The 71375-nt window shown below is 46.8% G+C and overlaps 1 protein-coding gene and 2 long non-coding RNA genes across 5 annotated transcripts; 1 reads left to right on the top strand and 2 right to left on the bottom strand.

The window, feature by feature from the left end:
* Window positions 1-19672: 19672 nt before the first annotated feature.
* On the bottom strand, window positions 19673-22492 carry Fzd7 (frizzled class receptor 7). The gene is given in 1 exon segment (NM_001271185.1): window positions 19673-22492. A coding segment is annotated over 1 exon segment (1719 nt). The 5' UTR covers window positions 22131-22492; the 3' UTR covers window positions 19673-20411.
* Window positions 22493-31873: 9381 nt separating this feature from the next.
* Window positions 31874-44554, top strand: LOC120094799 (uncharacterized). Of its 2 annotated transcripts, none has more exons than XR_015629142.1 (3): window positions 31874-32174; window positions 33139-34617; window positions 44058-44554. It is a non-coding gene; the product is annotated as an uncharacterized LOC120094799 (long non-coding RNA). The 2 variants fall into 2 exon arrangements; XR_015629141.1 differs by lacking the exon at window positions 44058-44554 and adding an exon at window positions 32460-32542 and having other exon boundaries at window positions 33139-34611.
* An 829-nt stretch (window positions 44555-45383) lies between these two features.
* On the bottom strand, window positions 45384-53057 carry LOC120094798 (uncharacterized). 2 transcript variants are annotated; one of them, XR_015629139.1, is made up of 4 exons: window positions 48247-53057; window positions 47856-47990; window positions 47266-47363; window positions 45945-46860 (listed from the first exon to the last, which is right to left on the bottom strand). It is a non-coding gene; the product is annotated as an uncharacterized LOC120094798 (long non-coding RNA). The 2 variants fall into 2 exon arrangements; XR_015629140.1 differs by lacking the exons at window positions 47856-47990; window positions 48247-53057 and adding an exon at window positions 45384-45570 and having other exon boundaries at window positions 46700-46860; window positions 47266-47463.
* Window positions 53058-71375: the final 18318 nt, after the last annotated feature.

The raw sequence follows: 71375 nt of genomic DNA, 5'->3' as shown, positions 1-71375 counted from the left end.
CACAAGCCTCCATAATAATAAATAATGTTTTAATGAAAAAGAAAAGGAAGTGTTTATTATGACATGTGGAGTGCTCCACGACTATGTGTGAACACAGCCTCCACTGTCACACACAAGATGCCGAAAATGGCAGGACACAAGTTCCTAGGATGGATGGAGCTTGGGAGGCTGGGGATGAGGTCACGTGTTAAAATAAAAAACGCCACTCTCCAGCTTAATCCTTAAAGTCACTCTTGTGGGGACCCTGGGCTGGCAGGGTCAGCAGGGCTGGTTAGGAACAACTTGGTATGGATGTTGTGAGTTGCAAGAAGGTAGAAAACCACACATCTGAAAGTTCTGGAGAACCCCTGTGTCCCAGGTGAAATTCTGGTGACACCCCAGGTTAGGGTCAGAGTTTGGAAGACTTTATGTTTGCAAACCACATGGAATATCTTCAATTTCAGGGACCCTGACATGAAGAATCACTATCCCAAAGCCAGGCACAGTGACTCATGCCTGTAATCCACTGGTTTTCAACCTTCCCAATGCTGCGACCCTTTAATACAGCTCCTCAATGTTATGGTGAGTCCACACTGTAAATGTCTAATGTAAGTGTAAATATCTAATATGCGATATCGGTTATGTGACTCCTGTGAAAGGGTTGTTTGAGCCCCAATGGCACCAAGATCCACAGGTTGAAAACCGATTGCGTCGGAATCCCAGTACTTTGAAGGTGGAGGCAGGAGGACTCTTTTGCCATCTTCACAGAACAAGGACCCCATGGATGTAAAGAGAGCTGGACCAGACCAGAATCCACTGAGCCGATGTGTCAGCAAATCTTACAAAGCACACAGGTCAATAGAGCTGCTCTTCCTGTCATTCGGGGGACTGTTACCTCACCCTTTCATGTGGGTCAGACTGAAAAGGGAAACAACCACCTCTAGGAGAGGGTATCTACTGGGGAAAGGATTACCGAAGCAAGCAAGATGAGCACACAGACAAACCAGAGAACAGGGGGACAACTCCATCGGTACCATGAGGGTGGACGGAGGAGACCAAGCTTCATTTTGCTTCCCTTCTGCTCATCTTGAACTTGACATGGCGATCCCATTGGTTTTCTGAAGTTCTGACTCAAGAGAAAGTGGGAGTAGGGAGGAAGGGTGACCTGGGATCATGGCTTAGCAGAAAAGGTCTCATTCCTTCGTTTTTCTGATCCCTTGTAATCCTAGGGATAGCAAGGACTTTCTGCTGACAGCTGGTCAGAACTGTTCCTTTAAGGCTCCAGCAAGAACCTGGAGAAAAATTTCAAAGAACTTTCTAGCATCATGGACAACAGTGAGCCACTTCGGTGAAGAGTGAAGGCAAAGCTGCGTTGAAAGAATGCTTTTTGTCTTTCTCTACCAGTAAGGACACAGAACAGGCTCTGCCATCCAAGCTGGGGCTCGATCCAAGCTGCTCTCAAAACTTTAACCTGGGCTCTGCGTTCTTGCCTCACTGTCTTGGCTTAGTGGTTCTTCCTCCTCTTCCTCATTGAGGCTGCAGGGTGATAAGGTCACTGAGAGAAGGTCCACGAAAAACCAGGGATACTCTACACCTCCAAGTAGGAAAGTGAGGCCTGAACTCGGCTGAACTGTGACCGTTTGCTTGGTTTTGCTAAGCAAGAGAATGGTATTGGGTTTAAAAAATGGTTCTTGGCACACAGCTTTTACAGTCTCTTTACTGGCTCTAGATTTGGTAACAGGAACTGCTTGGTGGACTGAAAACAAACAGACAGACAAACAAACAGACAAATAGACACTCGAAAGGAATACAGTCGTGAGTAGAGGGAAAGAACCCTGTCGGAAGTCCTCAAAGCTCAGGGGCAATGAAAGGATCGTGGATGATATTTATATCAGTTCCAAATGGCCAGGGTGGTGCCAAATGGAGTTGCTCTAATTCCATATCTCCTCGCCCAGCACCTCACTCCCAGCATCCCACACCCAGAACCCCGCCCCCAGCACCCCACCCCCAGCAAAGGTAGAGCCCTTCTGAGGCAACTTTCCTTAAATGCTACAAGATTGGGGAGACAGTGAGTATGAAGAGCAGGAGGAAGGCAAAGGGTGATCATGCTTGTCTGTTAGTTTCCTCACGCTCCTCAGTGCTCCACTGAACGCCAAAGCAACTCCATCTTCCCAGATGCACCTCTGCTCAAATAGAGCACGAGATCCCTGTGGCTGTAGTAGTGATCTACACTAATCAAACACAAGTTACTCACCTTAGTCCTGGGCCACTGTAGGGCTCAGAGCGTGTTCTATGAAAAGAAGGGAGCGGGAGGAAGGGAGGGAGGGAGAGAAGAAGAGAAAGGGGAAGAAAGGAAGGAAGGGAAAGAGGGAGGAGGGCAGAAGGAAGGGAGAGAAGGAGGGAGGGAGGGGAGAGGGGAAGGAGGGAGGGAAGGAGGAGAGAAGGGAGGAAGGGAGGGAGGAGGAAGGAAGGAAAGAGAGGGAGAACTCTGTATCTTACATGTTAAGACTCAGTGATCTCTTTGAAAGGTTGTTAAGCTGACTGAAAAGTATGATTAATTAAATTTGATAAATACGGAGCATCAGCTAACACACTCTTTGCATGAGACGTGCATAACTGTTAGCAATTTGTTTTTTTCTTTGTAATGGAGTTCCTTAAGTGTCTGAGCTTAGATTCTGTATCTGTTTCCTATTGCCAACAATCATTGCTGTCCCTTTATGTTCCTTGAAGTTTATTATGTCTCTGTTAATTCTAACAGTGAAACACACACACACACACACACACACACACACACACACACATATGTATATATATATTATCTTATTTTTTTAACAATTAGTTTCACTATATAGCCCTGTCTGACCTGGAACTCACTATGTGGACCACGTTGACCTGATCTATCTCTGCCTCCCAAGGATTAAAGGTATATGCCAGCATACCCAGCCCTACCTTGAGATTTTTAAAGAACAAAACCAAATTCCTGTGGAACTCGAGTAATTGCTTTTTTCCTCTTCACTGAGAGGTGGTTAAAAGTGTCATTTAAAACATTTTGGTTTAGGTGCAATGTACATTTTTTTTTTTCATTTTGTTACCTTTAGAAATCTTGAGACCAATGTCCCTGCAATTGGTGCTTTTGTGTTTTCTTCTTTTTTCAAAGTAGCATAGGGCAGTCGAAAGGGGGAAGCCTGCGTAATCATTCCTCAGAGGTAAGAAAAGCAAATCGGAGCACCAAACATGGGTTGGGATTTATTTTCCTGTTAGTATGTTTGAATAATTCATCCTGAAGTTACACATCATAAGGGAAGGCTCCCTAACGTGCCCACTTCAGTATGTGTGCACAATGACTCAGGACTCTTAGAAAGGTTGTGCCATCAGATGCAGTGGAAAGAGTGAGCTGTTGGTGTTGCTGAGGCTGGAGGTGTAGGGGAGGGGCATGATAGGAGCCATTCTCACGTTTCTAACGCTCAAGTTAGAAAGCAGGAGACCTCCCATACTCTCCCATAGAGAAAGAGTTTGGCTAAAGTGATAAGAAGGCTCTCTCACCTCTGCGGCTGGGCCTGCTGTGACCTGGCTGACAGTGTCTAATAACATCTCTTGTTTACACAGGCGCCCGTTCCTAGGGCAAAGTTCTCCACTGTCACCGGCTCATTACCTCCTACTCCCCCCAACCCCCACACCCCCCGGCTCCCAAACCGCCACATTTTGTGAGGCTGCAAGTGAGGAGAAGAGGCAGGGAATAAGGAATTAAATAGTCAGGCTAAGTGTAGAATTTAGGCCTCTGTGTGTCCCACTTGAGGTGGACACTGGGACCTGCTCCAGGTGAAGAGGCCCGGATGACTTGGAGTGGCCTCATTTCTTTTTTCTTTAAAAAATTTTAATTGTATTCTTTAATTTTTAATTTATTATTTAATTATGTTTATGTGTGTCTGCCATGAGTGTTTGGGGTGTAGAGGAAGAGCCGGAAATTCTCTTCCCCTGGGCTTTCTCTCCAGCCCTTCGGGGTAGACTCATTTCCAACAGAGAATTGATTCTGTTCTTCTTCTGGTCTGTCTAAAGATGAAAGGCCCTTAGCATTCCAGTTTGGGAGGTAGAGGGATATTAGCCACAATCTTGTGTACACACACACACACACACACAGACAGACACACACACACAGACACATACACACACAGACAGACAGACACACACACAGACACACACACACAGACACACACAGACTTCACTTGCACTTTCTACCTGGGGACTGAATCCATAGTTGCCATCAGATTTTCTTCTCTCTCTGTCTCTGTCTCTGTCTCTGTCTCTGTCTCTGTCTCTCCCTCCCTGCTCCTTTCCTTTTCTTTGCTCTTTTTGGTTTTTCAAGACAGGGTTTCCCTGTGTAGCCCTGGCTGTCCTGGAACTTACTCTGTAGACCAGGCTGGTCCCCACAAGTGCTGGGATTAAAGGCGGGTGCCACTACACCCCATCAGATTTTCAGGAGCATCTGTAATTTCTGGCAAGGAACCCCTGAGGTTTTTTGTATGTTTCCCTTGGCTCTGGTGAGGGACTGTAGCTAGGCACTCACGCAGCTCCCGCAATATCTGATTGGTTTGGGTCTAGTTAAGAGGTTGAAGAATGGGAGAGACATTGATTTTGGTTGATAGTTTATAAGTACTATTTCTAGGAGTTAATATTGATCTAGTTCTAAATAATTTACCTCAGGCGATCATTATATTCCCTTACTTTTCAAAGCATTGATCTGAGAAGCATTTGCCAAGTTCACTGCTTTCCTAGGGCTGCTGTAGCAAATGCTCACAAAGGTTAAAGGTCACACTGTGCTCTAGCAGGGGGGCCTACACCAAGATACCAACAAGACCAAGCTCTCTTGGGAAAGCAACACCCTACACCCTCTCTCGGGTGCTGGTGATCCCCGACCTCTGACGTCACTACACAGCATCCTCTCTGCACCATTCTCTCTGCTTCTTGGAAGGATCATACATTGGATAGGAGGGTTGTAGAAAGTCTTTAGTCCCAACCCAGAGTTTCTACCCGCCTTTAATCATTCAGTTCCCTGATCAGTTTCTTCCTCCTCACTTCTCCCTCCCCTCTTGGTCTACCCCCAAGCCGGGGGACACCAAGCCTACTGCTTGGTATGTTGTTCAGTTTGGTTTGGGGGAGGGGCACAGCCGTGTCTTAACTTACACTATGAACCCCAGAATTATGAGCACCAAATCAGCATATATTTTTGCCCTAGTCCCAACTCCACGTGGCTTGGGGAAAACCAACTTTGTTAAGAAGCCAATTCTCCCCACCTCCACAGTCTTAAAGTGACCATGTGTGTTTTTCATTTGGGAATCTGAAATTAATTTTTTTAATTTTTGCCAGACGTTAAGGCACCAATGTTGTAGAAATTATTTAATCTCAATCCGGGGTTTCTACCCCGCCTTTGATCATTCAGTTCCTGGATAAAAGACACCCAACTTTTATTATTTAGTTAGCCTTAAACAGCACAAGAGCTGGGCAGCTGCCTACCCTCCATGCTGTTAGAATCTACTTTTCTTTTTTTTTTTCCTTTTTTCTTTTTTTCAGACCTGGGGACCGAACCCAGGGCCTTGCGCTTGCTAGGCAAGCGCAGAATCTACTTTTCTATCAATAACCCCGAGTTATTACTTACTATGTTTCATCTGGGCTGCTCTTAATTCTGATTGGCCAGCCCTCAGGGCTATGCTTTCTTGACTCCTAATCTCTTATAATAATAAACAACATACCCTAGGAACAATTATGAAATTATTGTGAAAATTAAGAAGTAAAAGTTACATTCAAAAAGTGCAGTCTGTTCGTATTTGTCAAGTCAGAAGAAAGTGTTTATTCTTTCTCTTATCCTGGTGCATTCAAGTTCTGTATCTAAATTAATTTCTATCCTAACTTATATTACTCTCCTAAAACTATCTTCTTAAACCTAGACCCTCCTTTTAAATCCTGAACGACTTAAGCTTATAGTAAGACTATGACTATTTAGACTTTAACACCGTCAGAGGCCTGAGAAGGAAATAAATATCACCTGAGCCCCTCTGCTTCAGGAGAATCTCCATGCTTCAGGAGCATCCGCTGTTTACCAGATACTTTAAATAGAATGAATAGGTTCTGCTTCGGAAGCCCTAACAGTTGCTTGCTGACCTTGTTTGAGGTTTTAAACCCAGGCACTTCTCTTTGAGCTTCATTCATTTAGGGTAATGCAGAAGAGTGGAGGCGCAGACCTTCACTCTGAATTTCCTGCACACCCACGCTTCTACCCATTTCTGGAGTCAGTAAGGTGAGGAGGGCACATTCAATTGCCTCTCTAAAGATTGTAATAGTTACAAATTCCTTCATCTGTCGGAGTACTCCCTACGGCAGATCAACTTGCCTTGAGCCCCTGGGAAACCGGGACACTTCAGAGCTTAGGCAAGACCACAGAGGGCTTTGCTCGGGGTTTTAAACATGGAAGAGACACATGTTCCCTCTGGCATACAGCAGCAGTGAAATGGACAAGGTACCAAAATGAGGCAGGAAGACTAACTTGTTAGGGGCCATTATAATGATCTAAGGGAGAAGGGGTGGGGGTGGGGAACTAGAGCTACGTTGAGGGAGAGGGTAGGTCCTGAGGATAAATTACAGTTTCCGGCAGGGTGAAATATGCTCCTCCAGCTGCTAGATCCCACCTCTGCTGGAAGATATCAGGAACCTGCAGGCCTGCAAAGGCAGCGGCCAGCAAGCCAGGATCTGACAAGCTTCAGGGAAACAGGGGTGTTTGCTTCTCCCTTGCAACCTGCCTCTCTCGCAAGGTTTGCAGAGGTGGCTGCAACTGGCAACTGGTCTCTCTTAGAACTCGGCCTGCCTTATTTTACTTCCCCAGCAAGTAAACGAGGGACAGAAAGGATTTGAAACACCAACTTCTTAACTAGGTTGCCCCTGGAGGGGGGCAGGGTATCTCAGGCTTTAACACAGAAAAGCCAGTTGAGCTGTGGGGTATTCTTGTTTCTCTTGGTCATAGTTAGCACTAGAAACCTAAAAACTGGGGTTGGGGATATAGCTCAGTGGTAGAGTGCTTGCCTAGCGAGCACAAGGCCCTGGGTTCGGTCCCCAGCTCCGAAAAAAAGAAAAAAAACAAAACCAAAACTGAGCTGAAGGTATTTCCCTAAGCCGCAGCAACAATAAACGATGATGTCTTTCACACTTATACACACACACACACACACACACACACACACACACACACACACACACACTTTCTTTCCCCACCCTCTACTCAGTCAACTTTCTCACTTTTTCATTTCATTCACCATCTCTCAACTCTCTCCTCTTCAAGGAGGATTCTGGAGCCTGAAAAATGGGGCCATGTTGCAGAGCACACACAGGGAGCCATCCTGACCCAGACAGCTCCGTTTTGGAAACACTGCCTAGCACTCCATGGGAGCACTTACCCAGTTTCCCTGCAGCCCTTTTATGTCAGAACACAAGGAGATGTGAACTAAACCCAAAACTTCAGTTCCACCAGCGGATCAGCCCCCCAGTAGTGGCTGTAATCCCCCTATCACGTGGGACGAGGTCTTAGACACCGACCATAGAAAGCAGAGTCTAATTCCCTGTCAGCAAGGGACACGTGACACTGAATAACCCCTTGATGAAGGCCGCTCGAGCTAACCACGCTTTTAATGATACTGCAAAGAAATGAGCCATTTATGGAGACCAATAATTTGGTAGGCATGGCTTGATCTTAAGGAAAAATCAAGGAGAATGATGGAGTGTGGTGTAGAAATCAAGAGATCTTGGCCCCTTGGTGTCTCAACCTTTTCTCTTCACAGTAAAGACAGTGTGTTTGTTTGAGAGGCTGCTGAGAGATAATGAGGTAAGATGTCCAGTCACCACACTCGTGAATGTGGTCATTTCTTATAACTCTGGGGTACAGGGAATGAGAGTAGTGAAGGGTCAATTCATTGACATTCAGTTTGCTGTCAAAAGAGTGACCGGGAAAGGGGTCGTGGGTAAGGAGAAGTCTGTTCAGAGGCTCTCTCTGTCCTGCATTCAGGCACTCTCTGTGGCTTTTCTCTTTCTCTTATTTATTTGCTTGCATTTCTCTGGTACTTGAGGTTTCACTCAAACTAGGCAAGTGCTCTACCTCTGAGATTTATCTCTGCTATTCTCTTTAAACTCCTTCTGGAGCAGGGTCTCACTAAGTTACCCAGAATAGCCTAGAACTCATCTGTGGTCCAGGCTAGCCTTGAATTTGTAATCTGTCTCTTCAGCCTCTTGAGGAGAGGTTGCCACTAGGCCCAACCTCTCTTCTTTAAACACCCCAATTCCCCCACCCCCACCCCAAATTCTAAGCCTTTCTTCCTTTCACCCCTTCCCTTCCTCTTCTTTAATGTACTTACTTCCTTCTTTCCTTCCTTTTTTCCTTCCTTTTTTCCTTCCTTTTCTCCTTCCTTCCTTCCTTCCTCCCTTCCTCCCTTCCTTCCTTTTCTGAAACATGGTGTCACCATGCAGCCCTGTCTGGCCTCAAACTCACAGAGATCCACTTGCCTCTGCCTTCTGAGTGCAGGCATTAAAAGTGTGTTCTTGGGGCTGGGGATTTAGCTCAGTGGTAGAGCGCTTACCTAGGAAGCTCAAGGCCCTGGGTTCGGTCCCCAGCTCCGAAAAAAAAGAACCAAAAAAAAAAAAAAGTGTGTTCTTTTTAGTGGTCCAGCAAATATCTAACATCTCCAGGTTAAAGAAGGGAATGGGGAAAGGGAGACTGACTCCATGGTAGGCGTTTTTCAAGCCTGATTCTATGTGCTTGAGTCTTTTTATTCAGAGTTATTCGAACCTGGTGTTCTGACTAGCAGAAATCACGCCTTTCAACATAAAATAATGAAAGGTCATCTAAGCGGTGGAACTCTGATTGGTTGTCAGATATTCCTTGTTTGTTTTGTCACTCCAGCTGCTCAGAGTCCGTTAACTCTAAGAGATAAGCAGAGAGCAGTTTTAATACCTAACAGGGTGGTTTGCTGATGAAGGGACTCCATTATCAGGAGTACACATTATTTTTTACAACTTGTAGGCCAAAATCCACTCGGTGAATAGAGGAATTGTTGTCCTCCTTAGAGATGAAGGACCGATGTGAATTTCCTCACTGTTTTGACTGTCTTCCAGCAAATCAGGTTCCCACTTCAACCGAAACAAGAACCCACTTCTGTTGAGAGGACACTCTAAGTAGATCTGGAATGAAGAACTCAAGGATTTAGAATTTAGTGACTGTCTCCCTCTCCTCCCCCTCCTCCCCCTCCTCTTCCTCCTCCTCCTCTTCCTTCTCTTCCCCCGCCCCGCAGCCACATGTGCAGACAGTAAAATGAAACTTCCTCATGGGTTGAGAGGAGGGTTGGTCCGAAACATTTATTCTCCTTTTCTGAGGGCTCTTAACTTTATCAAGTCACGTGACTTTTGGAGAGCTCTGCAAGAAGGGCTGGTAACTGTGCCATTCTGGAAGTGGGGGTGGGGTGAGAGGGTGGGCTGGCATCCCAGGACATCGTGCTACTTACTAGCCTGTCTGCTTGGGAGTCTGTGCTGCAAATAGGGATGAATATGACAAGAAGTTATCCTTACAAGGAATTATCTTCTGCTAACAGCTAAGTAGTCCCAGCCACATACCAAGAACAAAACCTTTTATTCTACCCAGGACTTGGATCTCAGTGAGAGTCTAGACTTTCTAAGCTACTTAAGCTCCCTTAGACATGAATGAACTAAGACTGGATGCGAAAAGCCAGAGAGAGGGCCCGGTGAGTAAAGGCATTTGTGGCCAAGTCTGACTCCTAAGTGTGTGCTAGAAGGAGGGAACCAACTTGATCAAGTTGTCCTCTGACCTCCACCCATGGACTGTGGCATATGTGTGTATACACACACAATAAATAAATAAATACATAAAGTGGCAATAAAAGAATAGATGTGTGCTCACGCCAGTCCTTAACCAGCAGTTTTACTTATGTTCAGAAAAAGCCTCTGGCTTATCTGCCAGTCTCTGCTATGTCCTCTGTGACTCGAATGTTCGTTCTGTCAGAGATCTAGTGATCTTGCTGGAAAACTCTGCAATCCTGCCAAGGCACAAATGCAGAACAGAGAGCATGGATGCAAACTCGGTCTTATCCTGACAGCTCCAGGAAAGGGGTGGTGTTGGGTAGGACCTGCAGCTCAAGAGTGTCTGCCTAGCATGCATGAAGCCCTGGGTTCAACCTCAGCACCACATGATCTAGGCATGGGCGAGCATTCCTCTAATCTTAGCACTTAGAAGGTAGAGGCAGGATAATCAGGAGATCAGGTTGCTCAGACACATAGCAAGCTGGAGAATGAATAGCCTGTGCTACATGAATAGCCTGTGGTACATACATAGCCTGTGCTACATGAATAGCCTATGCTACAAGAATAGCCTGTGGTACATGAATAGCCTGTGGTACCTGAGACCCTGCCCTAGGCCCAAGAAAAAGGAAAAAAAAGGAGGAGGAAAAAGAAGCAATGCCTATTTACTTTTTGGAAAATGCTTTGGATTTATTATTGAAAGCTCATGTATATTTGTATTTTTATTTTATTTTTGGCAGGGTCTCACTGTGTAGCCTTGGTTTGCCTAGAATTTACTATGTAGACCAGGCTGGCCTCAAACTCACGGAGGATTAAAGGCATCTCCCTCCCCCCAAAGAATTTTGCTTCTAAAATCCATACTTTCTGGAAGAACTTAACTTTGTTTTCCCTTCCCCTGCCCCAAAGATTTTCTGTTTATAAAAGAGACCTTCAGTGAGGTTCACACCGAAACAGTCCCACTCCATGCGTCAAGGCCCAGCAGGCCCTGTGCCTCAGTTGCCTTCCCCGTGGCTGAAATGATGCTGTGGCCGAAACGATGCAGGTATTTAAGGTATGTGGCTTGCATGGCTCTCTCTCTGGTGCTTACCCATCTTTAACACTCCTCAGTACAGTCCTGAAAGTTTACCTGGGAAGCCTGTTAAATGGGAATTATAGTGATTTCTATCCCTAGTGTATGGGCAAAATGAGTCCATGCAAGGGACTGGCACACAACTGACATATTTTATGATGGTTACGCCATCCTAAGTCAAGAAGTGAAGGCAGATCATCTTCACAGGCAGATCTTGTCTGAAAAAAAAAACACATTAATAACCAAAATCAATTAGATCATTTATTAGATGACAGCTGTCACTAGTATAATTGTACCATGATGACACTGAAATTTTATATGTGGCAATGACAGTGTAAGCAAGCATTTCTGGGATTCTGGCACTGGCCTCCCCGAAGGGGATTTCCTCGGAACTGGAGCTGTCCCACTCATTGACTCACAGTGGGGAGGCAGCCCGCCCTGGGCAGCCAGACGCCAGAGCTCCCCCCAAGTCTCTGTCCCACTGTTTAGAACCCACCCTCTTCTTCAGGGCTGGAATGAGGAGGCAAGGAAGCTCTGCAGCAGAAGAGTCCTCCTAGGAAATTATATATTCATATACATATATATGTTTATATAAAAGCCATACTTAATTATATTTAATTTTTGTGACTCTTGGTAGGACATTCCAGGGATTCTTTTACCAGACTTGAGGGGCAGTTAGGAGCACCATTCCTATGATAGATTCATTCATTCATTCATTCATTCATTCATTCATTCAGGGTCTCATGTATCCTAAGGAGCAGAGGATGACCTTGAACTCCTGATCTTCAGGCCTCATGGGGACTGAACCCAGGACTTCTTACATGTCTGAGTGCATTTCTAGCCCCATCTTCTCAGTTACTTCTCACTTCTAGGACCTTGAATCTTGACGTAGAAATTCATGTTGAGCAAGAGGATGGGTCGTCCTGGGTGTGATGGTGCATTTCCTGTAATCCTAGCACCCAGAAGGCAGAGGCAGGGAGACCACATATTCCAGGCCAGACTGAGCTCATAGCGAGACCCAGTCTGAAAACACCAGAATAAAAAGAAAGCATCTAAACAGTATTTATGAGCCTTCTGCTTCTTTCTAAAAAAAAAAAAAAACCAAATACTCTTTGGGGGCTAGCACTGATTATCCCCTCCCCAGGCCTGCCTGCTGGGATGTAAGTCATTTTCCTCCCTCTGGAACGGATCTGGGTTAAATTAAAGAGGAATACTAGAGAATGGAAGGCATTAAGGCCTCAGTAAATATTTGTGGCATGGTGATTAGGGGCAGCAATCAGAGCCACTCTCAGGCTCACCTAGCAGGGATCGGTTTCCCCACTTGTCAACTGGGGGGTAATTATACTTACCTCCTAGGGCTGTTATAATATGAGAGAACTGAGTACTTATCATGAAGATGGGAATATTTACTGAGTACTTATTAAGTACCAAATACTATGGTTAGGGCTTTGGGTAAGTTGTCTTGCCCACTCTACCATATTGTGCCCAGGGCTTTGCATATAGTTGGTGCTCAGAAAATGTCAATAACTGTACCGATAATGACCATTCTTTTCAAGGGCACACAAAGAGCCATTCTGTACTGCTCCTAACATGCTCCCTTCCCCAAAGCCAGCACAAACCCACGGCCGACCACTCTCCTGCCCCCTCTGTCCTCTCTGCTTTGCTCATGCCACATGTTTAAGTCCTTTTGCTCTGGTTGGAAAGAGAACCAGATTCAGTTTTAGGGCGATCTGGGCGGATGCTTCTCTGTGGCTTGGCTTGAGATTACTTGGGACACTGAATAAACTGCCTTTAGCCTCACGGCTGTGGTTTCCCCATCTTTGGAAAGTATTCAAGGTAACTCCCCTCCCCCGCTGACTCGTTAGTATTTTAAGTCCACAAGGAGAGAAAGATGCTTTGAAAATATAGAATGCAGTGTTATCCATTCATTCCCTAGGATCCCTGCGAGCAGGGTGCTGCTCTGGCTGAGGCTGGCCAGTCCTACCAGTCACCGCAGTGCTGAGCAAGGGGGATCACCTGACACCCAGCACCGGAAAGATCCTCTGGAAACTGTCTTTTGGAGCTTCAGAGGTCGTGGTTCTAGCTGAAGTTTCTCTTTACATCTGCTGTAAAAAGTGAATCAGGGACTAGCTGCTGCTTGCTTTCCTTCCAGCGACTCCCTGCCCCACAAAACCCTCCCAACAAGCTTTTCTTTTTGATTCAATTGTACTCTAGAACCTTCATGGCCAAGCTGAAGTTTGGAGCTCAAATTCCCCATAGTGCTGGATCGCTTGGATAGCTCTTCTTTGTCTTCACGGAAATATGGAACTCAGCTCCTCGCCCCTCTTCTCTGTCTCTGCTTCTTTAATGCCCTTTCTTGCTCCAGATATGCTTATCTCTGGAACACTTCTTGAACTCTAAGCTGAACAGGATAAAAAACTTCACAGGTAAAAAGCATCGAAGGCAACTTCCCAGCAAAGCAGTAGAACAGAGCTCCCAAAGCAACCTTACAGGTAAGTGGACCCTTGGCGTAAGCATGCGCAAACCCCACACGATACTTCAAGTCTATCTTGTCGATTAGCTTTTGGGAACCTAGAGAAACATTTAATTCCTGCCTGGGTGTAACTAACTGGTCAGAAGCAAAAATGTCCCTATCATTTCAAGCATTTGAGAGTAGATTTGGTATGAATATCCAGCAGCAAAGATTCCAAGAAATTGGTTAAACCTGACAATGTTGTGGCCACATGCTTGGGAGGAAATCAAGAGTCCACGGAATAAAACCTTTGTTTCTGAGAGTCTCACTATTCAGTTAGACCTGTCTCACGCTCATGGTCCTCTTGCCTCAGCCGCTCCAGTGCTGGGATTACAGGTGCGTTGACCCCCCACTACATCCAACTCCGTGGGTCAGAGTGAGGAGATGAAATAGCCTGTTCCAGGGTTCCACAGTCATGTGACTGCCCCTCACCCAATGTCTAAAGTGGCTTCTGTAGATGCACAGCGCATAGCATATTCACTTGGTTGGCTGAAGGGCAGGCCTGCTGGAAGGAAGAATCATTCACTCAAGCATTTTTTTTTTTTTGGTTCTTTTTTTTCGGAGCTGGGGACCGAACCCAGGGCCTTGCACTTCCTAGGTAAGCGCTCTACCACTGAGCTAAATCCCCAGCCCCCACTCAAGCATTTTTGTGAAAGTTGTGGGCACTCCACGAATGGATGTGCTAATTTAGTATACCGTACTATGACTGTATTTGCTGCCACTGGAAGGCTGGAGGGAGGTTGTCACCTCAGATGCCATCTTCTCAGATGAGGAGAGCAAGCCCACAGAGGAGAAGGAAGCAATTTAAGAACACAAGCGTTCCAGAGTGCCACATAAACTGGATTCTCAGAAACAAATCCTTGTTGAACCTCTCTCTGTGATTGACTGGGCTGACCTGGGTGAAGCACCTTGCCAAAGGCCAGGCTGCAGATTACAGAGAGCATGGATGGCACAGCCAGTCGGAGCACAGCAACCACTCTCCCTGTTCCTACATCTCTGTACCTCACTTCTTTTAAATCACTTTCTGTAATGAACTCGGCAGTGAACACATCACACAGCTAGACTAGGGCAACCATTCAAATAAACGTCTGCCCAGTCCTAAGCTCGATAGAATTCAATAAACCCTGCACAGTCAGAGTAGCCCTTGTGAGTAGGCATTCACTAACTTACCTCCTAATGAGTTATTGCTTCCCACTTCAGGATTGAAATAACTGTAAGAATAAGTCAAATGATGAACCTTTAGAAAAGGTCAGATGTCACTTGAGTCTCTCTCCTGATGCCTGCCAGTTCTCTCCAGCATCATGACTTCTCTGCTCAGTCTTCCTTGAGGGACGAGGTCACTCTGAACTGGGTCTAGACTTACTGTAGGTGTGCTTTGTCTGTCACACTTTCACCTGTTCATTCTCTGTATCTTCAACCTGGCTGCCAATCAGTACTTTTTGAAATGGAACATAGAATAAACTATTAGTATCAAATTTGTTTCCCCTTCACTATGATATTGAGAAAATTCTGAGAATCACACACACACACACACACACACACACACACACACACACACACACACACATCTATCTGTCTGTCTGTCTGTCTGTCTCTCTCTCTCTCTCTCTCTCTCTCTCTCTCTCTCTCCCCCCAAAGAGAAGACTGGCTTGCTTACCCCACAACTACAAGGATCACACACACAGAAGACACACATGTCCCCAAACACATGTAAAAGCTGCACATGTGTTAATGTAACTCTAGGACTTAGAGGACAGAGCCAGGAGATCACTGGGGCCCACTGCCTAGTCATCCCAGCAGACCTGATGAGCTCCAAGTCTGCCCAGAGGCTTGTCTCGGCGTCAACCTCTGGCTTCTCTACACACACACACACACACACACACACACACGTGTGTACACCTGTTTATACACAGCTGTGTACACGCCCATACTCACATACATATTTCACACACCCACATATCCCCCCACATGCATACAAAAGATAACAAAAGAGAACAAGAAATATGCTTATCAAAGAGTTTAGTAATGAGATTTTTTTTTTTAAAAATCAGTTTTAATTCACCATGGAAACAGTAATAAACGAAAAACAAAAACAGGGCTAGAGTGATAAAATACCACCACTAAAATCATCTTCAGGAGAAAGGAGTTTATTTCATCTTACAACTTCTAGTTCATCATCCAGGGAAGTCAGGGAAGGAGCTCAAGGCAGGAACCTGGAGACAGGACCTGATGTAGAGGCCATGAAGAGTTCTATTTACTGGCTTGCTCCTCAAGGCTTGGTCAGCATGCTTTCTTATAGAACCTACGACCACCCACCCATGGACGGCATACCACCCATGGGCCCACCTACACCAATCATTAAAGAAAATGCCCTATAGCCTTGCTCACTGGCTAGCCTGGCAAGGGCATTTGTTCGCTGAAGTTCCCTCCTTCCAATGACTCTAGCCTGTGTTAAGTTAGCATAAAAACTTAAACGGTACAAATCTGTGGACTGTTTGGTTACGTGCACACTGGGGTGGTTTCACTCTCTTCTAGGATTTTCTGGAGCCCTGTAGACTGATATTCACTGTTCACATATGCATATACAAAAATATACCATCTATAAATAGCCCTCTGCCTTTTCAGTGAAATTAAAGATGGGAGAGTGAGATTTTCCTGAGTGTGATTATAGCCTCAAACCTACAGCTCTTATGTTACTATAGTCCCACCAAGAGAACCTCCAATGTCACTATTTTATCTTAAGTACACTTAAAAAAATAATACTGAGATGTGAACGGGACAATGTGAACAGGACGATGTGAACAGGACGCTTTTCCTTCCCCAAGAGTTCTCACAAACCCAGTGACCAAGATTAGGTGTTAAACTGCACTGTTGTTTTTTTGCATAAGGGACAGAAAAATGTTCAGTGTTTTTGTTCCTTATCTGGGGATTTACAAACTCCTGCCAATGTTTTTCTTAAACCCTATACATGCCCTTTTGCAAACAAGCTCCCTATTTGTGAGTTTCTGCTAAAATGTAACTTCTTAAGAAAACCCACCCGGTTTCTAAAATTCTTAGGTAATGGCTGAACTCACAGAGCATCCTAATGTGAACAGAAGGAAGTGAGAGGTTCTTGCTAACAAGGGCAGGTAGGGATTTCTTCACATGCCCTGTTTGTTCCCTCATTAGAGACTAAGCCTCTTCCATCACTGGGAGCTGTGAAATGCCAGGCAGGGATATGTTCTTACTTCCCATACAAGGGTCTAAGTGCCTTCCTCAGTTGTTTACAGTAAGGAAAAAAGAAAAAAGGAAAAAGGAAAAGAAAAAAAGGAGTGAGGGGAAGGGGATGAAAGGGGGAAGGAGGAAGAAGAGGAAAGCAATCAGTTCTTTTTAGCTAATCTGAAGGCAAACATTCATAACAGGCTGTATTAATCCCCTGTAAGAAAGGCATGGTTTACCTAAAATTTGTCATTTTATGACTAAAACCTGGATAAATCTTAAGAGATTCAAAGTCACTGAATTTCTCTCCTTGTTGCCCAAATCTTTGTTCAGAACCCAGGAGACTCATAAAAAAACAAAACAAAACAAACAAAGCCGCTTCACCCCAGTGTCTAGCTAGCCTTTCTCCTCCTGGAGAGAGCTGTCTGTCATTGGTTTTCATTCTTTCCGTTTGTAAAAGACACCCGCCCTGTGTGAGCCTGTTAATTAGAACAAACCCAGAGAGAGCTGTTTCTGTTACACTTTAGAACTACAGAAACTTCCAGCCTGTGGTGGAATGGGAGAGACGGCAGGCAGTGCGCTGTCTGCTCTGGCTAGAGCCAGGGTGTCAGCGCCTGAATTAAACAAGAGGCAAATGAAAAGACTCTCGAGGCTTAGAACTGGGAGTATGAGACCGCCTTCACCATTTCCCTGAGGGGCTACCCAGGCGCGTCTGATTCCAAAGTTAGCCTCTGTGAGAGCAGTGAAGAGCAAGAAGCTTCTGAGGCCAGCTCAGGGTCAGGCGTGGAGTCTATTCCTGCTGAGCTGCTGAGTCACTGCCCCTCAGAGAGCAGCTGAGCCTGTTTCAATTTACCTAGAAGATCTCCAGGGAAGCCTCCAGCTGGGTGTTCCACAGAGGTGACCCCTGCTCTTATCTGGAAACTCTACAAACTTTTCCCTAACACTCGACTTCAAAGCATTTAAATATCAATAATTTAGATAAGGTGCATTACACACAAGCACACTTCCCTAGAGGGTTAAAAATCAATGGAAAAGTAGAAATACCAAAAATACCTTCTAGTTCTTTCAAACACTAGCTTCGACTCCTAAGGTTAGTAAAGAACAGATCAGACTGGAATTCTGAACTTCTAGTAGGTCCTCAAAAGCTTCCCCGAAAAGGCTTAGAGTGGTGGTTCTCAACCTTCCTGAAACGCTGCAGCCCTTTAATATAGTTCCTCCTGTTGTGCTGACCCCATCTCATAACAATTGTAACACAGTAATTGTTACTGTTATGAATCATAACGTGAATGTCTAATGTGCAGGATATCTGATCTGTGACCCCAAAGGCTGAGAAAGGCTGGCTTGGAGGTAAATGAGGAGATGAGGGGTGAGGGTGGGGGGGAATAGGACACAGCAGACAATAAGAACAAAGCTCTTGTGACCCCCCTCTAAGGCACCGTCCTCTTCTATGGGACTGAACACACCCGGCGCACTCCCTACGCCTCCTTTCCGAAGTTTGAGTCTTTGGTTTACTATCTCAGGAAGAGAAAATAAACACTCATTTTGTATTTTTTAAAAAATTTATTTGTGATCTGTACACGTGATAAAGTGGGGCTCCATTGTAGATCTTTAAAGGTAGAACAAAACAAAAATCCAAAGTAAAAATGTATAAATACAATATATATTTTCTTACAAAAATGGGAGATTTACAAAATATACATACTGCACTGTCTCTATTTTACAAATTTCACATGCACTTAAGAGATAAAACATATAAGATGCCAAACCTGTGTAGTGGCAGCTCAAAAAAAAAAAAAAAAACCTGACAGGTGAGATCACTTTGAAAGTTTTAAGAAATACAAGATCACTTTAACTATAAGAGCAGCTCCAGTCAACTGATCGTGACATATAGAAAGTAATTTGTACTCCTGACAGTACCCCCCTGGTTGGCATTTAAAAACTGCTCTGAGAAACTGAAGAGCTTTGCAAAATCGGAGGACAGTCAGTGTCAAAGGTAGGGTAAAGGTTAACTCCCATGATGCTCTGCTTAACTTTACACCATTATGCCAAAGAACCAGACTTCTATTGCAGGGGAAAAAAAAAAAAAAAGAGTACATGATTTAAGATTAATAAATGTAAGTCTTCTAGCACATTTCAAAGAACTCTAGAATCACTTTGAAGTTCACCTTCCCTTAATGACATTCTTGAAACCTGGTTCAAACTCTCCTCTTGCTTCAGAATCATTCTTTACTCCTGCATGCTACCAGAGAGAGGTCAGTGCACGTGTCTCATACGTGTTGAAATCTCTAGAACTACAAGGGAAAAGGGGGCAAAATGTTTTGAAACCTTTAAATTAAAATGTTTGCCTTTTGCCTTTACTAATGTGAGCATTGTGTCTCTTCTTTTGTCTTGAAGGATACAAATTGGGAAGGGAAGCCAGGCCTGGTGGACCAGGCCTTTAATCCCAGCAATTGAGAGGCAGAGGCAGGTGGATCTCTGTGAGTTCGAGGCCAGCCTTGTCTACAGAGCTAGTTCCTGGATGGTCAGGGCTACACAGAGAGACCCTGTCTGGAGGAAAGAAACAAAACAAAACAACTAAAATCCCAAATTGGACGGAAGAAAGAAGGCAGAAAATCAAAACTTGGGTTATGGGGGTGTAGAATGGAGGAAGATTTCATTAAGCAGTTTACCGGAGTCTTTTAGATCATATGTTCTGAATTAAATCTGTTTAAAACAAATAACAAAACTTGCGTTTCCTTTATCCAAGTCAAAACGTGTGGCCGGACGCTTACGAAAGCAGCCCTTCACTTTTCCTTAAAAAGGAATGTTTATCTCAACCGAATTAACAACCCAGGGGAAACCTCCGATTTCTGCAGCTCTGCCTGTAAAAGCTACTGTCTTCACAGTTAGGCCTCTCCTCCGGGAGACACTTTTGTTTCCCGCTTTGTCTCTTATAACAAAGACAGGGGGGGGGGGGGAATGCATTCCTGTTTTGAAAAGCATCAAGTCATCACTTCTTTTCAGGGTATGAAACCAAATAAAACATTCTTCTTCGTTCTGCCTCCCGCCTTTCCTAGAGAATGAAAAAGTAGCAGACTGTATCTACCACTCGGCTCTTTGGCCTCCTCTCCGAAACCTTCTCGGGCATCTCTGCGTTAGGACTCTAGCAGACAGGACTCCCCCGCCTTCCAAATGCTTATTTTACTAGACTTGAAAGGAGTAGGGAAGGAAAAACAGGCGGGAGGGGGTCCGGGAGGAGGACTGTAAGGGGTCTGACCCTGGAAATTAACCCATCTGGGCTCCAGTTTGGCCCCAGTGAAAAGAGATTATGGTTTGACCACCGCTTGACAAGGGCACCGCAGGGGGTCCCCATTTTGGCCACAAAGCCTAGGCTGCAGACAGAGCGGTATCCTCCCCCACCCTCACCCCCTCCCTCACTGGAGTGAGGACAGCCACTTGCCTTGCAGCAGGGGATTGGACTCACAACCCTGGCTCATCTCTGGTGCCTGACGAACTCAGTCTCTGATCTCAGCCTTTCCCTTAGACCCTAGCCAGCCCATATCTTTCACAGTTAGCATCGTCCTGCAAGTCTTAGCCAGGAGTCTTTTCAGCCACTGCCTTCGCCTTTTCATTTGGGCCTCCTCTCAAGACCATCTCTCACCCCAAATTTCTTCTCACCTCCAAATAACTTCTCACTTCCAGATTAAAGCTCAGTGGAGGGGGCAGGGAGTTTACAGAAACAAGCCCCCCACCCAACAGTTCTTTCCCTACCATGCCTCTCCTCCTGCGAAAGAGTAGAAGTGGCAAGGGTGGGGTAAGGACCAGGGCTCATACCGCAGTCTCCCCCTTGCTGCTGTGGCTGAGTCTGTGGTAGAAGCGACGCCATGACTGCAGGGTCTTGCCCGACCAGATCCAGAAGCCGGTAGTGATGCCCACGATCATGGTCATCAGGTACTTGATCATGAAGACTGTAAAGTCGGGGCTCATGGGCGAGAAGTGGCCCGGGGGGCAGGGCACAGCGTAGCTCTTGCAGGTCTGCAGGAGCCAGGTGCGCTCCCAGTGCTCGCGGAAGGCCTGCTCGTAAAAGTAGCACGCCAGCACGATGGTGGCTGGGACCGTGTAGAGCACGCTGAAGACGCCAATGCGCACCATGAGCTTCTCCAGCTTCTCCGTCTTGGTGCCATCGTGCTTCATGATGGTGCGGATGCGAAAGAGAGACACAAAGCCGGCCAACAGGAAGGACGTACCGATGAAGAGGTAGACGAACAAGGGCGCCAGCACGAAGCCCCGCAGTGCATCCACACTAGACAGGCCCACGTAGCACACTCCACTGAGTAGGTCACCATCCACCTGGCCCATGGCCAAGATGGTGATTGTCTTGACCGCTGGCACAGCCCACGCGGCCAGATGAAAGTACTGCGAGTTGGCCTCGATGGCCTCGTGGCCCCACTTCATGCCAGCTGCCAAGAACCAAGTGAGGGAAAGAATGACCCACCAGATGGAGCTGGCCATGCCGAAGAAGTAAAGCACCATGAAGAGGATGGTGCAGCCCTCCTTCTTGGTGCCCTGCGCCACCGTGCGGTAGCCATCGTCCGAGAAGCGCTCCACGCACACGGCACGGTCCTCTAGCAGGAAGCCCGCCACGTGCGCCACTGCCACCATGAAGTAGCAGCCCGACAGGAAGATAATGGGTCGCTCTGGATAGCTGAAGCGACGCATGTCCACTAGGTAGGTGAGCACCGTGAAGAGCGTCGAGGCACAGCACAGCACTGACCACACACCTACCCAGAGGCGGGCGAAACGTCTCTCCTCTTCTTTAAAGTACATGAGGCCGTTAGCACGGCCTGGCTCACACGGGGCACCGCAGTCACGCTCGCCTAGGAAACGGTAGCCCAGGTAGGGGGGGACCTTGAGCTGACGCGGGCAAGAGAAGGGGAAAGACCAGCGGCCTCTGCCATCTGAGGGGGACATCGCAGTGAAAGGCGGGTCTGGCAGGTAGGGAGCAGTAGGGTAGGCGGTGGGACTACCGCCTGCGCCCCCGGAGCCGTCGGACGTGTTCTGCCCCACGCATATCTCGCCGGCGCCGTGCACCGGGAAGTTCTCGCAGCGCAGCCGCTCCGGCCACTGGAAACCGAACTTGTTCATGAGCGCCTCGCAGCCCTGTCGGGCGCGCTCGCACAAGGAACGGCACGGAGGAATGGCTTGGTCGAGCACGGTGCACACGGGTGCGTACATAGAGCATAAGAAGAAGCGCAGCTCGGGAGAACACTGCACCTTTACCAGAGGGTAGAACTGGTGCACCTCGAGGCCCGCGTCCTCTTGGTTCGTGTGGCCCAGCAGGTTGGGCAGGATGGTCTGGTTGTAGGCAATATCCGTGCACAACGGGATGGAGATGGGCTGGCAGAAGCCGTGGTCCGGTACCGAGATGCCTTTCTCGCCGTGGTATGGTTGAGCTCCGGTGTCCGTGGGCAGCGCGCCCAGAAGAGCAAGCACCAAGGCACAGAGGCCCAGGGGCGAGTGCGACGCCTCCGTGCCGGGGCCCCGCATCGCCGGCCGAGAGTGCAGCGGCGTTCTCAGCTGGAGGAAAAAGACGGGGCGCTGGGGAGCGGCTTGGATGCAGGGAGGCGCCGCCGCGCCCGGCGCATGAGAGTCCTCCCGGCGCCGGGGCCGGGCCGTGGGCGGCGCGGAGCCGAGGGTGCTAGGGTGCCTGCACAGCGGGGGCGAGGCCGCCAGCCGAGGGGGCGCCGCAGCCGCCTCCGCGTGGCACTCACGCGGCCTCCAGGGGTTCAAACTCCTGGGCCTGGAGTGGGGGGATCGAGGGGGGTGTCGCCTTACCCTCCCCGCCGAGACGTAACGGTGCGGCTTTCTCTGCGGCGACGAGCAACAAGCGTCTCCGGTTACCCTTCAAAGTTTGCCCAAGTTTCTCGAGCCCCGGGCGCACGCCGATACGCACGTCCCCTACACCAAGCCGGGCCTCCGCCAGGCCAGCGCCCAGCGTCCCCGCTTGCTCGCTCTGGTCGTCGCCTGGGTGCTGCTCCACCTTCTCTCCTTGAGGCCCCGCGGGCCACCGCTGCCGCCTCCTCTGATTCTGGAGCCTCCTTCAGTCCTAGGAAGGTCGGCCCCAAGTTTCAAGTCAAAGGGCTCGTTCTTGCTTTGAGTCCGATCGGTGCTCGGGAGGTAAGAGCTAGACAAGCTCGCTTTGGAAACGTAGTAGCGCGGAATCCGAAGCCCCTTCACCCGCAGTCGGCCTGCACCCGGCCTCTGCTGCCCCGCACAGTCCCAGCCCGCAACTCCCGGCGTCCGCCACCGCCCGCTAGGGAAGGAGTGCAGAGTAACGCCTGGGAGCTGCACTGGTGGCTAGAAGAAGCGTCGGGCTCGCAGGGCTCTGGGCCGCCCCGCCCCCTCCTCTCCCCCCATTCACAAACCACTCCGGGGGCGGGCCCGAGCCCTCTGGACGTCCAATAGAGCGCTTTGTTTTCTCTGTAGACGCCTTCCGATTGGGTGGAAGTCGGAAGGGGAGGCCGAGGGAACGAGGAAGGCGGTGCCTGAAGCGCTCTGGGCGGATTCCTGAGGGGAGGGGCGGAGAACTGAGAGAAAAGTTAGGAAAAACTTTTACCCAGAATTTGCTCAGGGGAGAAAAACGCACCAGAAAGGCAACTTGCTTGAAAGATTGGTTCCTCTTCCATGTACCCTAAAATACACATTCCCGAGCAAAAGGGGGCATTCGCTGAAGGCTTTGGCGAGAAGCTGAGAATAGCACAGTGCCAGGGCGGAGAGACGTGACCCAGAGTCACGTTAGCCTTGCCTGGCTGGCTAGAGCGGGAGGATTTTAGTTAGCATCAGTGTGGAGCGAGGAAAGGGTGCGACTAAGGACCGTTTTTTTCTTCCCATACCCCAGCCGACCATGTGAAGCCATAATCCCCTCTCCCTCCCCCAGTTACAAAAAGGGGGGCCGCCCGGAGGGAGAAACCGGAGTCGGCCGAGGGGCGGACTTGTGGCGGGAGGAAGTGCAGACCCTCGGAGGAGAGGGCCCAGAGCTGGGGGTTGCGCGGCACTCACGAGCCTGCCACCCCTCCCGGGCACACTGCTGGGAGCCTGGGATGCCCAAGAGGCTCTGGGGGTTTTGGAGAGCTCTAAGGCAGCTCTGGGGGAATGCTTATGAGAGTAACCTGAGACCGAGGGCCTCAGAACTCTCTGTATGATTTACAGAGCGCCTTCGGTTGCCCCGTTTCCCCTTCTTTCTGAGGTGTGTGGCCTCCAGAGAACCCATCTTCGTTGCAGAAGCAACCATTTGATCTTTCCATTTGGAATCTACATAGAAAAGTTTTAACGCGCGTTAGAAACCAGGGCATTTGCTAATTAAAGGGCTTTCGAGACACAAAGAGGGGTTATTTTCCTTCTGGGGTAGCGTTTTCTGATTGGCAAGCGTTCTTTTGTTCTTGGTCAAATCTTAACCCTGCTCCAGGCACTGGGCGCTCGTGCGCGTTGTCTGATTGCCCCGGACCGGTCGGAAGTTACTAAGGGGCCTCTGCCCTCTCCCAAGAGCCAGCATGAATACTATGAATTCCCATGCAGGGAAGTGACAAGTTGAATCGTTGAATCTGTCTCCGCAGTCTTACTATTTTAAACAACATTTTTTTCTGACTCAGTCCTTCTGCCTGTCTCAGTTGGGTGCTGGTGCTTGAGAGATTTTTGTACAGTTGAATGTTGAATGCCGGCAGAAGTAACTCCCTCTGGTACAGTTTCTCCATCTAGGAAAAGGCTAGATTCTGAAATCTAAGACAATCAATTGGATTTCCTTTTCTCGCAGACCTGGGCTTCTTCTAATTTTCTTTTATTTTATCTCAGAAGTTCGCTGAGCTCTTTCCTTCCACGTTAGAGTTCATCTTTTGTGCTCCTGTTAATGCGTCTGAAGAGCCCAGCCTCGTGGAACAAGGCAGTGTCAGAGAGTTGACACCCTCCATCCGGCTTGCAATAACAATCACCGTTTTCCTTCTAAGTTCAGTTTAACCTTCACACCAGTCCCCAGCAACCCCCCCCCCATAAAGAATCTCCCTCAAAGCAATAAAGATGAATAAGCCACGTTTTCCTTTTTAAAAATATACATTCTTCAAGACTTCATCTTCTTCCTTCTAAATTATTATTCCTATTACCCACCGCTGTGCTGTGTTAATATTTGTTGGGAGATGTTTAAGACATTGGGGGGCTGTTTTGCTTTGTCACTGAAAGTGTGGGTGGTGGAGCTTAGATTCCTTTCTTTTCCCCCACGAGGTTCAGGATGTCCTCCTTTTTAAAATAAAAATTTCATGCTTATTCATCAGATCCTTGATCTAACTCGTCTTTGCTTATCGAGGGAGAAATACCAAGCTGTATCGTCAAAAAATATGAAAACTGACAAGATAGAACACTGCCTCAAATTCAACAGAAACCAGCTATAAGGATGAGCTGCTCATCCTTATAAGTCCCAGACAGCTCTGATGTTAGGCAATAGGAATAACGATTTAGGAAGAGGGGGGTGGGATGAGCCAGTATAGGAAGGAATGGGATATTTTTTAAACAATCTATGCATGAAGGACAGGAAACTCATTCTAGATGGGAATGTCACACAGTAAGTCCTTTTCTCTGTCCCAGGCAGAGAGGAGCAAAAGTAGTGGAGAAGCAAAGGTAGGTTTTAGGAGCTGGGGTGGGGACTCTTTAAAGATGATTTAAAACAACAACAGCAACACTCTGTCTGGGCTTGGGGATTTAGCTCAATATGGGGCAATTGCCTAGTGTATGAGAGGCCCCAGATTCAATCTTTCATAACACACACACACACACACACACACACACACACCAAACAAACAAAATAAACAAATGACCTCAATCCAAAATCACTCCAAGAAAAAGAGAACGTACTGTTAGTGCAGAGTATGGTGGAGCACAGCTTTAATTTCAGCACTTGGAGGCAGAGACAGTTGGATCTCCATGAGTTTGAGGCAAGCCTGCTCTACATAATGAACTCCAGAACAACCCGAGAGCCACATAGTGATAGTCTGATTCAAACAAAACCATGCGCATGTGCAATGCTAGATAGGTGATAGATAGATAGATAGATAGATAGATAGATAATAGATAGATAGATATCTAGATAGATCAATAGATAGATATCTGGCTAGATCAATAGATAGACGATAGGTAGAAAGATAGATGGATAGATAGATATCTAGATAGATCAATAGATAGATATCTGGATAGATCAATAGATAGACGATAGGTAGAAAGATAGATAGATAGATAGATAGATCTGTGAGACAATGCTGAAACTTTCTTTTTTTTTATTTATTTATTTTTTTAAATTTATTTTATTTATATGAGTAGACTGTGGTTGTCAGACACACCAGAAGAGGGCATCAGATCCCATTACAGATGGTTGTGAGCCACCATGTGGTTGCTGGGAATTGAACTCAGGACCTCTGGAAGAACAGTCAGTGCTCTTAACCGCTGAGCCATCCCTCCAGCCCAATGCTGAAACTTTCTATGCCTGCCTCATGTCAAGTTCTATGGTGGAAAATGGGTATCTTTAGTTTTGAAATGCTATGGTTTGAAGGAGTCATATCATAAAGGAGCAGACCAGAAGAGGTAAATTCACAGTGTAAGGAGCCAAGTCTGTTTTAGGCTCTCTGACAAGTGAGGCAATGTTGGTTTACATTCTCCCTGGGATTAGTTTTCTTTCCAAGCAATACCTTCCACACCCAGCTCCCAAAGCTGGTATCTTCTTTGGAAAGCCAAGGGTGGAAAATTTTGTAACTGTCTGCTGCAAAACTTCCAATTGTCCCTGCCCTTTAAAATAACAAAGGCCTTTATTTCTTCACATCGTAGTCATATATGGCCTCAAAGAAAGTGGTGGTAGTCACTAGCTCCATTTTTTTTTCAAGTACTACTTATTTTGGCTAGGTCCCAGGCTTATCTAGCTGAATTACATCCTGATGTCACGGCAGACTTGAAAATGGCCACGTGGTGCCACAGTCCTGTTCTTGTAATGGAACTCTGACTGCAAGAATTCATGACAGGCCAGAAAGGGGCATCTTGGAGCACACACTTCTCTTTCTGGCCTCTCTTTTGCCAGATTCTTTTGACATTATAACACTGCAGATTTGAGATATCTAATTGCTAGATTGCCATTAACTTGTGTCCATCTGAGTTTAAGGTGTTGGCTTGTTCTCCACCCAAACATTTTTTATCTTTAAAGCACTTCCAAATGTTATGGAAATTAGAGATGTCCACACTGAAGAGGAGGAAGGCCGAGCTATAGTGGTGCTTAGGTTTGGTGAGTGGGTAGATACGATTTATATAGCAGATTCAGTTACTACGTCTGTTGGACCAACATTTTTTGTTGTTGTTGATCAAGAGTTTTCTGAGTTATTTATTGTTGTATAATGAATAGTCACCCAATTTAGCAGCTTAGAAAGAACAAATACTTGGTGTCTCACAGTTTCTAAATGTCAGGAACCTGGGTGTACTTGGCTTGACCTGGCTCTGCTTCTGTCTGCTTATTGCGAGCAGGGTTAATCATGGCTTCAATGAAGCCTCCAACCCCTACCCTGTGTGTGTGTGTGTGTGTGTGTGTGTGTGTGTGTGTGTGTGTGTGTGTGTGTGTGTGAGAGAGAGAGAGAGAGAGAGAGAGAGTGTGTGTATGTCTGTGTGTGTGTCTGTGTGCGTGTGTCTTTTGAGACAAGGTTTCTCTTTGTATCCCTGGCTGTCCTAGAACTCAGAGATCTGCCTGCCTCCACCTCCCAAGTGCCCCACTTTCAAACTCAAATAACATCGTGCCAGCCTCAGGCTTTCACAGACTGGTGGGCAAAGCCTTCGATTTCTTGCCACTCATACCTCTCCCAAGCACAGGGTGAGAGAAGGTGAGAGTTGGAATGCCCCAGACGGTGACACTAACAAGGGAAGCTACAGTCTTCCCGATCCCCAAGTGACAACCTGTGACTTTTGCCATATTGTATCCATTTAGAGGAGCGTCCTTAGGTTACCCTCACTTAAGAGGCAACAGGGATGAAGCAAGGTGCGAAGATTCATCCCAGTGGACAGATGTCAGGAGTGATTACTATAAAGGTTATTTCTTCTGCCAGAGAGTTGTGTAGACAAGGACACAGAGAGAAACAGCTCTTGGCCTGCTGGCCTTGCAGTCCAAGAATGAGAGCACAAGGCTGACTATCTGTAGTACCTGTTACCATCACAGTAGAACTCTGACCCTGGAGAACTTTTTCAAACACACGTCTTTGGGCCCATGAAAAAAGAACGTTGAGAAAATTTTATCATGGGAGAACATTAACAATTCTAGGAAAACCCTCTGGGTGCAGAGAGTAAGCCACTCCAGGGGCCCTTGTCTGCATTCCAAGGACAGAGCCTTTTGAATGCAGTCTGAGAGAGACTTGGGCCATCTGGGCTGCTAGGTGACAGCACTGTGAGTAACTGCCACCTGCATCTCAGTGCCACTCTGTGTGGCACTAAGGTGTGGGTCGAGTGCAGAGGTGGCCAGAGCACTACTGATTTCCTGTCCTGCCTCAGGCCAGTCACCAAACTCCCTAGCTCCCTCCAGTGTGTAGAGAGGATCAATGGTATAATGTAAAATGCATAAGAAAACCATCACAACAGCACAGCATTCTGGTTTGGTTATGGGATGCAAAGCATGAGATGAAATAAAAGGCCCATTTAGCAGCATATTTGTGGCTCTGGCTCTTTGCTGAAGTAAATACATACATATGCATATATATGTACATAAATATACACATATGTGTACGTGTATGTATGTATATATATGTGTGTGTATATGTGTAATATATATATTAAATATGTGATATATATTTAAAATGTGGCTATTTGGATGCTCAAAACATAATATATATTATAATATATTATTACTATATATTATAGTAATATGCTAGTAGATGTTTATAATGATTGTCTGTGCCTTTCCCAATTTCCAGGGTATAAATACTGCTGCTGTGGTGGATGTTGACCCAACATGTTGTCAGAGAGCTTGGAGTTGAAAAAAATAGGCACACAAGAAACCTCAAGATCTGTTCTAGGACACTAATGGGCTTGTAGAACTTCTCTTCCAAATGTTTCAAGCATCCGAATAGCCACATCTTAAATATAATGACTACTGCTTGTGCTACAAACACAGTATATCTAATTTCCTAACAACCCTGGGAGACTCCTGGCAGAGGTTCCCTAGAGAAGCCAGGCCCAGACTAAAGCTAAAATTCATACAGCCGTTTTCACTGCACTCTATGGCATACGTGGTTAATCTCTGTTTTGTTAATACAGAGAAGCCTTAGAATGTTGGCGCTTGAGATTCAGGCCTATGTTACTGCTGCCCCCTGAGCATTACCACTTCCGTTGTTTCAGCCCACTTGGGAGAGCCTATCAATTTACTCTAATTTTCCAAAGAGCAATGGTGTTCCCGCTGCTGACTGCCCTGCTGGGCGTCTAACTTCACTCTTGGCCATTAAGGCAGGCAGGAAACTTGATAATTTTTAGGTTATCCCTCAAAAAGAATGCAGGCCCTACCAGCAGACAGCTGGCAGAACAGCAGGGGTGGACTCATAGTAGCAGTGGTAAAGGCCTCCAAAGAAACTTCCAGAAGACTAAAGATGGGAGTCAGAATGATGGAGCTCACACCTAGCTGGTCACCAGAATCATCTGAAGAATAAAGAGGAAGGGAGGTGAAGGGAAGGGGAGGGAAGGGAAAGGAGAGAAGGGGAAGGAGGGGAGGGGAGGGAAAGGAATTCAGAAGCTTAGCCCCACTGCATCAAGTTGGGTCAGAATCTCTGCATGGGACTTGGGATTTAATTTTTTTCAGAATCACTAGGTGATTCTTTTGAGTTAGTAAGGCTTGTGGACTTGTATCTCAAACCAGTGCATTGTCACTGATGCCACACAGAATGTCTTAAGTCTGAGAGTCCTTCTCTGCCTGATTTCATTTTGAACTGAAGGCTGGAAACATCAGAACTGTAAAGGAGCAGTGTGTGTGTGTGTGGTGTGTGTGTGTGTGTGTGTGTGTGTGTGTGTGTGTGTGTGTGTGTGATGGAGAGAGACAGAGACAAAGAAATAGAAGGAGGGCGGGAGGGAGGGAGGGGGGGGGGAGGTGAAGACAGAGACAGAAAGGGTTGGACAAGGGACTGAATGTGTGATTGGCTTCTGAGATCTTATCTATGATGCTCAAGTTCACTGCTGCTATTCTGAAGTGTGACAGCTGCTACTCCCACAGTTCACTTCCTCAGACCGACATTGCCATCTTGGACCGCATGGACCCTGACCTTGAAGACTGAGTCAGGAATAGATAATGTGACAGAGCCATGAGGTTGTCTGTCATGAGACCATTGTCCAATGGGTGTATCTGCTGGATACAGCACGGCCACCTAATTAGATACTTTGTTTTCTGGGAGGTCTGATGCAAAAGCACAGTGACAGAAAAGCAAAACTCAAGAATCAGGAGAAATTTGGAGAAGGCAAGTGCTGTTCAGACAACTGTTCAGGATCCTAGGAGAAACATTCACTCCCAGCTGCCTAGTCAGTTTCAGTCCTGCAGAGACCTGTGTTGCTGGACCTGCCTGGATGCAGAACTTGGGAATAGGGTTGGGGGTGCAGCTGGCAGGTAAGTGCTTGCCTAGAGTGTACGACTCCTGGGTTCGATCCCAAGCACTGCCCAAGACCTAGTGTGGTAGCTTGAACCTGTAACCCCAGATCTCAGAAGATAGAGACAGTGGGATCAGAACTTCAAGACCATATACAGCTGCCTAGTGAGCTCAAAGCTAGACATAAAACCCTGTCTAAAAATGGGCAAGCAAGACACAAATCAACCTGGGAAATACAGTAGGACTGCAGTTAATGTATTGACTGAATTATCTCTAAAAGCTCCAGAGCTTCCTTCTCTTGGGTTGTGAGGAGAAATGAATTCCTTAAGGCATACTACCATTGTCAACACGTTGTGGGACTGCTGTTGTCCTTCAGTATCTGCAAAGTGGTAGATAGGAACCCCAGTCTTTGGCTGCATATATGGTCTAGGAGGCTTCCTTTCTTGCTTTCCCAATGGTAGACACTGGGCCATGGGGGTCCGCCATAGTCTGTTGTATACGATAGAAACACAGTAGACACCACCTCCTTCCTGTTCTTTTGATGTCTAGAACTTGGGAAAGGAGGGAGAGACTGGAGTCAGGGTCTATGATACCACGCTATATGAACAAACTTCTTTTCAGTGTTTGCAGTCTTCTGGGCCTTACAGCCAACCTACCCCTAATTGATCCCAGGGTCCCTGGCCCATAGATTACACTCGTATCTAGTCCACTCTAATGCTCCAGTCCCTTCTTGCTTTGTGAACCCAGTAGGAATACATTTCTTTTCTCTGTCAGCCACAAAATTGACATTTTCTTTGTTGAATCAAATTGTGCTGTTCATCAATCATATGAAATTCAGCGTGAAAAGGAAGATGTACAGGATATGGATAGGGACAAAAGACCTCGGAATCCTGAGACCCACAGGCTACAGCACTGCTGTTTCTTCCAAATGGAACATAGGCTTGGGATACACAAACTAAATTCAGTGGTACGAGGGAACTGGTTTCAAGTTCGAAGGAAGCTGATCCTCAAAGGGGTGGCAGTAGAGGGATGCATTTTTAAAAACCTGCTTCCCTCGCTTTAAACGTCTGTTAAAAGCTCCCCAAGAGGGTCTAATATGAAGCCAGGGTTTTAAATAGTTGATGACAAAGCAGAAAGAAAGGTTTAGTTTCCTTTTCTTAAAAAATATATTAAGTCAGTGAGCTGGCTCCTCCAGTGAGTGCCAGCCTGGAGAAGGCACAGTGCATTTCTAGTCCCTCAGGAGAGTCCGTGGAAGAAATACTTCAGTGACCAAGAGACTCCTGGGGGCCTCCTGATTAACTCCACACCCCTGGCTAAGGTCCAGTCTGGTTACCCCTGAGTTTTTCCCAGAGGAAGCTGTGCTTTGTGATACGGCTCTAATGCTTCTGGCTCTATTTGGGAGTTTCTGGACTTAGCAAGGACTCCTAACAGTCAGGGTTCTCATGGATCTACAGTGCAGAGGTGAGCCTGTCTCTGCCCACGGACTGACACCCCACCCGTGTGATTTATTAGGAAACCCATGCTCGACACACGCAGCGCTCCCTTAAGGGACACTTGCCCGTGGCTTTTCTTCCAGTTCACATTTCCACTTAATCTCCCCCTCTCCCTCCCCCCCCCCGCCTCCTCCCTATTATTATAAATAGCACTTTAAACTCTAGAGCCAAGCTCTTCAATTAAGGTGTAGACAAAGTGGTTTGACTCCTCTTGATTAAAAACTCTGAAAGGGAGAGAACACAAACCTTAAAACATTTGCTTTTCAAAGCAAGCAAGGCAGGTGGGGGAGGGGGAGAGAGAGAGAGAGAGAGAGAGAGAGAGAGAGAGAGAGAGAGAGTTCAAAATTGCCAGATGTCAGTTTAAAGGGGGCTAAGAATTCCTAAGCCTTTGTTTACCAAATCCTTGCTCAGAAAACTCAGAGAATCCAGGGCTTTGAGTACCTGGCAGAGGAGGCCACCCAAAGGCCAAGGTAGGATGGGAAGGGGTGGGGGTGGGAATGGAGCACATGGTGGCCATTTGAGTTTTGTTTTTTTTTTTTTTTTTTTCTCTTAATTATCTGGGGTTGCCCTTCGAGAAATCAGTTCTCTTTGCAGTTGGGAAATTAACCCTTAATCTCCACAAATGAGGGCAATCAACCCATTTACTGAATAAACACAGATCATTACAGCTTTGCTGCCCCTCATTGTGATTTAATTTGAGAATGGCTTCACCTGAGCCGGATAGGGCTGGGCGTAACCTGGTGCTGTCCCCCTAGGGGAGAACGCAGGTTGAAAAGTGGCTGAGAGAGGGAAGAGAGCCCAGCCGAGCCAGGACAGAGCTTTGAGATCTCCTCAACAGGTGAAAGTCTTAGTCCCTTCTTGACTTGGTCTTACCTCGTGGACTGCTGAAGTCCCTGGGCTGGGAATGGAGAAGCTCTTTGTTTCTTAGTTTGCTCTTATTAATGTGCTGAGGGCCCTGGCACTTAAACCTCTGTCTCACCCACCAGTTCTTCTGTTTATTGGTAGTCACTGGGAAGGTCCACTGCGCGGTGCCCAAGGAAACACTGAGCTGATGATCAATGAATTACCGTCGCCCAACTCAAGTCGAAAAGCATGAAAGGCAGGCTCGTGACCTCCTTCACTAATTTAAAAAGATGTATTTTGGAGCCAGTGAGGCGGGTCGATACTCGACACCAAATCTGATGACCTGGATTCCATCTCTGGAACCCAGTCAGAGAGAACTGACTCCCTCTAGTTGCCCTGTGATTTCCACACAGGCACAGCCACATGTGCTACACACACACACACACACACACACACACACACACACACACACGTAAAAAATGTTAAGAAAAGAATAAGAGAAATCGAAAAGGAGGGGCTGTATTGAGCAAAGACTCAGGGCTGTTTTTCAGAAGGAACCTGAAAGTTAATAATTCTCACCTTCTCTTACAGGCAAGGATGCTGATGTTCAAGGTGTGAAATGAATTGTCCTCAAGCTGACGGAAGGGCTGAACGTAAAATCCACACGTTCAGGCTCTGGGCCTGTGGTTTTTGTTATTGTTTTGATTTGTTTTAATATCAGGGTGGCTTCTGCCTGGGAGACCTGCAGGAAAGCTGGTGAATGTGGCTATTTTTCTTGCTTCCCAGTCACCGGAGGTGACCCCTCACAGCTGGGCCTCATCAGGAAGGGCCTGCCTGGACCGGGCGGGAGAACTTCAGCTGAGGTCCAGCCTGACCTCAGCATGGGAGGAGGGAGGGTTTGTCTGTGCTGGGGAAGGGGCTTCGGCCTGCTCCTGTGGCTTCCAGCAGACCTGTGAAGAGCCGCTGCGGAAAGGGGAGGCAAGACAGCCCAGAAGGCAGAGGAAGCACGGAGAGAAGAGATAAACAGAGGGCAGCAACAGACTTCTCACTTTGGCAAAAGGCACTTTGGTCTCCCTGTGAAACTTCACCCCTCTTCTTCCCCAAGAGATGGCCCCTGCTTTAAAGTCCTAGCTGTAAAGACCATATAGGTCCTGCTTTGTTTAGGCTCCCTGAGATGGGGTGTACTAACTTAAATCCCAGCCGAGCAATTGGGAGTGAGCCAGCTGACTGACTCCAGCGTCTGGGGCTAGCCAGCTCCTTACTATTTTTATGAACTGCTAACATTTATTTAATGCTCACCATGCCAGAGACATCCTGCCCACCCCTCACCCCTCACTCCCTGAACCTTGGTCTGCAATAGCCCTTGCAAGTGGCTACTCTTTATTTGATCCACTTTAAAGATGAGGATACCAAGTCATAGAGAGGCCCAAGATCCTACTGACAGTAAGGACCAAACGTTGAACCCCATCCTTTCCTTGAATAAAAAGCAGGAGGAGGTGTGACTGACAGGAAGAAAGGGGGTGACACTTAGCCCGCCCGAAGACCATGAGGCTGTCTGCCTTGAAGAGAAACAATCAACTCAGGTGTTCCCAACACTACTCCATGAGGCTGCACTTCTGTCTAGCACCTCCGTGGCCAGCTGTCCAAGAGGACATCAGTAGTCCAGCATGTCTGTGGGAGACTGGACCATTATAAAGTAGATAAGGCATCTCTCCTGGGGACCAGTTCACGTGTCTCACTCAGCTGGGAGGCAGGGGAGCATTTTCCCACCAACTATTTTATAAGCTCCATTGTTCCTGCTGAAAGGAAGGCAAGACGGTTCAGGGGTGTTTAGTATGGTCCGTTAGGGACCCCAGCACGCTGTTTATGGGTTATGTTTGGGGTGGTATGGTTGAAAGCCCAGGGTTTATGGATTTGGATTTTGTTTAGTAGCTTGTGTGGCTTTGAACAAGTTGCTTCCTGTGGCCTCAGTTTCCATGTCTGCAAAGTGATAAGAATCACTGGAGCACCCAGTTCCTGGGGAATTGTGACGATTCAGGAGGAGACGATAAACCTCGAATCTGGCAGGCTGTAAGTGATCAATGGACAGTAATTAGTATTGGTAAAGGTTTACAGAAGCAATTTAGGGAGACACAAGGTGGAGGCTTGTCGTTCCTCAGACGGCCACCAACGTGCTCTGAATGTGGATTCCAACCTTGCGGGAGGGACTGGGCAGAGCAAAGCTGACCTTCCCTCCATTGAATATTTCTGATGAACTAATGGGCCACAGAGATGTGTCTTTATGAGTTTCTATAACCTGTAAGAGCTGTTGTGGCTGCTTGCTTGTCCGAGTCTGGTTGCTTATACCCCGCTGGAAAAATATTTTAGGTCTCCCATGCTTGTTTCCACCCATGTCCATTTTAGGTCTCTTGGCAAGAACTGTGCTGCATGTAAATAAGGAAGAAATGAAATCCCAGGGTCACCCCTAGGCAGCATCAGTCTATCAATGCGATCACACCCTCCTCAGAGGCTGATCTCATGGGAAATGGAAGACAGGGAGGTTGTGCATCCTCACCGCTCAGCCTGCTTCTTTATCAGTGTCGGGCCATTTATTTAGAGTGCCCGACACTACGGTCTAGACTGACAGTCTGAGGAATGCTGTCCTCAGTGATTGGGGGTGGCTTCTGGAAGTCCTGGGGAAAAGCTGATGAGCGTGGCTGTTCTTGGTGTCCTTTACCTGGGGACACATTTGCAAAAGAAAGGTCAGAAGCCATACTGGTTGCCTGGTGAGCCAGGGCCACAGCACCTGCATCAGAACTCTCTTGTATCCATGAGTCCTGGCACCAGTGGGCCCTTCATAAATACCTGTGGGTTTAATAATCTGCTGTTTTCTACCACCCTTCCCCGCTGTTTCACACTCTGCAGTTAAATGTTAAAATACGTTTTCTCCTTACAGTCTCTGAATGTGTCTACTTTGTATTTATAAGTGGATACAGAATAGAGATTTATTGCAGGGGTCAAGCACAGCCTGCCCCACTGCAGTCTTCTATTCAGTGGTCTCTACTGATCAATGATGGCCTCCTCTGTGTGTAAATTCTGACTGACTGTCCTTAAAAAACAACTGTCTGTTAATTACAGGCTGGGGGTGGAGCTGATCCACAGCTCTTTGCCTAGCGTGTTCAAGGCCCTGGGTTTTATTCCTAGCAATGAACACCAAACCAATTAATTACAAAAATGCTATTTTGTGTTTTAACAAGTAAGGACAACTATTCTTTTTGTTTTATTTTGTGATCTGAAGAGGCATCAGATCCCCTAGAATTGTAGTTATAGACGACTGATTGTAGGGTTGTGGGTCTGCCACAGGGCTCGGCCGCTTGGGGAGACAGGAAGTGACCATGCTTACCCCACACTGTTGCTGGGTGGGTGTTGGGCCATAGGGAAGCCGCTGGACACCCCTCCGGGAGTGGGAAAGTGCAGTCTGAGGCACAGGACAGCCTGAGCTAGCTTGGGGGTTCTGTGGGCCTGCTAGGAGGCCAGGGCCATCAGGCATCCAGGCGCTGCTGGAAGCCATGGAAGAGCTGAGAACGGAGTGGGAACCCACAGGCTGATCTAGCCCCGGGGCGATGGGGGAAAAGGGGGTGTTCTGGCTGGTCCCATGGGGGAAGTCCTTGGCTTGATGGTAGTGGTGGGCTTGAGCTTGGCTCGGTGGCGACTGTGGCTGGGAGCACAGAGAGGCCTTCTATGGGAGATTAGATGGCAGCTCTATAGGCAAAAGCCTTCTCCATGGCTCCCAATGGCGGATCCCAGTGAAAAGAGGCAGTCCATGGCTTTAAGGCATTTATTGTTATGGCAGAAGGTAGATGAATAAAACCATACCCCACTTCTCAGGGTGAGCCTGAGGTTAAATACCTTTTGCATGGAGGAGTGTCTGGGAAGGAAAGCTTATTGGTTAAGCCCTCCAGGCCTTTAGGTACCTTATTAAAATGGAGATGTCTTGAACATACGTGACCACAGATCGTGTCCTCTACGCATAGAGGGGCCTGGGGCATTGCCCTTGTGACTGATGTCACAAATCTATGGAGGGACTGAGGCTAGTGACAGGGCCTGGTGCCCAGGAACAGGTGAAGTGCCTACTGTCCCTTCAGGATCCCCGGGGTTTCTAGCCTTAGCTCAACCGGGAACCAGGCTACCTGTCATGGTCCCACGGTTGTTAGTCATCATGTGGATGCTGGGAACTGAACTCTGTCTGGTCCTCTGTAAAAAGCCAGTTCTCTTAACTGTTGGGTCTGTCTGTCTTCAGCCTCAAGATTCTTTAAAACAAAAACAAAACAAAAGCAAACCTCTCTCCAAAAACCTTACAGTTGCCCTGAAAGTTTAACATGATTTGATGTATTATTACATATTTGTTTATTTATTTGTTTCTGTGTGCATCTGTGTGAAGTGAATACCACAGCACTAGTGTGGAGGTCAGAGGACAACCGTGTGGGTCATGGGTAGGGATCCAATTCAAGTTGTCAGCCTTAGTGGCAAGTGCCTTTTGTTACCCACTGAGCCATCTTGTTTATTCTCATACATCACACACACACACACACACACACACACACACACACACACACACACAATTGAGAAAGGATCTCATTGTGTAGGCCTGGTAGTCTGAAACTCACTTTGTAGACAAGGCTGTGCCTTGAATCTACAGGAGTCCATCGTCCTCTGCCTCCTGACTGCTGGCAGTAAAGGCATGTGTCTCCACACCCAGCCCTAATACATTTTCAAAGCATATTTCCTGACATTTTATACATGAGTGCTTTGCCTACATGTATGTATGTGCACCATGTGTACGTGGTTTATGGAGGCCAGAGAGATTTCGATCCCGTGGAATTTGAGAGTCTTGGATGGTTGTGAGCCACTATGTTGGTTCTGGGAGCCAAATCTGGGTCCTTTGCAAGAGCAGCACGAGTCTCAACAGCTGAACTGTCTCCAGCCCCCTAATATGCTTTCATCTAATTTAAATTTTATTTTATGTGCAGTATTGATTTTGGCTGCATATTTGTTTGTGTACCACTTGTGTGCATGGATCCCCAAGGAGACCAGAGGAGGGCATCTGGTCCCCTGTAACTGGAGATATAGAAGAATCCAAACAGCCATGTGGGTGCTGAGAACTGATTCTGGGTCTTTTAGAAGAATACTCTTAACAGCTGGACCCTCTCTTACCTTGTAAAAAATGATACAAATTTGTATTTTGTGTTTCTGGGAACCAAACCAGTACTCCTTGTACATCATTTAAAAATAATTAAGTCATCTTCCACTAAACTATACCCCATTCCTTGTAATATCTACAATGATGTATACACACACACACACACACACACACACACACACACACACACATATATATATATATATATATATATATATATATATATATATATATATATATAGAGAGAGAGAGAGAGAGAGAGAGAGAGAGATGGAGTTTTAGAAAGGCTGAATAATTTATCCAAGTTTGACACTAAGTGACATTTGGGGCTGGAGCTGAATCCAGAAGTGGTGCCACTTGATCCCACTGCCAAGTGTCAGGAGCACAGGCTGCTGCTGGCCAATGAACCATGCTGCCTGGTGAGATTTCACCTTTGCCTGAACTTCATGCAGGGAGGGCTATCCTTAACAGCTCTCACTCCATTTAAGACAGCTTTAATTGTTAAAAAGTCCTTCATTATATCGAACTGAAGTCTGCCTCTCCAAGGCTTCCATTGATCTCTACAGTACATATTTAATCCCTCTTCCATACAATAGCCCCTCAGATATGTGTGTGCCACCCCACCCCCAGGCCTCCTCCTCTACGTAGTTTGTGGGAACCCTGGAAATAGGCCCTCTCATGGTTCCAAGCTCCCAATGCAGCACAGGGAGGCTGGGCAGGCTCGAGCACGAGGGGAATGTTAAATCATATAACTCAAATCGATCCCAGGCAATGTCTGGAAGCATGGGTGGGGAGCTACCTGGGAACCAGCTAAGCATTCTTAACCATCCCCCGAATCAATGCTTGTCTGCAGCACAGGCACTGCCATAAGATGTAATTGTCTCTGAAAACAGGGAGTGCAGTGGGCTTAGCAAGGACACGGTCCACGGCCTAGTAGTGGCATCTTTATTCCAACTTAACGGGATCCTAAGGGTAAGAGTGTGTGAGCAATTGAGAGCGAGAGAGCGAGAGCGAGAGCGAGAGCGAGAGCGAGAGTGAGAGAGAGAGAGAGAGAGAGAGAGAGTAAGAGCTAGGGAGCACGGGAGCAAGGGAGAGGGAGAAGGGGAGGGGGAGGGGGAGAGGGAGAGGAAGAAAGAGAGAGACCCTAAAAGACATCAACATGGGGAGGGTGGAAGGCTGAGTGATGTAAAGAGGTTTCACATCAGGAATAATGGGGTGGTACCTAAGCTCCACCCTCCACGAGGTCACATGTAGTTTAAGCCAGGAAGGCAGACTTTAGAAAGTGTCTGTTCCACTGAAGACATTGACGTAATCAGAATCTATGGGTGTGTGGCCTGGGTAGGGTCGGGAGGAGAGTGGTATAGAGTTAAGTGACCAGGGCCAGCTCTCTTGGGAGAGTTATCGAGAAACTGGGGTAATAGAAACATCTTCTGGCAGCAAATGTTAGCTACTCTCTTTGCCCTTTAGTGTTCAGCTAGTCTGTGGCACCTGACCCGTGAATGGCCTTCCTCCTGTCCTTCTCTAATCACATGACTGAATATCTCCAGATGTTGGGAGTGCTCATAGCCCCCAAAGCCTGGGAGAACTCAGACCTGAGCAGAAGAAAAGGCCCCTTAGAGAGGCAGTAGAAACAGTGAACAGGAAGAAAAGTTAATCTTTTCATTGTTTTCAAATGCCTGTGGACCTCCACCTTTCTTCAACGCTCTGTGGACCAGGCCCTGCGCTTGTCCTTACAGATAGGTAAGAGTGTTAAAAACATTCAGATTTACTGGGTTTCCGGCCAGAAGTACAGCTCAGTAGGTATTTACCCAGTATGCACAGGGCGCTAGGTTCCCCAGCACTACCCACACCCCACAATCCCAGGACCTGAGAGAGAGGGGAAAGTTAGTGCCTTCCTTGGTTATATGGTGACTTCCAGGCCAGCATGGGCTACATGAGACCTTATCTCAAAACTGAAACAGCATACTGGATACCTGTGGGTGCCCGGATCTCCGCCCATCCCCCCTTTATGGTTTTTAAGAAAGCCATGAAGGGGGAACGCTTTTCTATTCTGTAGGAACAGGATGTTTGGCTGGGCATTGGGACCGCCTATGATGGCTGTCTTGTAAATGCGAGTGTGCAGCCACAGAGGCTCCTCGGAGGATACCCGGAGGACTCCCTCGCTCACCCCAATGGACAAACTCTCCTGTGTCTAGACTGGGTGTCACTCTCTGGCCCTGCAGAGGGTAAGTCTAGCAATGTGAGCGTCTGAATTTGAGGCCAAATCCTTGAGCAAATAGGCATCCTTCAACCACCATCTCTCAGTGGCTTCTAGCAATTAACATAACGTGATGCTAGGCCTATCCAGATAAGGATTCTAATGGCCACAATGACTTCCCTTTCTTCCCCAGCCCTTCTTTATTGCTCTGCACTCTCTACTCTACCCAGCAGGGAGGAGTTTAGAAGCTTGGGCCTGGGCAGGGCGGTGCGCGCAGCTTCCCACAAGCTCCTGCGAGGACTCCAGGGACAGCAGGCATTTCCCTTTAATAAGCTTCTCACACTACATTAAAGATAAAAGGGGAAGGGAAATATTTATATTCTGACAAAGCAGGCTCTTCCCTTCGGGCTCTTGTTTTATTTATTAACTTGCTCTGTCCCTCTCTTCTCTGTGCCAGGGGCTGGGCATCGGTGGCCCTTCTCTCCTTTAGTCATTCCGTTCTCCATGAGTGACAGTGACAGGGGCTTTAGAGTCACTGTCAAAGAGATAGGCCTGTAGGTGGGTGCTGTTCCCAGGTGACACAAAATAGATGTTTCTCTCCGCTCCTGGGAGCTGCTCTCTGTCTCTGCCCTTATTACCAGTGCTTGGGTGAAGAGTGGCTCACACTGGTTACGTGTGTCATCTCAAATGAAGCTGTGTCAGCTGCGTAAATTGTTCAGAGGTCCAGTCGCCTGGGTTCCTGACTGAACCAAGAGGCTGGGGCCTCTTGACCTCTTCTCTCCTGTATGCTCTCTCACCATCGGGACTAAGGAGGCTTATTTCTTCCTGCTAATTTACACAGAGCCAGTAAAAATCTTGAGTCATCCCTTTGCAATGATGAGAATTAAAATTTTAGCCTATCTCTGGCTCCAAAGCCTGGGTGGGCTGGGGATGAGTTACTCTGTTGAACCTCCCCTCACCTCCTCCAAGGAGCCTATGTAGACTAGTGAGAGGAGAGGGACAGCAGTCACTTAGCTCTGTCTGTGAGCTTGGGTAATATGCAGGAGTTTAACGACCTTTCAAATAGAGTTTTAAAATTATTTCTCTTGGGATTGGGGATTTAGCTCAGTGGTAGAGCGCTTGCCTAGCAAGCACAAGACCCTGGGTTCAGTCCCCAGTTCCGAAAAAAAAAGAAAAGAAAAAAAATTATTTCTCTCTCTGTCTCTGTCTCTCTGTCTCTCTCTCTGTCTCTCTCTCTGTCTCTCTCTCTCTCTCTGTCTCTCTCTGTCTCTCTCTCTCTCTCTCTCTGTGTGTGTGTGTGTGTTCGCGTGCACAGTGTGAATATGGCACAGTGGACACACATTGGAGGTCAGAGAAAAACTTGACTTGTGTTAGTCTTCTCTTACTCTGTGGATTCTGGGGATGGAGCTCTGGCTGTCAGGATTAGGGACAACTGCCTTTACCCACTGAGCCATTTCACCAGCCTTGACCTCAGGAAAAAAAAAAGTCACCCATGATCATCAATTAAATTTTCAAACACAATGAAGACCCATCCTACGGAGAACATACATAGCCGTGATTAAACACAGACTTTACGCCTGAGCTACTGGGTTTGATTTGTAGCCCAACCCTTTGCCGGCATGCAAACTGCAGAAGGCATCACCACGCTCCAGGTTCCTCGCTTGTAAAATGGAGCCCGAGTGTGTCCACTCCTTCCGAAGCAAATGATTCCGGGGAGGGACTTGAAGACAGTGCTTGACTCATACCGAGACCATAATAAGAATGAGCTATTGTTGCTACCATCTGAAAATAGCCAGTGGCTAACAGCTGACAAGTATTCTAGACACGTACATATTCTGTGTGGATGTATACATAGAATCATTTTACAGCAACATGGTGGTGGCATTGCATATGCTCTAAAATATCAATTTAAGCCGGGGTGGGGGGTGGGAGGGCAGCAAGATAGTTCAGTGGCTAAAGGTGCTTGCTACACAAGCCTGCAGACCTGGATCCAGTCCCTGGGATTTATGCAAAGGTAGCAGGAGAGAACTGATTTGTCCTCTGACTTTCAAGGCACTCATGTGCTCCCTGCCCTGACTCCCACATATAATAACAAACAAAAAGTTTAAAAAGTATTGGGTTTACCTGAGCTTTAGCAAAAGGAAAGAAGCTAAAATAAACGGACCTATTAGCCTCCCGATGTGGAGAAGTATTAATTCTTTAACTATCCCAACAGCCAGTGTAATGACAGCTCCGTGGCCAGGAGCACACACTGCATATGCAGAGACCTGATTTTGGTGCCTAGGACCCATGTCAGATGCCTGCCATGCCAGCTCCAGGGGTGTCAGACATCTCTGTCCTTGGAACCCCCAACCTCCATGCATATACTCACTCCCACCACATCCTATACATAATTAAAATAATAATAAAAATCCTTAAAATACCATTCCAGTCCAGAAAACTACAATGATGAAAATTAATGGAAAGGACTCACATCAAGATGCCTGCCTGTAACCCATGCTTTCAGGAGGCAGAGGCAGGAAGACTGAGGCAAGGTCATGGCAGCTTGGTGTACCTAGCTGGTGGGCCAGCCAGACCTCAGCAAAACAACAACACCCCAACAACTCAGTGGGAAATTCAGGACAGTGGTCTAAGGACCCCAGCCAGGCTGTGGGATACCCTTGTGTGCCCATGTCTTTTCTGGTCTCCCAATGCTGCTTCTGTGAGTTTTAATTTGTTTGGGTTTATAGTGTTCTGATTTGCATTCATTTATTCTCCAGAGGGGTTGTCCTCATTCTATATTTAATTGGATTCAATGTTTATTGCTAATCCTTTTACTATTGCGCCTTTCACATCCCCGGTTCTCTAATATGGGCAGTTTCTTGAGTGTTGTACATTAAGAAGGTTTTCTCCCCTTCTCTTGCTCCTTGAGAAGGGCTCACTGGCGCCTCAGTCCCCAGATCCCCTCTAACCTGCAACGTCTGCTTGTTGCTTCTCTGTGCAAAATGATGACTTGCTGCCTGCGTCATTTTCCACCCTACTTTGTTTGTTGATTAAAAAGTAACATACAAGCATGCAAAATAATAGGCTTTGATGTCATACAGATAACCATTGTCTTATTTCTCTTCTTCTCTCCCCACCCCCATGGTGGGCCTGCTTCTGCTTTCACGTGTATGTGTGTGTGTGTGTGTGTGTGTGTGTGTGTGTGTGTGATTTACTGTCCATATATATATAAATACACACACACACACACACACACACACACACACACACACACACAAAATGTTTCCATATGTATATATGGAAACATTTTGTGTGTATCTCCCCCATTACTTGCTTTTATTCTCTCTCCCCTTCTTAGATGTGTGAAAATCCCTCCTCTCCCGCTTCTTTAGACAAGGATACACACACACACACACACACACACACACACACACACACACACACACACACCGGTGTGGCTTGGATTTTGCTACAAGTAACATTGATGACCTTAAACTTCTGATCTTCCTGCCTCTACTATAAATGCTTGGATTACAGGGGTGCCTCACTACCTGGCTTTGGGGCTCTACCTTCCAGTGCCTGTTTTTCTTTCTTAGTTGTTTTCTCATTATTTATAGAGGTGTTAGAGTTTTGATCCTGAACTGCATCTTTAGCTGCCTGGTTCCCTATCTCCTTTGCTTGTTAGCTTATTCTTCCTAACTTTGGGCTTACCGTGTTTGTCCCTGAGGATTATTGAAAAGATGGAAAGTTTGTGTTTTCTTCACCAACGGGATAGCTTAGGTCAAAGATGCAAATAGATCACATTAACTGACAGTCAGAACCTTGTCAGCTCAAGGTGAGGAATCCAGGTGTCAGGTGTGAGAATTGGTGACCTTGGTGTCCACAGACCTGGTAGGTCAGCGGTGGGAAGCATTTCTCTCACTCATCTCTCCTGGGTAGCTGGGGAAGGAGGTGGTCATCGCCCAACATCACAGTGTGGGTGGGAGCCACATCAGGGAAGGTCCACTTCACATAGTTCTTGGGTCCCCAGGGCTCAGTGAGTTGGGAGTTTTAGTCTGAAGTTTAGCTCTATGAGCTGAGGTCCCTTGTAAATAAGAATGAGCCATTTTAATTTGTTGTGGTGTTTGTTTGTTTGTTTGTTTTTCCAAACAGGGTTTCTTTGTGTAGCTTTGGCTGTCCTGGAACTCATTCTGTAGGCCAGGCTGGCCTTGGACTCACAAGATACACCTGCTTCAGCATCCAAAGCAGGATTAAAGGTGTGTGCTACCACCAGCTGACTGTTGTGGCATTGCTAATGAAGATTAAATTATAATTTATCTAAAGGACAAGTGTCCGCTGGCTGTTCCCCAACATGAACATGCGCTCAAGATGTAGCTCAGTGGTAGTGAGCTTTCTGAGTGTATGTAACGCCGCGAGTACAGTCCCCTCACTGCAAAACTAAATAAGTAATTTAAAATACAACTGTGGGGCTGGAGAGACGGCTCAGTGGTTAAGAGCACTGACTGTTCTTCCAGAGGTCCTGAGTTCAAATCCCAGCAACCACATGGTGGCTCACAACCATCTGTAACGGGATCTGATGCCCTCTTCTGGTGTGTCTGAAGACAGCAACAGTGTGCTTATATATAATAAATAAATAAATCTTAAAAAAATACAATTGTGGATGTCTCGTGAGTCCCAAATTAGATTGCAAAGCCACGAAGAGGAAGGACTGCATCTTATTCCTTGCTATATGCCTTCCATATAGTAAAGTAGTCAAAATGTGTACAGTGGAAGGTGAGCATGGTGGCACAAGCTTCTGACCCCAAACCAGCAGAGTCTGAGACAGGAGGATTAGGAGTTCGAGGTGAGGCTGTAGCTGGCCCTGTCCCACTTAAAAAAAAAATCTGTAAAACTGTATTGACTCTGTCAGGTAACTGCATTGTGTCTGCGAATAGCAAACTAATCTAACTGTAAATGACTTAACCGGATGGGTGGGTGATAGCCTACAGGTCAGATCCAGCCTGCTCTCTAATTTTAAAAGCCATTTATTTACTTATCTACTTATTTATATTTATGTGTACAAATATTTGGCCTGCGTGTATATATGTACGCTACTTGTGTTCCTGGTACCCACGAAGGCCAGAAGATGGTGTTGGATTCCCGAGAACTAGAGCTACAGATGATCGTGAACCACTGTGGGCACCGAGGTCTTCTACAAGAGGAACAAGTGCCCTTAACTACTGAACCATCTCTCCAGCCCCTGATTCCAATTTTTGTTCAGTGTGTGGACTGAGAATGTCGTTTGCATCTTTAAATATTTGAAATATATCAAAAGAACAATGTTTTGAGAAACTGAAATCTATATGGATTTTGTTGCCTGTGAACACATTTTCACTGGAGCCTGGCTACCCTCAGTTGTGTACGGAACGTGGCAAACTCTCTCTATATAAGGCCAGTCAGTATTGCAGGCTTGGTGGACTACATTTAAGACTCCTGTGGCAGATTTTCAGTGCTTTCATTGTGGCAAAAAGCAGCCATAGGTGGTAACCTGAGACCATGCTGAACACTGGAAATAGTGGAAAAGCAGGATTCCTACCCAAGGAGCCAGCTCACCTGGGGTCTGGGCACCGTAAGCAACCTGCGTCAGGATTTGGATTATCTGCTTCTTGCCTTTGGGCCTGACTGTCTAGAAAAAAAAATTTTTTTGTTTATTTTATTTTTAACAACAATAAAAACCACATCTATTTATTTATTGTGGCTACGTGTGTGTGCATGCACCACAGTGTGTACAGAGGTCAGAGGACAACTTGTGGGAGTCTTTTGTTTGTTGTTTGTTTGTTTGTTTCCCTTTCACTATGTAGGCTCCAGGGGTCAAACTCAGCTGTCAGCCGTGGCAGCAAGCTACCTTACCTGAGTCTTCTGCTGGTCTCCCTCTTTTTTCTTCCTAGGCAGGGTCTCTGTAGAGCCCAGGGTGGCCTCAGACGTGTGATCCCCTACTCAGCTTCCGGAGTGTAGATGTACAGGCATACATCACTCCCAGCTTGAAGACTTATTTTAGTTCTAGGATTTCTAATTTTTTTATTTTGGAATTCCAATGTAATAGCCTGAGTCTATTCTGAAGGTGTATACTAGAGGTTAGAATATTTCCATTGTAAGCAAGAGGTACTAAGTCAACCAAAAAGATACTTATTATAAAGATGGGCAGAAAGCCACAGAAACAGAGTAAGCAGGAAATACGGGTTTTAGGACAGGTGGTGCGGGTCTCAGTGTCGGGAGCCAATGGGTAATCTTGGGGTACCGTGGTCTTAGTTGACCTTTGACTTAAGAATCCAATGTCTAGGGGCTGGGGATTTAGCTCAGTGGTAGAGCGCTTGCCTAGAAAACGCAAGGCCCTGGGTTCGGTCCTCAGCTCTGGGAAAAAAAAAAAAAGAATCCAATGATCCAATGTCTGGGGGGTTGGAGAGATGGTTCAATGGTTAAGAGCACTGACTGCTCTTCCAGAGGTCCTGAGTTCAACTCCCAGCAACCACATGGTGGCTCCTAACCATCTGTAATGGGATCTGATGCCCTCGTCTGGTGTGTCTGAAGGCAGCTACAGTGTAGTCATATAAAAAAAGTAAATAAATGTTAAAAAAAAAATCAAATGTCTGATGTTGTGTTTCTAGCATAATTTAGCTTTGTTTAAAAGAACCACCGTGATTACACCCAACAGGAGAGAATCATCCCTCAAAGCCAGATCAGAAGCACTGAGCAGAAAAAAATAGAAATGTAAAAAAAAGGGGGAATGGATGTTAGGTGGGAAAGATGGCAGGTACCAGGACAGAGTATGGCCAGGACAGAGAACGGCACAGTTGTCCAATCCAGCCGCTGAAGCACTCTGAGGAAGCACCCGTGTCTCGTGAACCATCGGCTCATTCTCTCAACAAATCCCCAACTTCTGAATGGTGTTTGGAGGACACCAAAGACATAATCCAACCTGTGGGAAAGGGCATTTGGATTTTACTCAAGAAGACGTGGGGGATGGATTGTGCTCTTTTTTAATTTGAGTCATTAAACTATATCCGGGCATATGCTCATTATAGGAAAGATGTTAAGTAGTTCTCTAATTATATGTATTACTCTGTGGGCAGAGGATCCGGGACAAGTGACTTCTCTCACATGTCAGGGTGCAGAGCTAAAAGCAGGACTTGACTTCCTGACTTGAGTAACTGTTCTGAACCCACTGCCTAGCAACCGTGGCCCCAGTTCAGGAGCAGCGACTCTGTAAGGAGCTTCTGGCGCTTGGCTCCGCACAGAGAACTTCTCAAGGGTAGGAGCTGAGGCTTGTTCCTCCTCCGGTTCCCCTGAGCCTCAAATGGTGTCAGGCACAGCAGATACTCACCGAGGAGCCTGCCATTTAGCTTCTGGTGTTGAGGCTCAAGACTATCTCTGCTTGGAGAAAATGGCAGCCGTTCCCAGCCGCTGTCAGCAAAGCCTGGTCTAGGGACACAGAAAAGAACAGAGGAATTCGGAGTCTTTTTCTAACAGGAGATTGAGCTGAAAGCTCCCCGGTGTTCACGTTGGACGATTTATCTGCCTCAATGTGTACGTTATTACTTCTGGCACATAATGAAACATTATGACCTCACAAAGCAAACTAGTGAGTGTAATTGTCTCCATTCATCTCACCCCCTTTCTATGGTTTAAAAAAAAAAAAAAAGCTAGCTGAGCCTTGTCGTTTGCTCAGAAGGAAATGTTTATAGGAATTTGTCTCCAATCAAGTACTCCTGCATGTGTGTGCTCTTTGTTTAGGAAAACTCACCAGCTCACTTGACTGACCTTTGAAGGCTGGTGCTCAGGCCTTGACTCAGCTGTCTCCCGTTCTGTGGTGGCCCTAGGGTGTGTGTGTGTGTGTGTGTGTGTGTGTGTGTGTCTGTGATGACTTATTTGAAAACAGGGGGAAAGCCACTGTTCTTTCTCATTTGCACTCACCTGAAAGGGGGACAGGTGTACTGGTCCATCCTTGTGTTTCTTTCCTGAGGCTTTGGGCTGCTCTACTAGGCCAAGATTTGTGCAAATGCAGGGACTTCCAGCTTTTGTTCCGAAACCTTGAGTGTCTCCAACTGTCTGAAGGTGTGTGGAGAAACCCTCAGAATTAAATTAACCTCAGTTCAACTTGGCCTAATAAATCCACATCTGTCTACACAGTAAGGAGCAAAGGAGAAAGGGGGGTAGGACAAAGACCTTAGAGATTGTCATATCTGAAAAGACTGACTTTTGGAGATTATCCCAGGCTTCCATCACTACTTTTCTTAACTTTTTGGAAGGAATATGGTGGTGTTTTGCTTAAATACTACAGTTTTTTTTTCCCTTCTCCTTGTACCTTACTGTGGAGTAGTCCTGTGTGCCATTGTCCCAAGTCCTCAAGAAGGTCTTTACCACATGCTTGTAGCTGTTGCTCTGGTGTTGTGTTCTGACCACACACCAGTGTTGCTCCAGATCCTACATGCCATGGCGACTGCTTTGCCTGAGGGAATCTGAGGTACTCATTACTACAGCCCAGATGCTCGGCAGTTCCAATGGGCAGTTACGGTCTTGCTCTTTGTACGGAAGAACTTTCTGGTGAGTTGCACTTCTTAGTTACATTTCCCTCATAATGTGAGAGGTTTCCCAGAAGCCTGTCTCTTAGTTCAGCTGGGCCTCATTTCTCTCTTTGTAGCCACAAAGTTGTATACGTTGAGAGCAGCACCGAATAGGCATGCTCAGACAGGAGGAGGGCAGGAGAGAGAAGCCATCAAGGTCCCCGGTGGGTCATCTAGTCTGACTTCCAGGACACTCATCCTTCAGGGGGCTCACATTTGGCTCATGCCGTGGGTTCCAGCTGAGATATCACAAGGCCGCCATCCCCCCCCACCCCCCCACCCCCCGAGCTGGGGACCGAACCCAGGGCCTCGCGCTCGCTAGGCAAGCGCTCTACCACTGAGCTAAATCCCCAACCCCAAGGCCGCCATTCTTTTGATATTTCTATCTTTTTCTCAGTCCTCCCTTAAAAAATGATTCCAAACTCTTTTCCATGTGAAACTCATTTAGAGAGTGATTCAAATACCAGGACCATCCAAAGAATGTTTAAAGTTTCCATTCCACCAAGCGGCTTTACTCTACAAGCAGACAAGCGTTCAGGCAGGACACACGGACACACCCAAGACTGCGGGCGGACTCAGCAACCAGACCCGAGGATTCCAGAACTCCTCAGCAAAGTGCTTTGTAGGGAGCCTCGAGACACCGAGTGGTGGATCCTCAGGGAAGGGTCTCTGCAGGAGTGAGTGTGGGGAGATAGAAGCCACACAGAGAGAAGACACATGCACAGCTCCGGGCAGCTCTCCCTGAAGCTGAGGCGAAGCTGGTAATCAGCATTCTGTGTGATGGGAGTTTTCAGTCAGGGCTTTTCCCTCCAGGAATGTTACAGGGAGGAAAGAGAAAATCTCAACAGGAGTTGATCTGCAGTAGAGCATTAGAAAGGAGAGCAGCACTGGGTCATTCTTTGTATAGAGCCTAATTCCAATCTCTCTTTATACTGGAAAACAACTGCCTCTTGCGTTAAGAGAGGAGGAGGGGGGACATCCCCAAACACCAAATCTAAAACCTTGCATCAAAGATTATCAATGAATAGAATCTTTTAGTTCTTTTGTTCCACTAGAGTCAGTACTGCCAAGCATCCCTTGAAACTTTCCGTTTCTGCTTGTGGGACCGCAGCTGATTGACCAAAGGTACTGAGCCTCACAGATTGGCAAGAGGAACTTGGGTGATGTTACCAAAGCAGGCATGAGGAATCTGAAACTCTCCGGAAATCAGCTTTAACGAGGACACTCTTTGCGTTTTCTCATTCTAAAAGAAAGCTGCCAAGACTTGTCAATGTGATCCCTACAGCCACCCTATACATCTCAGGCAGGATGGCCCTGTTTAAAGTCACATTCCTATCTTGTCACCCTGTTTCTCTCGATTGTCAGTGCGTTTGCATGTAACTTTCACGATTTCCATTTGATCTCCTAAGGAGCAAGAGGAGGCTTAGGTCTGACTTATGAGAAACTCAATGTTTGCTCTCTGGCTTTCCCCTCCAGATCAGGGGTAGTATATTTCCCAACATGTTGGAGTGTCTAGCTGGATATATGAGACTCACTCAGAACTTGAACCAAAACAGGAGTTGAAGGATGGAGGAGAGAGACTCTGCTTGATAGACCGACTGTCTATACACTTGAGAAAACTTAAAGGGGAACTTGCAAGATTTATTTTATTTTTAGTACAGCACTGCTCCTGCAAGGTAGCAGTTAAGGAGTAAATGAAATGAATTAGAAACAGGTGGACTCGCTTTTCTTGACACTTGCCCTGATATATTTCAGATTCTGTGCACCTCAGACTATTTGGTGACAGGGAGACAGTTCCCTGACCAGCAGGAAGGTACCAGCTGATGCTTGCTGTGTGGATTATGATTACATAGCACATACAGACTGCACAAGCTAAAGCCTTCTGAGGGTTAATGTCGTTGAGGGATCAGCAAGCAAACTCTGAATTTACAATTCTGTGTTTATGACTACTAGTTGGTTCTAAAAACTACCGTCACCGTCACCTCCAATAGTAAACACTCTGGTTCTAAAAATAAATGTTCCATTTCTTCTCATTTAAATTTAGGTCACTAACTGATCAGTTATACTTTCTCCGGAGCCACTGACATGTCAAGGACGTAGCAAAGCTGGCCCATGCTACAGAAGTGTGGCTAGCCTTACAGTTTGACCTATATGAACATAAGATAGCTCTCTCTATAATCTTGTTTAGCGTCTCTAAAACACTAAGTGGTCTAGAATTTTCCTTGTAGCTTCAGCACAGAGCTGTGTATCCAGCAGCTGTACCTAACTGGACATGCGAATTGAGCATTTTCAATGTGTTATCACATTGAAAGCAGACAAACTGTGGAGTCTAGATTATTCTTGAAAAGTCCCTTCCATGGCTTGCTTATAAAGTACCATCCAGAGGCATCCTTCACCAAATGGATCCATTCACAGTGGATCAGGTTGCGATTTTGTTTTGCCTGATTTGGCTGGGCCCCAGACGGGTGAGCTGGGTCCTGATATTTAAAGGCCTGTGTGTACTCTAAACATTTCTTTTCTACACTCCAGCTTCAAGGTCACACCAGACGGTAGATGTACAAGGGCAGGGAAGCTAGTTGAGCCTAGATAGGGTTTGAATCCCCACTTCTGCTGAGGCTAGAGCCCCTGTTGGGTGGATGGATGATTGGAATACTCTCTCCTCTGCTTTGCCTCCGGTTCTGCTGGGAATTAAACCACTATGAACCATTATATTAAACCATCAAAGCACCACGATGGCAAGTATTCTAACCCTGAGCTATACCCCCAACCCAGGATGGCCATTCTTGAAAGCCTTATTTCTTTTCTTCCGTCCTTTTGGTAGATGGCCAAGGCACACAGCTGAATGTGAACTGTGTGATTTGTTACTGTACTATACTATTTTTTTCAAATTAGCAAATGTTTGAGGATATTATTCAACTCAGCTACACTATTGACTCTGATATGAATATGAGCATTTTTCCCCCCATGAAGGGTGGGAAAAAAATCAATGGCTCTGATGTTTTGAGGTCACCGCAAATCATGTGGAATAGTAATAGAAGACATTTCTAGTCATTTTAAAAAGGAAAATAATAAGAGAAAACAGACTGGTTAGCTGAAGGTCTGGTCATAAATATTATAAATTTCTTAGAGCCACAATATATAGCAGTGGCGCTCATTTTAATACCATCACTAATCATTTGGAATATTCTGACATCCTTTCATTTTATTATTTGTGTATTTAGTGGAAACTCTTTAAAAAGTCTTGTCACTAGCCAACACAAGTCATTTCATGGTTATGATGTAATTGTAAGGTAATATTTCAGAGCTGTCAACATCAAAGACCTGAAGTATGACTTAAATAAAAAATTCAAGAGAGACCCCTCTGAACAACCTCTTACAAGGCCTAACCAATGGCATTTCGTCTTCTGTTCCTCTTAAGCTTTAAAAAAAAAAAAAAAAACAGAATCATACAAAAGATATATTCTCTAGAGGCATATGAATTAAAGAGTCAAAATAAATAATGCCAGGTGAAGTTTCCCTTTTGATTTAAACAGCAGGAAATGGAGGTATTGAATATATCAAGAACAAAACAGAAAGGGAAACAGAAAAACTGTATTCAAATTATGAGCTAAGGAATGGGAGCAAATGGAAGAGTGCTTGCCCAGCAAGACCACGGCTCAGTCCTAAATGGTGAGAAAAAATTATTTTTTTTTGAAAAAATTATTTTTAAATTTGTGCATTGGAAGGATTTTTTTTCTTACTTTTTTGAGACAGGATTTTCCTATGTAGCTCTGCCTGTCCTGGAACTAGCTCTGTAGGTCAGGCTGGCCTCATGCTACTACGTCTGGCTGAAGGAATTTTTAAAATGTACTGAAAGTATCTATATAGTTTATCTTGAACAGCTTTCTAGTGGGTTAGCTGTGAAATTTAAAATCCTTTACATACATACAATGAAGACCAAAAGTCCTTTCTATACAAAAAAGGGACACATTGTCAAATACTGCCAATTTCTCTATATTTTTAAAGATTTATTATTTATTTTATGTATATTGGTATTTTGACTGCATGTGCGTCTGTGTATCACATCCATGCTGATACCTTTGGAGGTCTGAAAAAAAACCACTGAATTCCCCAGAAATTGGAGTTACAGACTATTGTGAGTCACCATGTGAGTGCTGGGAATCAAACCTAGGTCCTCTGGAAGACCGGCACATGCACACAACTGGTAAGCCATCTCTCCAGCCCCATTTGAGATCATTTTAATTTTATTTTATATGTATGAGCCTGCCTACATGGTCATGTGCTACATGCATGACTGCTTTACCTAAGGAGGCCAGTAGGGAGTGCCTTATGCCTTGGAACTGAAGTTACAGACTGTGGTGAGCTGCCCTGTGGGTGCTGGGAATAGAATCATGGTCCTCTGCAAGAGCAGCCAGTGCTCTTAGCTGCGGAGCCGTTTCTCTAGCCCCCAAGTTCTTCTGTATTTTTGACCACTGTAAGCCGGGCTGTGAAATGCTGCAGGTGTCCACAATGTTATTCATTTGCTCCTGCTCATCTGAGGTGCTGAGGAAGGAGATGTCCGATTGCTATGGGCTCTTTAGCACCATCCGGCTTGTCAAAGCTACAAAAAGAAAGAAGAGATGCGGATGGAGAGATGAAGGGAGGGAGGAAGGGAGTTGAGAGGAGGGTAGGACGGACATAAGGAAAGTAGAAAGGAAGGGGGTTGGGGATTTAGCTCAGTGGTAGAGCGCTTGCCTAGCAAGCGCAAGGCCCTGGGTTCGGTCCCCAGCTTCGAGAAAAAGAAAAAAGAAGAAAGAGAAAAAAAAAAAAAGGAAGGTGGAGAGGAAGAAAGATGGACAGAGGGAGGAAGACTGCGTAATTCTCACACAGGACACTTTTAGATGGTTATGATTTGTCTTAATCATGAATTGCTAACCCCTGTGGTGTTTCTCTCTTCTGGTGACTCAGAGTGAGGCTCTGGACCAGCATTTTTTATTTCCTGATTTGCCAGAGAACACAAATGGGGGAAAAGAGACTGATTTCCTAGAAACAGAAGAATCAGCTGAAAAATCACACGTAAATAAAAACGAAACAACAGACCTAACAGATTCTTTCTCTCCCAAAGATAGAGAGGCCTTGGAGTTCCCTACTGAAAATCGCCACTGTGACTGAGTATTCCAAATTGGCATGATGTGACAACCCCGTGTGGGACAATTCTGGGACCAAATGTCCCCGCCATGGTCTTCCTGCTCAGAGGTGACACCTTCCCTCACAGAGCACAGAGATGTTACCAACCGTGGCAACGGCAGCAGTAATAGCCCACAGAGCCCCACACCTACCACTTTGGGCTTCACCATGTGTCCGACACCAAACCAAGAGGTTCTTTTTCTAGTGCTCTGGCTGATTTAGCAGAGTTATCCCATCAGAGCAGAGCCAAAGAGGTGGGGAGAGAACACATGTGAAATTTCCAGGAGCATTGGAGAATAAATGGTCAGCACTGCCTTGGATGCTCTCTGCCTTAGTGATGAAGGAAGGCAGGCCTAGTTTGCTGTTTTCTTGCTGTTGCCCATCTCATGGGAGATCCACAAATGGGAAGTGAATGAAGCCAATGGATTCTCAATAAATTTGTTCTGGAAGGAGCTGGAATTTGAAACTGCGGCCTCACACATAGGAGGGCTTTAGGAACCGTGGTGAGTTGAAAGGGGGCTTAAGGAAAATGGCTGAGAGCCCATCAAAAAAATGGGTGACAGTGGTAGCAATACTTATGGGACATTAACTGTGGCAGCCCAGGGCACACTGAGGTCCTCCCAGACCCAGGTGACTAAGATCCTGCCTCACTGGTGTGTCAGTGGGTGTCACAATGGTAAAGAATTTACCACAGGGTGACCAAGAAGGACAAGAGTGGGTGACAGAGGACCTTACTCCACAGTGGTCTCCACTGGGCTGGGCTACCTCAGCACTGCAGCTGGGCTGCTCACAGTGGAAAGTGATGATATGTGACGGAGAGCCATAGCCTTGCAGCCACACAGACCTACCCACTCGCACACAGATCCAGACTGTCTCACATGCTCCCTTGGAAACCCACCCAGCTTGGTGTGGTTCATGAAGAGGGACAGAGGGGGCACCTTCCCTAATGGGACACTGTAGCATATTCAATAAGTGCAAATATCTCCCAAACACAGTGCCACACAGATGGTGTGTCTCTCTTTAGAATAGGGCTGTGTAGAATAGGGCTGGAGTCCCTGACTTCATACCCACAAGGTAACTAAGAGGGGCTCCAAGAGTGTGGGAGATAAAGTTCCTCTGTCAGGGTAGAGACTTAGAAACTGACTTCAAAGACAAGAAGGGGTGTCATTGTTAAAGCCTGGGTCTCATAGGCAGACCTCATTCCAGCGGAACACTTAATAAACCAAGTCTGCAGACTGGAACGTCCATGCACTTTGATCAGCAGCACCTGGAAGCTCAGGGTTTGCGGCTTAGCAGTCCTTTGGGTATGTCTCTCATGGGTTAGCCCTGGATTGAGTCAGGGCTCCGTCCATTCTCCGGAGAGCTCTCCACAACCTCCCTAAACAGTCTCCAAGAGTTTTAGATCTAGAAGCCATTTCCCCCCTCACTTGGAATCTGTCTGCCTTACTCGTGAGCACTATGATACTCGTCTGTCCTTCTCGGAGCCCAAGACAGTGCAGGCCTGAAAGCCGAGAGAGACCATCCCAGTCAGAAAGAATCCATACCAGGTCCTTCTCTCCTCAGCAGCCTGCTTATCATGTTTCTAGGAAGGGGAAAAAAAGGAGTAATTTCCCAGAACAGCCCCGAGAAGAAAGTTAAATAAAACCCGGGCCTCCGGGTGCTTTGCACCAGTCTATTAGACTTTTACCCTTCAAATGTAGCTTCCCACACCATTTTTTTTGTACTTTCTCACCGACAGAGTATATCAAAATGGAGAAAACACAAAATAAAATTAAGCTCATAAATTTGACACTCTCGCTTGCTTGTTCTTAGGAGTCGCCAAGAATTTATGCCCAAGTCTCTATTTTATCTACAACTGTAAGTTTGTTTTCCCTGGAAGGGAAGTTCCTTCAGCAGAGGGTAATTTAATTTTGTTAGTAACCAGACACATTCTGTTTAGATTTGGACTCCTTTTAAAGCGGGCGCTTTCTATCAATCACTCATCTCCGGCATGTTTGGATTACGGACCCTGTTAAACAGGGGCCGTCTGCCTATTGATGACTTGGTGACCAGCAAGGGACAGACGCCTTATCGCCAGCAGCTTCCCAGAGAGAAATATTATCAATATCCACAGGTTAATTAGCAGGAAATGGTCTGGCCACAGCTCTCCTGCCACGTGGCCTCCCTGCCCCCACGGGACCCAACGCCGCCTTCCTCGTGAAAGGCCGTTATTGGACATTGCCGAAGGGAGAAAATTCCAGCAATAGTGAAAACATCACTTTCCACTCCATCGCTAGAAGCCAAACACAGAAACCATATTCAAAGAGTTCTTTGTCCACAAGATAGCGAGGAACCAGAAACTTGCTCAGCCAGATTCTCTTGTTACAATTTACTGCTTGGTCGGGTGGGGGCAGGGACAGACAGGGCCCTCCTGTCGATAATAGGATGATTCCCACAGGAAGCTCGGCATCTCCAAGTGTGCTTTTTTTTTTCTCTTTTTTTTTTTTAAATGCCTTCTTCTACCCGCATCTCAGCCTTCAGTGTAGAAAATAAGGGCGCTCGCTTGGAGCTGGGTATTGTGGACCAGTAACCACACAGGAGCGCACCAGCGGTGACTTCCAAATTGGATCGGGGAAAGTGCCAAGGGCAGCCCTATTTAGAACACCTTCTCTCTTGGGGATTAAAGGCGGGAACCCAGGCCGGAAGGGATTGGGAGAGGGGAAGGATGGACAGATTTCTACCTCCCTGCAAAGCATTCCTGAGAACAATCGCCTTTGTTTCCAGCAGGCTGACAGTTGCTTGGGAAGAGCAGCTGGATCTGGGCTTAGGGCAGGTTATAGCCTGTGTGTACACGTGAGGTCTCCTGGTGACCGAGGGCCCAGGTGGGTGAACCGGAATGTTGATGCTAAAGCAGGGCTGAGGGGGTGTTTGGCTCATTGTTTGCAGGCCTGCACCCCTCTTTCTCCTTGCACTGGCTTCTGCTGGCTTCACCAGCAACCACCTCCCAGAGAATTACTGCTTCTCCCGGAGGAAGATGCTTGGTACGAACTGATGGTTGTGGCTTTGGTCCACAACTACTTGGAGAATCGAAAAACACCACCACCACCACCACCACCACCACCACCACCACCACACACACACACACACACACACACACACACACACACACACACACACACCCCAGATCCCCCAGGGATCCTTTGAGTCAGAATTTCAATGGGAATGTGGCCTGAGAATTGTTTTTCTAAAGCCTCTCCTCAGGTAGGACCCCGGTAGGGAAACTGATGACTTACAAGGAACTTTCAAGCATGAATACAGTCTTTGTTGTGCTTTAAACCTGCAAATGCATGTTAACTAGTTGGAATTCCAAATCCACAAACTGGCTAAGCTTCTGTGAGCCGGAGTGGTAACAGGGGCGGGTTCCTCTGACCTGTATCTTTCCTAAGATGGGTCAGGAGGGCCTTCCCCCTAATTCTTTCAGACTTTTGAGTTCCTAGTACTGGGACTCGTAGCTGTGGGCTTACTGATGCCTTAGGAAAGGTCGACATGGCTGATTGCAGGCCCAGGGCTCACCCTGGGAGGTGAGAGAGGAAGCCACTTACTTGCCTAAGCCCAGAACAGTTTCCCCAGGCTGGCTCCTGCCTTATGCCCTTATCCTCCCAGCTCAACTGCCTCTCTTTCATGCCCACTTCCCCGAAACCACCTTCTGCTGTCTTAGGATTTACTTTTCTAATTCCTTGCAGTCGGTCTTTTTGACTTACGTGTTCTATGTATTCTTGGTCATCAATTCGTTCAACATGTGTTTGTTGAGTTTCCTGTTTTGTGCCAGACTTTTGTGGGCCACATTGGTGAACAATCTTGACAAAGACCCCTGCTCTCGTGGGATGTATATTCTAACAGGACGATGCACGTTTACCTAAGAGCATAAAAGTAAGAAAGGCCTGCAGGGGCTAGGGGTGTGGCCCGGTTGGTAGAGCTAAGCTAACACACAAAAGCACTGGGGTTTCACCCTCAGCATCACACACACATACACACCATGGCAGCACACGCCTGCAATTCCCACGGTCAGGAGGCAGAGGCAAGAGCACCAGAAGTTCCAGGTTCAAGGCCATTACTTAGCTTCGGACCCTGGGATAAGGATCTGAGGTGCATATTTAAGGAAACAGACCTGGCCTCCAGGTTCTCCCAGCATCCTTCAGTCCCAGCCTGGCATACCCTGCCCCCATCCTTGAACTTTCTAGCCCAGACCCTCCCCAACCCATATAATCCAGACTTTTGTTTTCTCTCTCTCTCTCTTTCCCTTCCCTCCTTCCCCCCATCCTCCTGTCCTCCTACTCCTTCTCCCCTTCCCTCCTTCCCCCCCCCCCCCCCAACCATGGCAACTTTCCTGGCCTCAATCCTTGAGGCCAAAGAATTTGCCTGAGAGCAGCTTTCCAATAAACCTCCCTTTAATATGTTCTGGTCTGGCTCAAATTGGCTCATTTCACCAGCAGAGAAATAACCTATGAGCCATTCTCAACAACATCCTGGTTGAGGCCAGCCAGCGTGTGTGGGATCCCTTGGATTCTGTTAAGAAGCAGAGGACAGTGAGAACGAAGGCTCATTGGTAGTGTTTGCGCAACACGCTCAAGGCTCTGGGTTCGATGCCCAGCACCTGAAAAAAACTAGAGAAAAGAAAGAAAATCATCAACACATGCTTTGCATGGTGGCATGCACAACCACTCCCTGCATTCCGGAAGCTGAGGCAGGTGGATCACTGCAGCTCTGAGGCCAGCTAGGTCTGTATGTAGAGATGCAGGCCAGCCAGGGCTACGTAGTGAGACCCAGGCTACTCCCTTTCCTTGTCTACAAGGAAAGTTATTGGTAGGTTGGAAGGTGGTAACTGCTATGGTAAACATAATCTGGAAAAGGGAAGGAAGCTATGGCTGCCACTCCAGTGGAGGATCCTGGTCCACTTGTTATGCTAAAATGTTGATGTCTGTATCTTTTATTTCCATAAATGCCTTTGTGGTTTATTTTGCCTTTTGCTTTGTTGTTATTTTTGCTTAGCACCACATTTTAAAGATCCTTCCAAGCTGTTAGAAGTGTATTTAATTTATTGCTTCTAGCTTTGTGCCGTCCTATCATCTGTCTTTATTGTAGTTACTTATCCATCCTCCCAACAGCCTACTCTTGGATGGCTGCTAGCTTCCCATTTGATCAACATTATCACAGCTAGATCTGCAGCCAGGAGCAGAGCTGCATGCTGTAAATTCTTCCTCTCCCTGAAGCAGCTCGGTCCCACCAGCAAGTACAGGGTTCTTGGATCTCCTACCCTTGCCAACACTTGGCATCACCCAGTTCCTAGATTGTTTGCAGGAGCAGGCTCGCTTCTGCTGTCAATGCCATGCTGAAATGACATTCTGTTATTGATTTCTAGGGCCCCTCGTTTCCTTGACCGGCCTCAGCTCTCATCTCTACTTCCGCCAACTCTACGTCCTTCAGACCGCCAACCCGTCCCTGATGCATCCCTGGACAGTTTGTCTTCTTCAAGATTAATTCTGTTTGATTTCATATCCCTGGCTCAGGATTTGCAGCCCTCAGTCTGGACTGTAGACTGAAATTACCTCTCTTTCTGTGTGGTCACTGCTTGGCCTCGTAGTGGTTCTGATCTCCGATCTTATCAAACCTATGCTGTCTCTTCCGGCTTTAAGATTGTCAACTGACATGCTCTTCTTTCCTGTTCAGCTCAGACCTTTGCCTGTGCTCTTTCCTCATCTAGGAAGGCTGCCTTCTTTCCCAGCGCTTCATGGGATAATTGAAGCTCATCTGTAGATAGCAATGCTTTCCCCTCAACTTTGGAGCCCTGTCCCTCAAGTGTTTCCACAGCTTGCAGTGTGTTCCTGCTGTGACAGTGTTTCATCCTTCCATTGCGACACCACAGTACCCCAGCTCTTTTGAGGGAGGGTCTGTTCCTATTCACTGTCTTAGCTTGGGACTTCCTACTGTGTGACACATAGGCAGTCCAGCAATGTGCACTGACCAAAGGAAGGAAGGCAGGGTGTGAGAGGCTTTCTGTCCATCTCTGCTGACACACGAACTTGTTGCCAACATCAGGTTTTCCTGCCCCCTTGAAGTACTTCTGTCCTTATCTTAGTCCACCTAGGTTGATTTAACAGAATACTCCTACTCGAGCTTGGTATGGTGGCGCGCTCCTGTGATCCCAGCTGCTGAGACACTAAGGGGAATTACAGATGCAAAGGCCTGCTTAAGCAATTTAGCAAAGACTATGGCTCAACATTTGGAAACAAAAATTTAAAAGCTGGGGGTACAACTCTGGTATAGTGCTTGCCTACCACGTACAAAGACCCGGGGTTTTCTATCTCTAGAACTGCAAATAAGTAATGAATGAATGAATCAGGGAGCAGGTTGGTTGGTCAAGCGTTGGCTGGGTAAGCATGAGGACCTGAGTTAGATCCCCAGCACCTATGTAAAAAGCCAGTTTGGTGGGGTTTGCTTGTAAACCCCACACCAGAGAGACAAAGTCTGGCAGATACCTGGGGCTTGATGGCCAGCCTCCAAGCTTAATTAGTGAACCTCGGGTCTCAATGAGAGGCCTTGTCTCAGAAACCAAGGTGATGAGTTCCAGAGGAGCAACCTCAGAGGTTAACTTCTAGCCTCCATGTGTACACATGTGCACAAGAAAGCACACCCCGTGTACACAGAGAAACATAAAAACCAAACCAGCCAAACCAAACCACCACAGACTGAGTGGCTTAGAAACAGAAGAAATAGATCTTTCATGTTCCAAGAGGCTGAATTGTATCGTTTTAGGGCACTGCTTCATGTCTTAATCCCCACAGCCCCTACCTCCTACTACTGTTACCACGGGGGCAAGGTGAGTGTGAGGGACCATAGCCCTCTCCAAACATTTCTCACTTTTCCCTTTTATTAAAAAACTGAGCCCTAAACCCAGCAACTCTGTGATCTTGCCCACAGCTCCGTCTACTTGTGGAAGTTTTAGAGCAGGAGAGAACAGGAGCCAAGGCTATTTAGGGCAGCGATTACTCATTATTTGGTATTTACAGTTGATGAATAGTGTTGAATAAAGGGCAGAAGATTGGGTGGGGGTGGAAAAACTTCAGGACTAGGAATAAGAAGTAAAAGCAAAAACAACCAAACAACAACTTCCTGCCCCCCCCCACCCCTGCCCCCATCCCACATCAGTCATATCAATGGTTATTGACTGTGGTCAGGTTCTTTATCCTTGGGTGAACCTCACCAGGGAAGTGAGCTGGACAAGCCCATGAGGAGAGCCTCACCAGGATAAATCAGCTTATGCTGCCTTCTGGTCTTGCTTGAATCTAGCAGTTGTTAAGTATTTTAAGTCTGGGCCAGGCTTCTTCGTCTTCTTACTTATCTTTCAGGTAATGGTTCCAAGCAGGAAAAATCAGATTTCTAGTAATCCCTGATATTTGGATTTCATCATATCCGTAGAAAGTGCAAGATTCTGCACGTTGCGTTAACAAATGCAATATTTGCACTCCTAAAAAAAATTGCTTTTGTCCTATCCAGTTTCCCCTTGATTCACGTCGGCTCAACAGTGTCTGGCTTAGGAAGAAGAGAAAAAGGCGGTCTAGACCTCAGCCCAGAGAGTAACCTCAGGCATGTAATTTGTCTGTCATTACTCTGTGGGTGGAGATGACAAAGAGGATAATTCATGGTGACATCAGGATTCAAGTCGTGAAGCCTCTTAGTTGTGTGTTTGTTGGCTTTTCTTGTTCTGCCGAGATTCCGAGACTTTACGGATCCCCCTTCGTGTGTTTAGACTTAACATTAAAAGCGGCATTTCCTCATGCTTTTGTTGCTAGAAAAGCACATATTCTTTGTCCTGCAGTTCCCATTATTGTTTAATCATCGTTTCCACAGTTAGGGATGCGTTTCTCTAGACCAATTAGGACAGCAGCCTATTTGTCTCCTGGTAGCAAACAGAACAGGAGCAGTCAATAGTAGAGTAGCTAAGGCCTGACTCGCAAGCCCTAGCCTCCCAGACGCATTGTCAAGAACGGTGAGACCTGAGGGGATAACAAGGCTTGAGGCTCGAGCTGTTGTCTTAATGTGCCCAACGGCCCAAGACTGAGAAATGAGGAAAATTCAATGAAAAAAGAAAGAACCCCACAAAGATTTCTTCCAGTTTAAATAAACGTGGTCGGCCAAGAAGATTTCTTTTTCCATTTTGTTTTGAGTTTTGGTATTTTGTTTTGTCTCAAAAAAAAAAAAAAAAAAAAAAAACAAAACCCCAAGCAAACAAATATGCAGGATCTTACAGACACCAGACTGGCTTTCAATTTGTTATTTATCACAGGCTAGCCTTGAACTCCTGATCCTCCTGCCTTGGGCCTCTTCTGGGCTGGGATTCTAGGTGCACACCACCATGCTAGGCTGACCTAAAAATACAAGGAACACTTAACATTAAGTTTAGACACATTAAGATACTTGGTGTTGACACTAGGTTTTTAATACAGATACGGAATTTAATATTATAAAAAAAGAAAGCCCTCTTAAAACACATTCCATGAAATTAAAAATAAAATTAAAGAGCTAGGCAAGTTGTAAGTGGTCAAGTGGCATTACCTAATGGCTTTAGTGGTAGTGAAGCATGACTGGCCCTATACATCTTTTTTTTTTTTTTTTGGTTCTTTTTTTCGGAGCTGGGGACCGAACCCTGGGCCTTGCGCTTCCTAGGTAAGCGCTCTACCACTGAGCTAAATCCCCAGCCCCGGCCCTATACATCTTAATTTAGGAAAATGCTGTAAGTTCCCTTCCCAGTTGGTAATAGCCCAGTGGGGCTTGGCTCACAGGTTCCTCCCCGAGGGGAGCAGGTCAGCTTTGTCTGTGTCATAGCCTCAGATCTTTGGGCTCACATGGACTACCTTCCTTTGCCCAATTTGACCATGGCCTCCCATGGAAGTCACAAAGAATGTCCAGGACTAGTCATGGCCTTGAAAACTCTCCAGTCAGTTGCTGTGTCTAAGGTGCATAGAGTCATATTAGGGGGAGTTGTGATTGCAACAATGTCTGAAATGTGGGTCACGGAATTTGGTCTGTGAAGGCCCTGGGCCCAGTGGCAAATCATATATTTTTTTTTCTTTCAGTTATAAAATAAAAACAGCTTTAAAAATCCCTGAGACCTAAATAAATTAATAAAACACTTTTTTTCCCCAAAAGATACTTTTCAAAAGGGTGGGACTGGGCTGGAGAGACAGCTCATAAGTTGAACCCTGGCAGCTTTTGTAAAAGACCTGGGTTCAGTTCCTACACCCTACATAAAATAATTTATTTTAAGGTAGAGACAGCTGGCAGGGTGGCTCAGCGGGTGAAGGCTCTTGTCACCAAGCCTCATGACCTAGTTTGAGCTCTGAAACCCACACAGAAAAGAAAACCAACTTCCAAAAGCTGTTCTCTGACCTCCATGCAGACACCATGGCATGTGTACCCTAGCTCCATAAATAAGTAAATGAAAACATTTTTAATAAAAACAAAAACCAAAACTAAAAGCATACAGAACCCCCAGTGGGTTTTCGTCCTTAGCCCCAAGGCAGCTGGCACCACTGTTTCTTGTCTTTCCACCATTCATACCGTTCTAAAGAGCTAAGAGGGCAGAGAAATGGAAGTCATAGATAGGCCACAAGATTCACGAGTCAAAGCCATAGGCACCAACCCCATTACTGAATTCCAGCCACCCTCGGGCCTGTGGAACATTCTTTCAGATAGATAGTACCTGGAAGTCCTGGGTTCTACCTGGCCATTCATTGACTTTCTGCCTTGGGTTAATGGGAAAGTGTCACTGTAAAGGACACATCTTAGGGTCCTTTTCTCTCCTTGTCTTCAGAGAGAAGCTTTTCACCAGCTCCAGTCTTCCTTGTATGTGAAGGCTTTGGCTTGGTAGCAGCTGAGTGACTAAGTGGTCTTTGCTGAGGGTGGAGATATGCATTTTCCCTGACACTGCAGAGCTGGGCCCCCGGGGAGTTCCCAGGGATCAATATTTCCTATGAAACCCATTTGTCAGCTGGGGCAAGGAGCAGGTTCTGTAAAAGTTTTAAATAAGAGGACTGGGAGCCTGGAGAGATGGCTCAGAAGTTAAGAGAGTGTTATACTTTTTCCTAGAAGACCCAAGTTCCATTCCCGGCACCCATGTCGGACAGATCACAAGTGCTTCTAACTGCAGTTCTAAGGCGTCCCACAACCTCTGAAGGCACCCGCATTCACATTCACAACCCCCCACAAAGATGCATAACTTAAAGATACATCTTTTTAAAAAGGGAACAATGTCTCTAAGTTGGACTGAGCCAAGTAAAACAGTAACTGAATTATGCCAGCTGCTCTTTGGTCACAGGATCAGTATTAAGCATGAAAAAGCGTTTTTATCTTACAGAAATTCAGGTCTGGGAATTCTGGTTGTAGGGGTTGAAGTCACCAAGACCCTCCCACAGTGAAGGCGGTCATACACTGGACTGGACCTCACTTTTACTCTGGAGGAAACCTAGGCAAAGAGTTGGTGAAGCCTCCACAGGAGGTTGTGCCGAGAGTTACTTAGTGGTCAAGTTCCTTCCTCTACCCACGGTGTGCCTGCCTCTCTCTGCTGCTGTTATGGCAACTCAGAATGTAATCTCCCATGTCGGCATCGGCTTTCCGGAATACCTGCTTCTCAGATTCTCAGAAAAGCCGGCGGTGGGAGGAAGGTGAGACAGGAAATCGCTCTGGAATCACTTAGGCCACTTTGGTTTTGGAGCATGCCCAGTGCCTCCCACAGAATCGAGTCTTTTAAATGGCCGGACAGCTGGGTTGCCTCAATCTGCTCTGTCTGGCTTCCTGTCTGTGGACCCGGTGAGAGGAAGGGAGAGGCACCCTGGGGAAGATGCAGGAGCATGACTGCGGAGTGTGGGCACGAGGCTGGGGGGATACCACAGAGGCTGCCTGGAGTAGGCTGCAGGGTGGGTTTTCTTCTTGCCAGAGAGGCTGGATGCCTGGGAGAGCAAGTCCTCTGCTTAAAAACAAAAGAACAGCCGAGGCCCCTCTGGTCTGCCCCATTGTCTGTAGCCTCTCATGTGAGGAGCCTTCCTGCTGTTGGACATGGACTCTACATTCCCTGCTGTGACTGACAGGAGACGCTGGCCCTGGGAGGAGTTGGCATCTGGTATTGAGGGCATTGGCCTGCTACAGTACCTGTCAGAAGTATCAAGGATGGAGTCCAGGACTCTCTGGACACTGAGGCTTCGAGATCTGGAATATCTTGCCAACGTCACAAGAAAGCAAGGTTCCAGGTGAGGCCTGGCCAGTGCTGCTTCATGTGGCCTTGAGCTAGGTACCTCTGACGAGCTCCTTCCTCATCTCCACAGGGAGACTGAAAATGTACCTCATCCACAAGGCTAATGCTTGCTGGAGAGAAAAATCTGGTTAATCCAAGTGAGGGACTAGACTCTCAGAGATGCTCAGGACAGAAAACTTGTCTTCACCTCAGTTTGACTCAACTCTACTTCATTATGCTTAAGAACATCATTTGCATATAGATATATTTGCATATAAACTCATAATGTGCGTACTTTATTATGCTTAATAATAATAAAATTATTATTATGTGGTCATAACCCTCACACTACACAGAGACTTCACAGTCTAGGGTGGTGTAGTTCCTACATGCTGCTGGACGGTGGCTTTCCATTCTCTCTGTCTCTTTTTTTTTTTTTTTTCCGGAGCTGGGGACTGAACCCAGGGCCTCGCGCTTCCTAGGCAAGCACTCTACCACTGAGCTAAATCCCCAACCCCTCTTTGTCTGTCTTGATAACAAACCTTTTTTCCATTTTACTGAAGCTGATGAGAGAAAATATTAGTCCAGGATGGCCCTCAAAACCCTGGTCTCTAGATCCTAGTGCCCATGCCCTTTCTGCGTCTGCCTGCTGACGATTTGGAAATTCCAGCTGTCTTCCGATCTTCTGTGAGAAGGAAGGCATACCTCCCCGTGAACGAATGAGATCTCAGATTCTTGCCCTTCTGTTGTAAGCTGATCTGAGGAGCGGACACAAGCCTCTCGCAGCCCTGGCTGTGGCCAGTAGCAACTTGAACTGCGAAGAAGACTTCATTATGTTAGGGACCGAAGGGGCTTATGGACATTTTCTGTGCCTCTGTGGACACAGAACCGTAGTTCTAGAGGAAACACAGTGGGCCTGTTAAACAGAAAGAATGAGTTTAATGTACACAGAGTGAAGTCGAAGACAGAAAGAGAGGGGTTCGCCCTGTTCAATATTTATAATTTGAGCCCAAAGATGGTGGCAGACGGTAATTTCTGTAATATAGTCCTCCCTCTAAACCCACCTTGCATGAAAAACTGCACCAGGCACTAAACACTGCTCATGAATATTCATGAGCAAACTCCCCCTGCCATTTGGAAACTGGGTCTGGTGCTAAAACTCTTCCCCCAACCCCCAAAGGCAGCCGCCCTCCAAGGAATCCTGAAGCTGAGCTGACAGTCTGCATTGCAGTTGGGTCAGAGGGCATGGCCCGGGGAGGGGTCAGCTTTGTTCCCACTCTGTGTTGGTGAACGCTGAACCTTTATGGAACTTCTCTAGCTGCATTTTGGGCTGTTTAGCTGCAAAAACAAGAAATTTATTTTCCTCCTCTCCTCCTTTTGGATTTGGTTCTCCCCTGGCAACAGTGATACATGTGGGTCTAGAAGCTGGGAAGGCCCAAAAAATCACACACCATCCCGAGGTGGAAGAAAAGGACAGACTCTAAACGGAAAGAGAACCTACCCTGCGAGCCAGGAACCAGCACAAACATTCCCAGCACTCACCATGACTTTTCTCCTCTTTTTTGGAAAGAAAAGAAAAATCAGCACTATGTTATGTGGAGTGCAAACAGTCCACCATGAGCGTACAGACACTGGGGGTCTGGGGCAGCCCAGGTCAGATCTCTCTCTTTTTTTTTTTTTTTCTTTTTTCTTTTTTTCAGAGCTGGGGACCGAACCCAGAGCCTTGCACTTGCTAGGCAACCGCTCTACCACTGAGCTAAATCCCCAACCCCATCTCTTATCTGTTGGATGGAGCCTATAAGAAGACTGAGGCCTAAAGTTCAGTCTCTAGTCACAATAGAGGAAGTAGATGATGTGATTTTTAACTTCTCATGGTCTCATTCTCCGAATCTGGGGAAAAGGACACTCTCCAAGCTCCATGCAGATCTTACCATCACTTTCTCATGCCGGCCCTTCAGAGGAAACAATCAAACCGGTGTCAGACCATGACTGACAGTACTGTGGGAAGAAATCAAGTTGGAGCTCGGGCCCCAGGGTGGAGATAGGGCTGAGTTTTTTTCCCACACCACTCTCGAACACTGGTGGAATGGTCATTCAATCAGTCTAGACTATCTCTTGGAACACTGTGAAGGGAAGCTGCTATTAGCCTTGCAGAGGACCGGACCGTTGTGGTTTTGTTCAAAACCGTTTCTCCCCTGGCACCGTCGTCAGCAGCAGTGTGAAGTTGACAGTTGAGCCTCTGCGTGCAGCTTCTGCTCTGCTCACGGCGGCGAGTGTTTTGGATAAGAACTTGTAATTAGGTCATTTGTGGGGACTGGTGACCTCAGACATAGTAGTGCCCACTTTCAACTCTTTTAGTTCTTGGGTAAAAAGATACATCTCAGTTTATGCAACCCAGATAAAAGCTTTTCTGTCTGCCTAGTCTGGATGTTGCAAAGGGACTGACTGGCCTGTAGCCATCACAGGGTGAGGTCCCATTGCCCAAGTCTGAAAGTACAGAAGCTCTTGTTGGGTGGCTACGTGCATGAACCACTGAAGTCTTGTTTTGGCCCGTGCACAGGAGAGACCAGAGGGCATAGGGGAACCAACCCCGTTTGGCAGGTGCTTCACTTCCCAGGTTCTGGGTTGTTGGCACATGACATCATCAGAGAAGCTGCCAGAGGTGAACACTGTGGGAAACGTCTCTTTCTCCTGACCTCCACTTACCCTTTCTACCACAGCAATGTAGAGGTAGATGGTTGCAGAGGTGAGGTGGTAATTAAACCAGCAGGCTCGGCTCTGGGCTCAGACTGCTAGATTCTGATCTTTTGTCTTAGTTCCTTTTGTCATCTCTATGACCAAACTCCCTAATAGGACAACTTAAAGGAAAGGAGGATTACTGTGTGTTTTGCTCATGTTTTTGGAGTGTGCGATCCGTGATTGCTTGGCCCTGCATGCTTGGGCAGGATGTCATAATGACAGTAGCGTGTGACAGAGGAACTTCAGGGCAGACGAGGAACTTCAGGGCAGACGAGAAACAGAGAGGTGGTACTTTTAATCTTTTATTCTGTCCATGCTTCCAGCCAATGGGGTGGTGTCATCCACATACAAGGTGGGTCTTCCACATTCAGTTAATCTTCTTTGTAAAGGAGGAGGTGCTTCACCAATCTCCTAGGTGACTCTAAATTCAATTGAGTTCACAGTGCAGATTAGTCCTCCCTGGCCTTAGCTCTCTCACAGAGGCATTTTAGCAAGTCCGTACTCTTGGTCCGTATACCTATTTGTTTATCAAGACGTGGGCATAACTGTTCCTTTCAGACACAAGAGAACTGCTGGCCAGGTTAATGGCGTTCTCAGCTCACAGCAGTTCTTGTTGCCTGGCCTCCTCTGTGACTGCAGTGCATATGTTGAGCACATCCTTCCTCTCTGAAGTGCGGGTCAAGGTCACATGCTTTCTCATGGTAGAAGATTGAGGAGTTCCCATGTTTTGTTTTACTAGGTGTTGTTTTTCCATTTTTCTTCAGAAACGTGGGAGTTTAGTCAATCTGAAAATTACACAGAAAAAGGGAGACTCCTGCAACTCCTTCTGTGGCCTGACCCTCTGTGGGTTCATCGCCAGAGCACAGTGTGTTAACAGAGCCACAGACTGTGTGTAGGCCTTTAACAAGCTGGCTCCCAGAATCCACCAGGTGGAAGAACTCCGATTCTTAGCAGCGCCGAGCTCCAATCTGCAGGGCAAAGCCAGGAAGAAGGCAGTCTCTAATGTGCCTACACTGCCTGAAACTGATCTCAAGTACCCACCGCTATTCACAAGCAGCATCTATGCAAATCTGTAAACTCACTTTCACCAGATTCTTGAAGGGTCCTGGGACCCCCTAATAGGAAAGAATCATGTCAGAGAAGAGGATACTACGGCACAGCCATGACAAAAACAAAACTGAACGAGTGTCCCAACCTGGTATGTTTATAAGTGAGCGAATCAGGATTCTACCCAGGTCTCTGTCATGAGATAGGGCTGTGTGAGAGAACACACCTTTGAACAGGAGTGGCCTAACCACAGTTTCCCCGTTGCCATGAGGACAAAGAGCCAAGGAGTCTTCCATTCAGATAAGTGGTCTGGGTTGACAATACAACTCTCATTAATCCACTTGCTAATGGACTTCCCTCTTTAAGACCCTCAGTTGGAGATGCTGGCAGATACTTTGGGGGGTTCTGCAGATGCTTGGGAATTTAATGAGAGGACACAGCGTACTGTACTTACTTTTTTCTGGGTTTCTCCCACCACTGCTCTCTCCTTTTGTCTTCTGTAGTCTCAGCATCAGTAGGGACTGTAGTAAGACAATTATTTTATAGACAAGGAGCCCACCTCTTGCCAAGTCCACAGCTGGGACACACGCGAGCCCAGTCTCTTATAGCCCTCCCCACCATGCATATGAGCTGTCTTGACACCTTGTTTAGCCCATGCTAGACTAGAGATAAAGGCTCCTCTACTAGTCTGCAGTAGAGAGAATAAAGAGAAAGGGCATAAAAGTCAGGACAGTATGGCTGCGCATGTGCGTGTGCGTGTGTGTGTGTGTGTGTGTGCAGTGTGTGCAGTGTGTGCAGTGTGTGCAGTGTGTGTGTGTGTGCAGTGTGTGCAGTGTGTGCAGTGTGTGCTGTTGCTGTCTCTGCATTGAAGTGGTGTGTCTCGTGAGGACATTTTGTCTTATTTATTTCGGTTCCGATGGATTTAACCTAGGACCTTGCCCATGCTAGGCAATCACCACCCAGTGTTAATTTTTGTTTTGAGCTGAGGTTGCCCAGGCAGGCCTTGAACTTGCTGTTCTCCTATCTCAACCTCATGAGAAGCTGAATTACAGCCTGCACCACCAGGCCTGGCTTAGGTGGGTTATCTGTGACGGCAGTAAATAGTACTTTCTTATGCTTGGCCCATTACTCCTTGGCTAGTGACTTTGCTCCTCCTGCCAAAGTCCCAGCCCTTGCTGCTCCCCGCCTGCCACAGACTTCCCAACAGAAAGAGACAGAGCAGCTGGACCCCCATCCCTTTCCTCTCTGGCTTTTTTAAAGTCCCAAAGGCTCTTGATGTGGGGTCGGGCCCAGCTGTCAGGCTTGCACAGTGCTAGTAAGGAAGATGAGGGACTCCCAGCAAGGGCTTTGGGTCTAAGCTGATAAATTTATAAAGACTATTCCATTGGGCAACCCTTGTGTACAAAAACTATGCAAAGAGAAGAAGAATCTGCTCAAACTCCACTAATTTAACACGGGATGATACTGTGATAATAGTAGTTACATAGACTTAAGTATCCGGGTTAATCACTGTGTGTGAATTATTTAATTTAATATTCAGAACACCCTTCAAGAAGCTTTTTGTTTTCCTTCTTTCCTTCCTTTCAAACGTTGTTTCCTTTCTTTCAAGACTTGTTGCATTCTAGGTAAGAACTCTGTCACTGAGCTATGTCCTCAGCCTATACAGGTACGCTGTCTTGTAAGCCACACCCCATGCCAGTAGCCACCCTCACCACCTCCATTCTTGACAAGGCCAAACCTCTCTGACTCCTATTCCCAGGTACTGCCGCAGCTGAACCTCCTTATCCCTGGACCTGAGAACGCAGAGGCTGCTGAGGTATTGTGGCTAAGCCCATAAAGACCTCGGCCGCCTTACATTTAGACCACAGTTTCCATGGCTGTTTTGAATAACCCAAGAGTCAGCTTGATGGCTGGCAGGTGTTTATAGCAAGAGACTTCCATTTTCTCCTCCTCCCCCTCCTCCTCCCTCCCCTCTTCCCCCTCCCTTCTCCCCTCCTTCCCCTTCCCTCTTCCCCTCCCCCTCCCTCCTCCCCTCCTTCCCCCTCCCCCTCCTCCTTCTCTTCCCAGCTCCTCAGGAGGAGTAGCCAGTGCTTTTAACCACTGAGCCTCATCTCCAGCCACATATGAATATTTAAAGAAAATAATTACATGATTAAAATATTTTTAAATGGGGTGGGGGTAAGCTATCTCTGACTCTGCCCAATCTCCCTGGCCATGTTTTTGGAAAAACGTCTGTTTTATGAGTGTTCCTCAGTGTGTTAAGAGTGAAATGGAAAGGGGTTGTGGATTTAGCTCAGTGGTAGAGTGCTTGCCTAGCAAGTGCAAGGCCCTGTATTCGGTCCTCAGCTCCGGAAAAAAAAAAAAAAAAAAAGGCATGGGGGCTCTGGGTTGAGCTTGGTAGTATAGCATCCTCAGTATCACCGAGGTAGGAGGTAAAAAGGATTGTTTTTTCTTGTTTGAGGTGTCACCAGGAGGGAGTAAAGGAGAGGTGTCTGAGTGTGTCAGCCTGTCCAGAGCAGGAAAAAAACCAAAAACAACAACAACAAAAAACAAGCCCAAAGTTTTGACTGCTGAGGAATTCACACTGAGCCCAGACAAGACAATGGGCCATTTACAGGTGTCCTGTGGGTGTGTGTCAGGAGGGGCACCACC

The sequence above is a fragment of the Rattus norvegicus genome, chromosome 9 (assembly GCF_021556685.1).
Source record: "Rattus norvegicus strain SHRSP/BbbUtx chromosome 9, alternate assembly SHRSP_T2T, whole genome shotgun sequence".
In the NCBI taxonomy this organism is placed as follows: Eukaryota; Metazoa; Chordata; class Mammalia; order Rodentia; family Muridae; genus Rattus; species Rattus norvegicus.
The sequence above is the reverse complement of the archived record's forward strand: the minus strand, read 5'-3'. Positions and strand labels throughout refer to the sequence as shown.